Source organism: Dromaius novaehollandiae, chromosome 1 (genome assembly GCF_036370855.1).
Source record: "Dromaius novaehollandiae isolate bDroNov1 chromosome 1, bDroNov1.hap1, whole genome shotgun sequence".
NCBI lineage: Eukaryota > Metazoa > Chordata > Aves > Casuariiformes > Dromaiidae > Dromaius > Dromaius novaehollandiae.
This window is the reverse complement of record NC_088098.1, coordinates 89,971,361-90,042,570: the sequence shown is the minus strand read 5'-3', so window position 1 is coordinate 90,042,570 and position 71,210 is coordinate 89,971,361. Positions and strand designations below refer to the sequence as shown.

General features: G+C 47.7%; 2 protein-coding genes and 1 long non-coding RNA gene across 3 annotated transcripts in view; all 3 read right to left on the bottom strand.

Annotated features, from left to right (window-relative positions):
* LRRC58 (leucine rich repeat containing 58) overlaps window positions 1–9,446 on the bottom strand; it is a 17,664-nt gene extending 8,218 nt beyond the window's left edge. Inside the window, exon 1 of the mRNA XM_026103487.2 lies at window positions 8,869–9,446. Coding sequence (XP_025959272.2) covers window positions 8,869–9,368 — 500 coding nt within the window. The 5' untranslated portion in view covers window positions 9,369–9,446. The remainder of the gene's footprint in view (window positions 1–8,868) is intronic.
* On the bottom strand, window positions 5,104–8,858 carry LOC135329808 (uncharacterized). Its single transcript, XR_010391515.1, has 2 exons — window positions 6,461–8,858; window positions 5,104–5,912 (listed from the first exon to the last, which is right to left on the bottom strand). It is a non-coding gene; the product is annotated as an uncharacterized LOC135329808 (long non-coding RNA).
* Window positions 9,447–16,174: 6,728 nt separating the features above from the next.
* Window positions 16,175–70,802, bottom strand: FSTL1 (follistatin like 1). The gene is made up of 11 exons (XM_026103452.2): window positions 70,648–70,802; window positions 70,488–70,547; window positions 30,856–30,960; window positions 29,459–29,588; window positions 28,312–28,344; window positions 26,554–26,684; window positions 23,922–24,040; window positions 22,961–23,073; window positions 21,610–21,720; window positions 19,675–19,772; window positions 16,175–19,405 (listed from the first exon to the last, which is right to left on the bottom strand). The coding sequence occupies exons 1-11, from the start codon at window positions 70,648–70,650 to the stop codon at window positions 19,361–19,363; spliced, it is 948 nt and encodes a 315-aa protein (XP_025959237.1). The 5' UTR covers window positions 70,651–70,802; the 3' UTR covers window positions 16,175–19,360.
* Between the last annotated feature and the right edge of the window lie 408 nt (window positions 70,803–71,210).

Below are 71,210 nucleotides of genomic sequence, written 5' to 3'. Positions count from 1 at the left end.
TCTGATGAAGTCACCCAAGTACACACATGCGGTTTCTCAGGTAGACTGATTTCATTACACCCAAGTCACAGAGCCCAATGCTACCATAGACATTAGCTGGGATGGGCTTAACTGCGGTTGGGGGCAGGGGAACACCAGCTATCCTGCCAAAACTCAGTACTCTGGATAGGAGATAGGTGCTAATGTGTCTCCTCAGTCCTTTCTGCCAAGCAAAAGTATTTGCTGTACACCTCTGCCCTTCCTGAATAAAGAAACTGTCATGCACAACTTCAGTTTAGTTACTGAGAGTCCACCTCTCGATGTCCCTATCTAACAGTCAAGGAAGGACTTTTCCTCCCTTGTTCTCAGATGTCGCCTGGAATAGGGGCAAGGGAACATTTGGCTTTGGTACCTCTGGCTGTGATGAGACACAACAGCTAATCATGATTCAGACAACTCTTTTTCTGGTGCCTCAGTAAGGGGGATCCACAGTCCTATCTGCAGATGTCTGCAGTACTCTTGCTGGCTCAAGATGTCTGGTACGTACTCAGATGAGCTGCCTAAGTACAGTGTACATCCTCCCCTCCACCCGCCCCCAGCCCAAGGGGAGAGAGCAGGCCCAGCAAGTCAGGGAAGGAGAAACAGCTGAGCCTCTGTCAGCATCTCTTTAGGAACAGCTCGTGACTTCCTTGGAACAGGAGACACCTTCATCGCACCACAGCTCCTACAGAGGGGCTACAGACACAGCTGGCAAAGGAGCACAGGGCCAAACCACCCAAGGGACACCGTGCCTGACCCAGGGAAGGCTTGAACTCTGGACCTCAGCCAGGGCACGCATGGAGTGCCAGAGAAACTCCTGACTGAGACGTCCCCTGAGATGGAGCACAAGAATGGTAGAAAGACTGTTTTATTCTGTTCTTCCAAGAAACATGAACCCAAGGATTCAATGACAGCATCTGCTTGGGCTAGAGGGGCCATTAACACAGCACAGAGTCCATCTGCCCAAAGGGAAGAACAGGAGAACAACAGAGCACTGCAACGCGAGACAGAACGCTCACAGGGCTTGACTCGCCCCAGAATCACATACCCTTCTGAAGAATGCCAGAAGCACACTAAACACCAGAGATTTGGAAAAATGGCTACAAAATTAAGGCACTTTTGAGCCTTAGTTTTAACTGAATTTGGCCATGTGAAACAAAGTAATTAGACTTGCTTGAGCTGAGAGATAGAGGGGACAGGACATACGGAGGTTGTTTTAGACATGCAAAGAAGCACACAGAAACAAACAGAAAAACCCCACCCCACACCAAATACCAACCCACTGCTCAGAAGTGGCCCCTCTCCTAGGTAGGCAACCTTTAAGTGAGGAGTGGGGGGCAGGCAGAAGGCTGTTGTGCAGAGAACATGTCAAGGGGAGATTATTTTTAATTAAATTTAGATCCCCTGACAAAGCTCATAATTTTAACCAAAATTCCTCCTTCAACCCCCATTGTTTCCCAAGGTGGATTTAGGCTGCCTGGTTCTCATTAGGAATGTAACTGCTGACACTACAGTTCCTATGCAAATTTTAACTCTATGCCATTGCAGAAGCCCATGCTGAAAACTGTTGGGCAAGGGACTTTTAGCAATGTGGATTTCAATGTTTAAACAAGCTCTAGATGTGTACAGGCCTCTGTTTCCTAGGAAAAGTGAATAATTAACTCTGCATCCTCTCTGTTTGAAGACAATAATGCCAGTAAGGCCACCTTGCGTAAAAACACATAATGCCAGGGAAAGGGGATGGGGGGGGGGGGGGGAAGGGAGCAAAATATATAGTAAATAACGTTTTCCAAAACCATTTCAAGGCTTCAAATGTATAAATCTCAGGACCAGCATCCTGCACAAACTGAATGTGCAAAAACATGGCCAAGCTACTTAGAGCCTTAAAATACATTCTTTTTAAAGTTTGTGTAATGAGAACACTCAGTTATACTAGTTAAGATATATAAGCCCAAGATCAGACTACAAACTGTCACTAAATATAATTCCTTTACTGACAGAGGGCTTAAAAACAGTTTTCTTTTTATATATCTTCTGAATCAGCTTTCAGAGGTCAGTAGATTAATAACCCACAAGGCCCAGTCTGATACATCAAACCCAAGATTTCCAACATCAATTTAAGATATGAATTAGAGGGCAAGTTTATAAAACTTTACAGGTTTTGAGACTATAAAGAGACTTATTTTACATGCAGTGAAAATATTCTTATAGCTTCCATCGAAATACTGCTCAGTAGCAAAGGCAATCCATTAAAAACCTCAAGAAATACAGTTTGCTAGAAAGAAGGATCTAGTCTACCCTTGGCTGAGCAAGATGCATGAGCTAAAAACAGTCATTTCTGGATCAAATTAAAATGTCAAGAGTTGTTTGAGCAAAACTAATGACACAGGCAAGGATTTTAAAGAGACACCACCATTTTGTAATTAGCGCTGACCACACCATCAGGGTCACAGCTTTTAACTCATCTATTCCTGGTGTGATTTTCACGTCATCCTAACTTTGTACCTAGCATCCAAGGCAATGCTGGCTCTCAAGCATTCCTACTTAGAGGACCAGAAGGCACAAGAACTGAGCTTAGCAAGTGATATTTCTAATCAACCACTCACAAGAAGAGCCAGTTTTTCCGGCAATCATTAAAGCTGCATACTCCTGGGGACCAGCCACCTCAAGCCTCATGCAGGTACTCATCACTGCGTACACAGAGGGAGAGCTGGAATTTTTCTGTACTTTCAAAAGTCAGTCCAGGAACTTAGAAAAGCCAGTGAGCAACCACTCTTCTTGTTGGTTAAAGAGAACATAAGCTTAGCCCCTATTTCTGTACTTTTGTACTTATGTAATTTTGTAACTTTTGTAATTATGTACTTCTAACCTAAGGCAAATGATCTGGCTGTACAAGTTTCAAGCTGGGGACAGAAACGCACACAGCATCATTATATTCTGGCTGCAGCATAAGCTCATTCCCTATTAGACATTAGGGAACCATCATGGGACAGGTACAGGATGTCAGAGAACAGATCCCAGGTTTCTGCCATATCCATTCTCTTCTCCCTTACTATGAGGGTTTCTATAAGTCTCTTCTCTATACACTGGTAGCTTCTTTCAAATTTGAGGACATTTTCTAATCTTCATTCCTCCAGTATTTTTCGTTAAAGTTGGCCACTGAGCTCTAAAGTGATTTTAAGAACAGGAATATATGGAGTTAACTCTTCCATATGCAAGTGCACGCACACACACAGAGCTCATCTTAGGAAGAGAAACCATGCTAAGAAACAGCAGCCTCCTTTGGAGAGCAGCAGAGAATCTCTCATTTGATGAGTATGCAAGATCACTGCAAATGTCCACAAACATATCTGGTGCACAGCCATCTGCATGAAAGCTGAAGAAAACATTTGACAGAGTAACTAGTGGGGGCAGATGCTTCCTCTTGCCATTTAGCAGTGTTTACAAATGCACTACGAAAGGGCTACAATCCCTTTTAGCCTTACATCCAGCAGGCCCCGCACTCAATGTGGCCAGCACTAATGGCTCCTAAGCAGCAGTCGGCACTCCAAGCCCATCATCGGATGCTCCTCTCCAGCGAGGAATTTCACAACAGGAGACACTGTAAATTTCTTTGCTTATGGAAAGGTAGCAGGGAAATGCTCATACAATTACGAATTGATTCAGGTGGTGGAATCAAAATGTACTTTTAATATGCCAAGAGACTGTACACTTTTGCTTGAATACGACTTGGAGGTTTCCACGTCATCATGTACCACAAAACAATCTGAAAAGCTCCAAACCACTCAGAAAATAGGAAGTGCCCACTCTGAGCACTAGAAGTGTTTTTAACACTCTATCAATTACTGTAACACTTTCACAGTGCTGCTTCAAGGGCAGAGTGCCTTCCAGCACAGAAGAGACTCAAAATTTCAGTCCATCCGGTTTCCTCAAAGATACTTATTTGGATAAAACTTAACAGCTGACATCAAACAGATGCATCTAATAGCTAATCTGAAAACAAACAACAAGCCTGAAATAGCTCCAGGTCTTTTTAAGACAAACTTTTTAGCAAGAAATTTCCCCCAGCAGTTCTGAGGCTCAAACAAGGAAGGATTTTAAAAGCAGCCCACAGCACGCTCCTGTTCACCCTGTTCTACAATTTGTTAATTCCTGAGAAAACTACACAGCCTTTGCTGACACACAAACTTAAGATCAAACAGTTGTCTGAAAACTATTTGCAAAATGTTTGAAGAGGGGAAGAAAAAAGGGAGACAGCAAGCAGATTTCCTAACACTGTATCTTTATCGAAGCTTCATTTGCTGTTTTTCCCCACACCGTAACTAGCATTCTTAAGCATATGCTTGTCTAACATGCTTAATACTATCCATGAATAAAAGCAGATCCTCTGGCTTTCATTGCATCTAAGCCTTTACACAAAACTTACATGAATCCAGTTACAAGTTTGAGGCCTCTGATCCCAGCTCTCAAATAACTGGGCTTAACTAGAAATACCCAAGCAAGCAGGAAAGGAACCTGCATGACAGACACCTGGAAACAGCATGGTTTTTTCTATCTTCTTTCTGCTTGTTACCAGTGCTCTACTGAACCCAAAAGGTATTAACAAGAAGAGTAAGACTAAACTTAAAGTTCGTATCAGGAGATTCAAGGTACCAATTGCATTTCACCAGCCTCTTGGGAACACTTACAAGACCTCTCCCACAGCATGCATTGATGAGGGCAAGCTGTACACCAGTAAGCCAAAGGCTGTTGGACAGGTGAGGTCAAAACTGCCCTTTATCAGACTGCCTTGCCAAACCAATTTTGTCCAGAACAGGCACAAGCAGATGACTGCATTTCTAGCTCACTAACTAGAATACACAATGCTTCGTAGTGCATCCCCAACTAGATCAGCAGAGGAAGGAAACAGCACAATCAGTGTGCTGGAGGGATGTCTGTGCAGCAACATAGCTCACAGCTCAGGAGCTGCTAGGGGCTGTGAATCAAGTCTGAGAGAAAATGATTTACCATAGCCTCTCACACTGAAAACACACCATGATCAACACTGGAGGCAGAACTATGGAAGAGATGACACTTACAACCACCTATTCTAAGCTCATCTTTTATTTGGCAGCAGATACAGCAGAAATGCAAAGAGGGCTTCACCCATTTGGTGCTTTTTCTACTCTAAATTCACAGCAACACCCAATGCAGCAATTCAGTTCACGCACTATACTGACATTGCTCAGCTGACAGTGAATCACAAGGGGAGAGCAGTATTGTATTTTCCACAGTGACTCCCTGGGGGAAAACACGCAGCAAAGGCTATTCACCCTTGGTGCTGGCATGCTGTGACCAGCATCACTGTGCTATCATCACAGTGATCATGTCCATCCACTTACGGAGACATTTGAAGGAAACTTCAACCATTAGGACACTTTCAGGTGGTCATTCTAAAACTGCCCAAGAGGTAACTGATAATGTACAAGGACGGTGAAATGCCCCTTCTTTCAGCACAGAATCTCACACAGCGCACAATAAAAACACTTGTGTGGGCAAGGATGGGCAGATGGCTGAAGCTGGGAGAAATAAGACAAGACAGCAGGACTGGCTGCAGTTCTTATCACAGTTCATTAACTTGCCAAATCCCTAGGAACATGCTAGAGAAGTTTTGCACAAAATGTCTGACCCTGGCTTGCTGCAAAGTTTTGGATTTATTGCCTTCACATGAGTAAGTACTCATGACACACATCTCTCATTCCAGGGTCTTTGCTTTTGTAGTTGCCAGCACGTTCCTTCTCCTTTTGCAGAACAGATCCATCAGCTTTCTATTCTTGCAGCTTCACCACGTAAGCTCCTTACCGGCTGTATCCTCGGTCTTCATTAAAACAACTGATGCACTATCTCTTCAAAGACTACAATAGAAAGATATTTGGGGGACAGAGGAAAAATATGAAGCTTAGCTATTAAGAATTAAAAAGCTCAGTCATTCCCTGGAAACACATGAAGATCTCTGCAACTATGGCCAACTCTTTAATCAGGGACTGGAACAAACGGAAAGCTGCCAGGGTCACAGGAAGACGAGAACTGCTGGCCTCAGGAACCCTAGTACCAGCAGGAGGAATGCGTCTGGTCAAAGTGCTGCTTGCATTCCTCTGTGGTTTCAGAGACCATAAGACATGATGAAAATTTCTCTGATGGGAAGTGGCATATGGAAAAAGGCTCAAAGTCTTGACTTGCCAGCAACAATGAGACAGACAGTTTGCAGCTTGAGCTGTGAGGCTGAAGATAACAGAGAAGCCTCAACATCTACACCAGGTCCTACCTTCCCCTCCCTCCACCTGGGCGCTCTGGAATTAATAGATGCCTCCATGCTGCTTTGTCAGAAAACCTGGCTCTGCTCCGTCCTTGCTCAGGCTCATTTTGCCCACCTCGAAATTATCCATGTTCACTTTGAAGATACCTCTCTTGTTGGCAGATGGGAGGCGGGTCTGGCAGCGGTTTCTCTTCAGTACATATTCACTATCCTTTTGGTAAGGGTGCCAGGTCATTGGCTATCTGGCTCCAATCAGCAGACTCAACATTCCCTGTGTAGGAATATTAAGTTATGAAAGTATTGGTTTCTCCCAGCTCCAGCAAACAAGCATGCCTCTCCCCTTGGTTGCTTAAGTGGTCCCGCAAACAGAAGAGTCACTGATGGCAATATCCGTGAACAAGCTGACAATCTTGTCAGAAGGTGAATTTGCTATCTTGAGCTAAAGTTCAATTTTATTAAGGTGACGTATTAGCAGAGGTTCAACAAGTGAACAGTTATTACACAGGCAGCAGGCACGAACCGAGTCTAGTTTAGCTTTTCTACCTGACACATCATTTTGCAATAATAAAGAGCCAGTTCAATAGCTTTGTCCACGTTGCCCTCTCAGAGTTGTCATTCTGGGGTTCAAGCAAGACCAGCCCAAGAAAAGCTGCAAGACAGGACAAACAGGAGCCCTGCTTCAGGGCAAGCCAGAGGAATAAAACAGAGTAACCAGGCAGCAGTAGTTTGCCAGGGGTGCAGCGTGTTGGAGCACTGTACACAGCCCATTGGGGTACCATACGAAGCACTGTCCAGCCTAGTAGCTCAGGCTGAGAAATGGTAGCTTCCCAGGTCAGCAGCACAGCACAAAACAGGGCTGACAAAGCTAGGCTACTCTAACACCAGAGCAAAATACGTTGGTGGGGTTTGTTTTCAGGGAGGGGGAAGACAGAGAGAGACAACAACACATGAGGGCCAGTAAGCAGCAGCAAGGAGTCTCTGCCCCAGAGGTGGGGGCAAAAAACAGATCCAAGCTAGATGCTAGACAGCTACCAGGTGTGCTATGGAGGCTATGTGGATCCACTTCCCAGGAACAACTGCTCTCTCCCACTGACCTCCTCTCCTACGAAGTCAGTGCCACTCTCCTCATTCCCTTTGGTATCCCTGAAGTGACTGCTCCTGAACAGAGAGAAAGTTTAGATTCCTCTTCCACCTGATGGCCCCAGCCCAGGATGCAGCCCAGCTCCACTGAGAAGGGCAAGGGCATTCTCTAGCTCTCAGTATGCCAAGTAGCGTCTCTAGATCTTAGCTTAGCCCAACATTGCTCCAGATCCCCAGAAGATGCACGCTGCGTGCTATCTGGGCAAAAACTGCATACCGGGCTGCATTTTATCATCTGTGATGGACAAAACCATTTCCCTCCAGCATTCAAGCAGCTTTAATACCTTAACCTAGGACTTAAGGAGTCAGCACATCACATACAACATCTTTTGCTTCCACTGGATCTGGCTCTGCTGAGCCACTGGGGTGAATCCAAGTATTTAGGATCAAGGTTGCTGAAGCTTGCAAAAGAAAGGCTGCCTCCAGTGAGTCTCCCAGCAAAGGGCCTGAGGTGGGGAAAGTTCAGACCCAAGTCTTAGCAGAGAGGCACACAGAGACTAGTTGGAAGCTCGAGAAACCAGCTGAACACACAGACGTGTCCACAAGTGAGACACAACACAGCCCCCAGCCTGCCCAGGAATAAGGCAGGCTTCAGAAATATGAATCCTAGGTCAATGCAGGCAGCAAATAACCAAATCTATGTAAGATCTGTCCCCAACCCAGAAGTGTTCTTAACTACTAAGATTCAGTCATAGGGTTTTATGTCATTGGCCTGCAGAGGTTTGATCCAGCTCCAGAGCTGGGTATACCATGGCACCTGAGCACAGCCTAGGGCTCTATGCCCCAGGAGATCTGTCAGCTGACAGTGGCTACACGAGCCACAAGGGTGGAGGGAAATAAAACAAAAAGCCCAGCCATGCCAGCAAACACTCCGAGACTGGAGCTCTATCAACAAAAAAGTCCCCATTGTCCGCATATGCCACAACCGTCTCTTTATTCTCCTGCACAGTCCACCAAGCATGCGCTGCGTGAGACCCAAGCTTTTGTTCTGCTCTTAGAGATCTGTATTAAAGCAAAAACATGAAGCACCTTCCCAAGGCACTTTCTGCATGCCAACCGTGCTGTCACTAGAAGAGCTTCCCCTGCCCCACAGCAGCCCAAGGACCATGAAATCCTGAGAGACTTGGAGAGGAAAACCAACCTGATGCACACGTGAAGGGGAAGAAGTGCATCAAAAGCGGCGGTGCTTAAAGGCACCCGAGGCCGGGCAAAACTCAGCACCTGCACCGCCCCATGCCAGCGGGTGGGGGCAAGACACGCTCCCGGCTGCGCCCCGCTTGCGAGCAAGAAAACGAAGCCTGGGCTGTCGGGCAGCCGCGGCTTCCCCCACCACCAAAGGCCCAGCCCCGGAGGGGCCGCACCGGGGGCCGGCCCAGGGAGCACCCCGGGGCCGCCGCCCGGCGGCGGGCCCTCACCTGCGCAGCTCCTGGATGTCGGGCGGGATGCCGTGCAGGCGGTTGCCGCCGAGGCTGAGGCTCTGCAGCCCGCGGAGGCCGAGCAGGGCGGGCGGCACCTCGGCGAAGCGGTTGCCGCTGAGGTTGAGGACGCGCAGGGAGCGGCCGAGCGGGGCCTGCCCCAGCCCCTTGGGCAGCGAGCCGGGCCCGCCCAGCCGGTTGTTCTTGGCCAGCAGCGTGCGGAGGCGCGGCAGCGCCAGCAGCTCCGCGCCCAGCTCCGCCAGCCCCGTCCCGCTCACGTCCAGCTCCTCCAGCGCCGGGAACCACTGCGACAGCCCGGCCGGCAGCGGGCCCGACAGCCGCCGCGGCGACAGCACCAGTCGCCGCGCCTCCGCGCTGCGCCGCGACGCCAGCTCCGCCGCCAGCTCCGCCGCCGCCGCCTCCTCCTCGCCCGCCGCCGGGCCGCGCCGCGGCGGCTCCGGCTCCAGGGCCGCGGCGGGGCCGCCGGCCGCCGCCGCCATCCCGCTCGCACCGACCGAGCGAGCGACGTGCCCCCCCTCCGCCGCCTGCGTCACGCGGGGGCCCCGCCCGGCCCCGGAATCTGGATGGCCCCGCGCCGCCGCCAGCCTATGCTCGATCCCGGGCGCGCCGCTTTTATGCAGGTTGCGGGGCGCCCGCCGGCGGGCTGCGGCGAGAGAGCGCTCCCAGCCGCGGCCCCGGAACGAGCATGCGAGGGGAGGTGCGAAGGAAGCGGCGGGGGCGGGGCGGGGCGGCCAGTGTCTGTGGGAGGAAGCGCGGGGGCAGCGGGGCTTGTCTCCGGCGTCCGTCCGGCGTGGCGGGCTGCGCTCGTCCCGCGTTCTGGAGGCGTTTGCCCTGGCTCGGCTCGGAGCTGCCCTCTCCGGTCGGGACAGAGGAATTTGTACGGCCCGGCGCGCAGAGAGGCTTCTCCCTGTCGGCATGTCTCATCTGAGCCCGCCTGTCATAGCAGGGCGGCGTTCGGGTGACCGTTACACCCTCGCGTGACCGTAACAACCCCCTCGGTGTCACAGGCCTGAGGCGATAGGCCAGCAGGGCTGCCCAAAAACCATGGGCGTCCACAGAAGGCCTGGGAATGGCACCCGTTTACTTCAGCATCTTTTACACCGAACTAGAGTCAGATAGTGCTGAAATAATAAGTCCTTTTAACTGAAAAGGAAAAATGACTTTTCACTCAGACCTCAAAGAGAACATGCTCGCTGGGTCATGGGTTTTTCAAGTCACCTCTGTTTTCTAGCTGCTAATGGTAACGCCCGACCTGTTATGTCCCCATCCTATCAGTCAGCTAGTATTTTGGCTGTAAAATGGGGACTCTCATCCTGCACTCAAATCTAATGCTGGTCTCTGACAGAGTGAAATTCAGGGCAAGGGGAGTGCTGAGGAGGTGGAAGTCAGCCTTTCCCCTGCGTTGTCCAGCCTCCAGGTTACACAGGTCTAGACCTGGGCCCAGGAGCTGGCGTGCTCCAAGGCAAGCCATGAGGCTGGCCAGGCGGTCGCCAAGGGCTGAAGACCCAGAGCAGCCAAACTGCAACTTAGGAGGCCGGCAGCCACACCAACTCCAGTGTTTCCCAGCCCTGTATATCACCACATTTAATGCTCTGTGTTCCCACTTCCACTTGATACCAAAGACATCACCATCAACATCCTCAGAGAGCCCCTCAGATGCCCTGAGAGACTACCCTGTTCAGATGTTTGGAAGAAATGGCATTTCTCAGTGCCCCCATGGTTACGCACTGTAAAAGCTGCCCCCTAAATTATCCTGATTTCAGTCCTCTGTCGAGAGGGAACAGTCAGCCCCAGGGAAGTGTGTCTGTGTCAAGAAGAGGTGGGAGCTGGAAATGGGGCCTTGGAGACCTCCTGTTGGTGGTGCACTGAAATAAAGTCATCTGCTCAGAACTACCTTGAGGTGTGTCCTAGCCAGATGTCAAAAGACAGCTCTATTCCTGAGCAAGTACATCCACAGGAGTTAATCCAGAGCATTCAGTAAGTCTGTCAGGCTAAGATGTGTGATGCAGGCTGCATCTTGATACTGAACTGACCTGGGTCGTACCACATGTTACATGAGCAAGTAACTTTGAGGTTCTGGATTTCAATTCATTGACCTTTGGACACAGGCTAAAAGCTATGTAATCAGTAATCACATACTGAAGAAGCAGCAGCAATGTGCGACTACAGTGAGAGGATTCCCTGCCCAACAGAACTTTTGCCCTGGCAAAGTCCAGGCTTAAAGAACAGACTTCTTTTGCTTCTGTGTGATGCATAGGGGAACCAAAATGGAGGGAATGGTGGTCTCCTCCCCACTCAAAACACGTTATTTACACAAAAGTCTCTGTCATCGTAGAGCTGAAGAAATGCAAACAAAGCATAGCTGGCTTGTACCAGCCAAGGGTTTAAAAACAATACATGAAACAGCAAAAATGCTGCATTCAAAGGTGTCCAGAATACCATGGACAAAACGCATGGCCCACTAGTTTTTCTTTGGACACTGCAAGAACACCAGATTTCCAAAACAAATATTTGAAAGGACAGCTCCTTTTCCTGAGAGCAGGGAGTTGTCAGAGCTGTGGTCAGCCTTCAAGAAAGGGTGTGCTGTAGTGGGTAGGGCTGAACAAATCTCTTTCTGAACCAGTCTCTTTCTGTTGGACTTGTTTCATTTGTTTTTTAAGCCAATATGGTTACACAGATGCAACCCCTGCTGTGAAACCAGAGACAACCACATAAGAGCAGAAACTGTACCAGTATAGCTGTTCCTTTTCAATATAATGTCCACTTTATCCAGGTTGTGCTGTTTTAGCTAGACCAGGATAGCTAGTGGCAGGTTTGATGTAAACACAAGTGTAAGGTCATCTGGATTTTGTTCTTGCCTACTACAGTGCTTTAAGCATGAGTTCTGCCTAAGTTGTGTTCTGTGGACTGGTTCAGTTTTTTCAGGGATAAAGTCTTATGATAGATCAGTTCACTCCCATCTTCAGAATTAAAGATAATAAATACCTTACAAGTGCAGTTTGGAGTCTTGATCAGCCACTTAAATAGCATATATCTCAGTTTGAAGCTGAACAACACTAGAGAACTGTGGAGTAATTAAGTGCATATAGCAACGCAATGCAACAACTAATACTCAGATGTGCTTTACTCCCTAAAAACAGGTCAGTGTTTACGCTAGGCCTCTGTTAGATATGAGGAACAGACTTCCTCTCTCCCATCCCCTAAAGTCACTTAGCTTCGGTAAGTATGCACGAGACAAAGTATTTATAGTGCCATCTAGCCAAATTGACAGCTAACACTTTGCTTCATTCCTTCTTTAAATCCTGGGAAATTCCAGCAGTAGAAAATAAGTAAGGAAATAGACCTATTTTAAAGTTGAGCACTGAATGGTCAGGGAATGCCAGTGTTAAGACTTGCATATACAGCAGCTGGTATACAGTAGAGATGTTAATTGGGCATTATTTGTTATGATGCCAAAAGTAACATGAGAGGCAACATTAGTTTTTTTAAACAGCTTTGAAAGGAGCATATCAACTAAAACGAAGTAACCCAACCTTCTCTTCTGTTGGACTGTCTTCTGGCACAGAAGAGCTCACAGTAGCAAAGCTGCTAAGTCCATTACAGTTGTGTGAGAGAGGAATGTAAAGACATTATGCTCATGTAATACAACACCATTGAAAGCTATTTCATCCTTCAGTTGAGCAAAGGTGACATTAGCCATTCAGCCCTGTCTTCATAATGTCACAGCAAAGAGAAACAAGGGACCTCAGGAGGGTCACCAGTCTGTTCTCCCATCTTAGAATAGGATCAGCTACACATTGACTCTTCCTAATAGTTGCTTGTCTAGTCTGTTCTTAAAAGACCTCCAGGGAGGGAGACTGTGAAACCTCAAGCAAGTATCTTCTATTTCTTTGCTATCCTTTGGGTTCAAAAGCATTCCTTGAGTCTAATCTAGAGCTGTCTTGCTGCAATGCAAACTACAGTGTCCCATTCACTGCAGAGAGAGGCCAGACTGATACTTTCCTCTTGGTAGCACTCTCTGCCTGAAAACAAAGACATTTAGAGAAGCCCTCCTTCTTCTGTGTCCGAGGCTTCTGATCTATCCTTGTAAGTCACGTTTTAAAGACCATTCATTATTTTTGCTTGCCTCTGGGTTCTTTCCACCTGATCCACCTTCTTCCTGAAAGGCACTGCCCAAACCAGAAGGTACTTCAACAAAGGCCTCCCTGATGCCACATGGAACAGAGTGATTGCACCATGTTTTACAGGCTGTGCTCCTCTGTTTTCTTCCCAGTACAGTGGTTTGCCTTTTTTCACAGCAGTGTGACCCTAAGTCACATTCAGCTTGCGCTCTGCTGGTATACCAGTCTTTTTATTCAGAACTGCATCCTAGGTACCTGCTGCCCAGCCTGTATGAGGCAGGAAAAATCAAGTGTGCAGACTGTAAAACCCTAAACTGATCCTTATTAAATGGCTATTTCCCATTCCTCCAGTTTTTTGAGATACTTCCAATTTTTTTTCCTGTCCTCCAAATAACTTGCACCTTCCCCTAACCTGAAATTGCCTAGCTTTCTAGCAGCTGTCTTGCCACCTGATGTAACATAGGTTTCAAATGTTTAACCTGAGCTGGGGGCAGAAAAGGACCAGCTAGTGCAGTTATGGAAACATTTCAAGCAAGCTCCAGAGGGTTCCTTACTAACAAGCCTAACCTCAACCTTCCTGGTTGAGGCATGTATGTGCATATATGTGTGTTTGTGTATGTGTATGGGGCTAGTGGCCCCAGCAGACCGGTGGCAGAGACATTTATTCACTCAGGCAAGTGTAACACAATAGAAACAAGATAGCCTGTTGGGAAGGTAGAGAAAAGTGTGTGGGAAAACACCCATTAAAGTATTTGAGGGTCGAGGAGGGAAAAAAAGCAGAGGGGAATGAGTATAGATAAAAGTGAATCAAAGATAATTTTCCTGGTTTTAATAGGGCTTTATAAGATGCCTCAAAGTGGGTTATGTAGAATATCTAATTGCAGCAGAAAGAACAAGGGGTTATTATAAGTGAAAAACTGCTTAAGTGACAACAGACAGGTTTGCCTTGAGCTAACCACATAGTGAATGGGGATTGTGTTTCCATTAGGTAGAGGGGTTTATTTTGCTTGTTTTTTGCAAAAAAATGAGACATATGCTTCATTCTCTGTCCAAAAGGCTATTGGGTGGATGGAGAAAGAGAGGACAGACAACTCCTATCTAATCTGAGAGACTGGTAACAATCTCAGAAATACCATGCTCCTGCAAGATTCAGCCAGATAAGAGCCAAAGACAGAAGAGGACCCTAACTGGGCAACATCCTGTAGCACAAGCTCAACAATAGACACCACAGGATCCACACAGACTGTCCCAGTATCAGGAAAGCGTTGATCACACATAGATTTTCTTGTTCACTGGATGCCACAAGATGCAGAGCTCCAGACATCTGGGCTGCAGGAGTCCTGGTCATGGAGCTTCCGGGAGAAGGGAGACTGGGCAGGAGCTGGCAGTGTGTCCTAGGCACATGGTGTAGCTTTGACATGGAGAATCAACAAAACAATGGACGGACATGGAAGGGAAGTGGTGGACGAGTTGAAAAGGGGCACAAAATAAAGCACTGCAGCACTGTTAGACAGAGGTGAAACTGATCTCTTAGCAGAGAAGCCCCACTTGGGGAAACTTTCACAGAGAAACTTTGGCTTAAGTCTGGTGTAGCTGAGGCACTTAGGAGTGCACAGTCAGCATCAATTACTCTGTGCTGTCTGTTTGCAGTCAACACAAACTTGAACAGGTTTCTGGTACATTAGAAAGCAATTCAACCTAGCTGAATCTCTGTCACTTTTGAGCTGTGGCATCTCTGCTGCTGCTGAGGGGACAAAGTGTGCAGTGCATAGCCTCCAAACCTGCCCTCCCACACAGCAGACATCTACTGGCACTGTCACAAAAGCAGTCCTCACCACTTGCCTATATTGAACGGCCCAAACCTGCAGCAGACAAGAGCCAGGCTGGAGGGAGCTGACACCCTGAGTGCTGTAGGATGCAAAGGTGCAGGGCAGACACTTGCTCAGCAAGATCACAGAGCAACACCATGACAAACTGACAACCCTGCTCCATTGCAGAGACACCACAGGAGAGAGGGAGAAAAGAGAGAATTGTTTGCATTTAACAAATGCAAGGCAAGGGCCCATCCCAGGAGACAGAACGGTGCCTGTGGCAGGGCTGTGTCTCCTGCTTGCTCACCCTGTCTCATTTTCATCCAGGCCAGCAGGGAAAGTGCTAAGTCAGGGCTTAGCACTGCAGTCCCACAGCTCCTTCCTGCCAGCACACATCACTTAACACACACAGCATGACAAAGCCAAGAGGATGTCACAGCCCAGCTCACGGCTGGACGGACCCACAGCACGCTGTGCTTTGGTGGGCTCCATGCTCTAGGCATGGTGGTTCCTGATGGCTGGCAATCGCTAAGTCTCTCACAGTACAGCTGCAGGCCAGACACTGCACTTTAAACCTGAATAACAGTCCAGAAGTAGCCTTCCCTTAAGAAATACCGATCCAAGCCCCGGTCTGCAGACAGGATTTCTGCACCTCCAAAGTCCACTCCCTTGCACCATGCAAACCCATACTGAACTGAATTGAAAAAAAAAATGTATTGAATTTTAGCTCCACTCAGGACTCACAAACCCCACCTTTCCACTCCTCTTGGGGCCCTTCTCTCCGTCCATCAGGCACAGGAGAAAAGCAGTTTCAGCAGCTGGATTAAAAAAACATGATTTTTTTTTCAATGGGACAAACACCGCTCTCCCCTGCCCCTCCTCCATCAAAGGCAGGTTCCCTTACTACTGTCATTAAATACGGTCACTGTGACCATGCATGGTCTGGAGCCCCGTGGTGCTCTCTATGATACAAACACATCACAGGTAGAAAGCTGCTGTTTTCCTTTTCGACGGGCAGAGGTGGTGTGTGCTGGAGAGTGAAAGCGGAATTGAAAGGCCTGTGAAGCAATCTTTTTACTAAGAATGCATGGCTGGGAGGCAGAAGCCTTGGCGGCAGGTTATATTTCTGCCACTGGCTTACCGTGCGATTGAAACCTTCCACTTCTCCTTCCTCCACTTCAGTTTCCTGAGCTATAAAACAGAGACAGTCATGTTGATTCACATTTGTCAGGCGTGTTGAGATCTGTGCATGAAAGCCATCACAGGATATGCAGATAGAGTTGGTTTTTTTGGAAGAGAAAAAGGAAGAATGAGGGTTGTGGTGAGAACTCAGAAATAAAATAAAACAAGTGCTCTTTTTAAAATTTTGTTTCATTTATTTGGCAGTAATATCCAAACCCCCCTGCTTCAAAAAAATTACAAAATCAAGTAAAATAAGTGCACTAAGAAAACCTACAGAATACTGATAAATTTCACACATGTACAGGAGGGAATATAGAGGAAGGAGTGGGAGTTTTTTTGTTTCTTCCTTAAATTTGGCTTTTTGAAAAAAAAATGCTTTCCCTGCCCTTGCAGTCTCTACAGATGTTGTCTCAGAGGACATCTGGCATTCAGCACATCCTTCCTCATCAGCCAAATCACCCTGCAGAAGCAAAAGACCAACCTGTAGCGGGTTACAACTTGGGCATTGTTCACCAAAAGGCTGCCCTTCCTCTCTGGTTGGGGAGGTGAGATGTTCAGGTACCATTTGGTTACCATAGCCCTCAGAACCAACATCATTCTCCACAGTTACATTCTCCCTTTGAGGTCACAAGCAGGAAGAGGCCGCGCAAGTGGCAGCTCTTCCCGTGGAGGCATCTGTTCACTGCACTCCTACCACACTGCCCCAGACTATGCTAGAGTTATGTTATATGGCTTGTCAGAGAGCTTAGCTTGGCTTGCTCGAGAGAGAGCAGCCCATCCACGTGCCTTCAGTAAAAGTGCAGGCTCTGTAAACTACAACTGCCAGCACACAATGCTCCAGATGACCCCAGCAGCCACCCTCATGGACTGCACATCCACAGGAGACAGGCAGCAGACCAGAGAAGATATTGTGTAATCGCAGCCTACAGAAGCCCTTCAGCTATGGACTAGCCATCTCTACCTACACATGCCTTGCTTCTCCCAGTTGGAGATCTTTCTGACTGGACAATAAGACGTTGTTCCCATCCAAGGAAAGCCTTTAAGGCAAGTTGTTGTGTTTTCTCTAAGGCACTTTAATGATCCAAGCTGGGAAGAAATGAGCTGGGAGGTACGAACTAACTTTCAGAGTAGGACTGGAATAAAGCAAAACATTTATTAACAATGTTCCTGTGACTCCAGATCCAGCATATGAAGCTGCTTCGCTCATATCATTGGGGAGGAGTGCGGGCATGTCTAACGGATGTTCCTGTTCCACCAACCATTTCCTCCAGTGCCACCAGTGGAAATGGGCAAACACAAACAATTTGACTCCACTGTGTTCCCAGTGTAGTGCTGTCCTGCTCTTGAACTCAGTCTTCCCCTCATCTCCTATGGAATGACTCTGCTCACCTTCACAGGTGATAGCATTTCAAATCTGGACCACTGTGGGAGAAGAACCAGCCCCTTTCTGCATTTATTATGCTGAAATCTCCAAGCATGGTGGGGTAGATTACGATTCCCACTGCAAAAGCCAGACCATAGCAGGGAGCAAGCTTTCTTCTTTTCCTGTGCTTGCTAGGCACCAGCTCATTCTGCTTTTTCAAGCACTGTGCATAAAGGGAACGGTTGGGACACAAGCCCTGCTGATCTTCACTCAAGCGGAACATGCTTCTGCTGATGCAAGTGGGAGTTTCGCTTGAGTAAGCACTAAGGACTGCAAAACACCTAGCAACAACTGCTGAAATTGTTTGTGATCAGGAAGATCGAAGTCATAGGCAGTCATCTCAACTCAGGCTACATGCAACTGCTTGGGATGCACAGCAGGGGCACGAAGGGATTGTGGAAACAGGATGTTTGCTTGGGTAAGCATTATGAAGTGCATTCGACAACTTTAGGAGAAAATCAGCTGGGCTTGAGGCTAGAGAGGTGATTGTCAAAAAAGAGCATTACATTCATAACTAAGACCAATGCTCTGAGAAAAAAGCCAGAAGAAAATGACCCATGAAGGAATGCAGAAGTTGTCAAAGATGGTCTGATCAGAGACACTGTGAAATGCCTCAGGAGTGAGGATTCCAGCCTTGACTCCAAACCCAGCCCTGGAATCAAAGAATGCTGCTGCCTTACTCCAGCTGGAGATGGAGACCTCAAGACAATGGCTAACTTCACTTAGACTTCAGCTAAACAGTTTTCTATGTAGGTGGGTCTTTTAAAATACTCTACGAATGCAACTGCCCAGTCCATCTGTCTCTAGATTACCTGGCAGTTCCCTCTGGGCAATTTAGGGAGGACTGAGCATGGACTCTGAGCACAAAATCAGTGCTAGCTGAGGGAGCAAGAGCTAGAGAGAGCTGCAGTGTCGATCTGTGTCTACTGGAACTCATTACATCCAGCCCTGTTTCTTCTCCCCAAGAGGGACACTGCCATCCCCAACTGAGAAACACCCTGTAATGTAGGGCTCACAAGGCGCTTGTGTTGCTTCTAGTGGCTGAATGCAGTGTGATGCAAACTATGCATGGGCATTACAGCACTGTCAGTAACAAAAACCCACAAGCTGGGTTTTCTTGAAAGATCTAGAGCTACGAAACATACAAAAGTTGAATTACTACCATAGGCAATAAAGTAATAAAAAACAAAACTAAACAAAAGGGGTAGTCAGCATGTGAATGTGATAAGAAGAAATATGATAGCACCTTTAAAGAGGGAGCAGGGAGAGTGAGAGCAAGATGAGGTCAAAAGGAACCTTGTTGTGTTGGAGCCCACAATGTACTGGAGGAGCTGCTGGGGGCAGTCCATTGGAAAGCAAGGAGGAACATGCTGGACTCATGCCAGCACCATGTCACCAAAACTTCCAGGTGTCACATGAGGCTGACCAGCTTTGAGGTGCTCAAACGAAGGGGAGGATAAGCAGCGCAAGGTCCTTGGCTAATGATGCCCTGCTGCACACGCGCTCAGCCACAGAACCATCTGGCCTATATTTTTTCTGCAGCTATGGCTGGTGCCGATGACCATATTGGTTGAGGACCCCCTTTTCTATCCAGCACTGACCTCCATCCTTTCCCCAGACCCAGGGGCACAGAAACCCCTGTTAGCTCTTGCGAGGAGCAGCTGTTTACTCTGGGAAAGGGTCCCAGAGGCTGCTGTATTTCCCTCCCAGCCTTCCAACGCCCCAGCAATGAATCTCCCTGAACAGGTGGGCTGTGCTCCCCTTCCCTGGCCCCATTTCTCTGTGAATTACAAAACAAATAACCCATCGCTATACAATGTAAATATCTGTGACTGGGCGACTGTAGCAGACACTTGTGCATACTGAGATCAGCACTGGAGGACAGGGCGGCAGGTTGGGCCCATCCTCCTGGGCTCCTCCTGTGTGGAGGCCCCTCACATCTCCTTGGTGCTCATTCGCTTGGTCTTCTCAGCCGTCTCCTAGAGGAAGAGAGCACAAAAATGAAGCTCTGCACTGACAAAGGCACTTGCAGTGCCCTGAAGCCTTCGGTCCATCCACAAACAAGTGTCAATACTGGCTTCCTTGAAAGCCCCACACATGTATTTGTCTCCATGGGCGATAGGGAAGATCGCCCTTTGCAGAATACGGTGCTCCCCTTTCTACCAGGAAGTCTCCAAGCGACAGAGGCAGAAGGAACTCCAGCGAGGAGGGACTTCACATAAGCAGATCTTCCCAGCTTCATGCTTACCTGATGCTTCTGCAGTTCCTGAACATATCTAGCCAGCTCCTCCTCAGTCAAGTCTTGTTCAGGTTGCCTTCTCTGACCAGGCACCTTCTCATTCTTCCCTGCAAACAGAAATGGAGTTCAGCGCTGTCACAAATGAGGGACGCAGATTTCAGAGTGTGAGCGAAGGAGAACAAAAAAAAGCAGGTAAGCCTGAGCCTGCCTCAGACCACAGCATATCTCAAGGTTAAGGAGATTTTGTGAGAGCTGGCCATGTCATCTTTGAAAGGGAATGGGCCTTGTGGCTGCCTGGGACTTCAGGAGCTGGGTATCCAGTCTGTCCACATCTCTTCCTCCACTATGCTAACAAATAAAACCATAAGGAAGAGGCTGCATTCTGCTGTCCTCCACCGTTACTTAACAGAAGCACCTATAGCTCAGTTACGTTGGCTGGCTAAAATAAACTTCTTAGCAGATAAGAATATAAATAGAGCACTCCATTTAACTGGGAAAGCTGCTTATCCAGGTCTGTTGTAGGGAATAAATGGCAGCTCGGTGAAATTTACATACAGTAACTGATTCTTAATGAAGAAGTAATTTTGCTTAGTGGAGACGCATCTTGCTGATCTGTCTGATTCTTTGGTTTTATCCCCCTAACAATAGTCTCTAACCTCTCTGCTGCTCTGACATGGCAGAAAGTGAAAGAGCTCCTGTCTAACTGCATGCTTCTGGCAGGGATGCAAGGAGCAAAGCAGACAGCAATACCAGGTTTCGCACAGCAACTTTGAAGGTTGTTTCCGAGTAGGCAGCAAAAAGAGTCTCTCATTCAGTTACCTAATCCCTGAGACCTGCCCACACCTCATAGGCAGCTCTTCGTATTGTATTACAATTATCTTCTCTCAGGTGAGTTCCTGCTACTGCAGCCAAAAGGTCTCTGCAATCTGGGGTGAGGTGATCGTGAAACCTCTACTGCAGACTGTCAGATGGATGTGAAAGGAAGTCTGTACAAACCTGTCGCTTTCCTTGCTCCTCTTCTGTCCAAGCTACTGGACATTGCCTGGCTACAGATTTGAACCCACACACTGCTGCCAGCTCCCACAAAGCACTGCAAACAAAGCTCATGCAAAGGCCCTGTTTCTAGGGAGGAAGGTCAGAAGAATGCTGCCCAGTGCTGGGAGGAGGGTGCACCTGGCTCTTTGAAAAGGACCAGTACATTTCCTAAAGCAGGGGAGATGGTGACTTTCTACGGACACTGGACCATTTGTTAGAAGGCAGAAGGGAGAGCCTTAGTTCAGAACCCCACCAGGGCTTCCCACAATTGCAACGCAGCTGTGAAAGCTTAAAAAGGGCCTTCCAGAGGAAGAACAGATAGATCAACAACCCTGCCTTACTGTAAACACTACCTCCCTTCAGCTCCATCACCATTATTTTCTTCTACTTCTAGGGTTCTTACTGCAAGATTCTCAAGTGCTTTCCTGACATTACTGGATGAAGTCTTGTAATTCCTCTCTGGGGCAAGAAAGGACCTGTTTTACAGATATTGTAAATACAGATATAGTGAGTATACTGACACACATATAGGAAAGGTGACTTGCTCACACCTACACAGATGGTTGCAGACAGTCACGTTTGATCTGCATATGCCCCAAGCCAGCTGGATGCAAGTAGCTCTGGTCTGGAAAAGTTGGTGCTGAATTTTCATGACTCCAAATCCAACCTACGACACCCAGCAGCATTGCCCCCAACTCAGTAACACACTTTCTGATCTCTAGAACAGAACTAGCTTGGGTCTGACCAACCTGGAACACAGGAGGGGTGATGCAGAAGCCACCCACAGACAATCTGAGGAAGAATGGGAGAGAGAAGGAATCTGGACAGCTGCTACCCTGCAAAACCTAGAAAGTAAAAATCCCTTTTGTACAGAACCAAATAAAACAATCTTCTGGAGAGCATACAAACCCTCGCATGTCATTGCGGTGCACACCCAGTTCCCACAGGCACAGACACAGCGGTTGCATTCCACCTGGGTCTCTGCTCCGTCTTCATAGGTTTCATCTTCCAGAGCACACTCTAGAGAGGTACAAAACAAGAGCAGTGGTTATGAGATACAGAACTGGCAGAGGAGAACAGATCCTAGAGATGCTTTGAGAGGAAGGAGGTAAAACTTTCTGAAGGAAGCCTTCTTCCCCCATCCACAGATTACAGTTTCTGGTGGAACATAATGGCTAAAATATTCATGTTGAATTTGTTCTGTATAATCAGCCAAAAAAAAATTATTGGGGAAAGTCAAACATTTCATTTTGACTTCCTCAAAATAACACATTGCAATTTCTCAATTCCAAATGAAATCTCAATAATAGATTTGCATGAATTTCCTGATTTGTTATACATAAAAGAGAACTTCCAAAGTGAAATGTTTTGGCTACTCTGAAACAATTTCATTTTTAAGGAGGGGAGAAGTTAGGGGAATGGTGTCTGTATTTCTCATTGCTGTGAAGGAAAGAAAAAAAAAAGCTTTCTCATTTCATCTCACAGGTCTTCTCACAGCACTGTTCTGTGGTTAACTCAAGGCCCTCAAAGCACTTAAGGTCCCATCTCCTGTTAGGTGAAAATCAGCTGATTGTGTTTTCAGGGAAAGCTGCAGCATCCCTAGCTTCCCACTGAAATAGGCAGCAGATAGTTCAACTTAATATTCCCTAAGAAGCATCGCCTCTGTCAACAGCGTGGTGCCATCGCAGAGGGATGTAAATCCAGCACCTTCTGAGCGGTAGGTGAAAGCACTCCCTGAGGAGACAATTAGATCAATGGCAAGGAATGCTTAGTCAGCACAACACTGAGCTGTTTCCAAGTAAACTGTAGCACTAAGCAGGGTTTGGAAGGATAGCGAACTTTGAGACATTCATCAGGGAGGGTATCTGTGTGAAAGGCAGAGCACAGTAGGACTTTGTTCTGGTCTGACTTTCCTAAGTTATCCAGACACGAACTCCTCACATGACTTATCTCCACACTGTTAAATATGTGCCTTGACCTTCCAAGCATACCTTATCCATCTGACCTACGTCCTTGCTTCTAAAATCCATACCTTTTTCATCACAAGAGTTGTGGGTACTCTGGGATAGAGAAAGCAGGATTTTTGACAGCCCCAGGCTGGGAGAACAAGGGGAGCTGTAGGGCAGGAGGTAGGGGTATATCAACATAACACTGAGAATGGAACTGATAGCATCCAAAGTTGGGCTTAAAGCTGGTGTCTTTCCTTTCCTCCCTTCTTGGAGTCCCCACTCATTCCCCAGTACAAGGGAGGAGTTCCTACTTTTCTCTGGTGGGTTAAAGGATGGGCTGAGGCACTTGAGGAATTCATTGAAGCTGAGTTTCCAGTCAGCATTTTCATCAGACAGCTCGATGAGGGCATCTACGCAGAGTCCCCTGAAAGGAAACAGATGCATGTTCTGCACAGGGCTGTACCAGGCTGGTCCCTGCTCTACCAGCTTCAGAGTACAGATAAGGAAAAACAGTAATAACCAGGAAGGCTCCAAGATGCCTGGCAGATACAGCTGTTGTAAAAAAATCCTCACTGGATATAGACAGAAGAGAAACATACAAAATGCTTCCTGGCTGGGGAAGGGCTGAGAAGTGGGGGGATATTCAGAAAGAATTAGACAGCAGAAATAGCACCCTGCTGACATCTACACACTCTCATACAAATAAGGACACAAGCACAGCCTACCCACAAGCAGCCTGTTCTCCTCAGTGTTTCATACACAGTGATACACACAGAAGAAGGGAAACCTCTCAAACTACGTTATTCATGTGATGCTTACACCAGCTCTTACTGCAGGCTGTCACAGCCACAGCTGTGTTCTCCCACTTTCTTCCTCCTAATCCCTGGCTACGCATTCCCACCATCTTTCTTGCGTTGGATCTAGCAATCAGGCACCTATGACGTAAATAAGAACTGGAAAACTGAATCACTAGGAAATAAAAAAGCAGGCAAGTTTTCCATCACGCAACTCACTTTCTGGCTGCACACCCACTAGATTCAGTGCAAGAGGGTGGGAATGCATAGTCTAAGGCGAAGGATAAGGGTGGGCCTGCCCCTTCAGTGGCATACACATCTAATTAAGTGAGAAACCACTTTGTACACAGGCATCTTGGCTGATGCCAGTCCAGACTGGTATTATGCACAGGTGTCTTTATGCCACAGGTGGGCAGCTGCCACTTCCCACAACATCTGCCCCCCTGGCCCTCCCTCTGGCCTCCTTCCCACTGCCCACCTCAGCAGCTTGTTGGTCTCCTGGTCCATGTAGGTGGTGATGTTGACGGCAGTCTCATTCTGCTCCACAAACTTCAGGAATTCGGTGGAGTCCAGGCGAGAATCACCATTGTCAAAGCTCTGTAGGGGAAGATGGAAAGATGTGAGAGGGTCTGATTTATCAATTCCAGGTATCATTTTCTTTTCTCTTTTCTATATGTACTTCACATTTTTGAAGCTTTAATGAAACGTGTTGAATCATCCCTCTTTTGCAGAGGCTCAGAGAAAAGCAGCAAGGTATCCATGCCAGCATCAGAACGGGGAGACATGATCATAGCCTTGAGCTCACTGATAAGCTACACTGCCTCTCATTTACCTCTTGCTGCTTGATTTATGGCTCTAACCCCATTTCTTCTCTTTGTTCCATCCAGCCCTCAGCCTCCTCATACCTCCTGCCATAAAGCAAACCAGTTGCGTCCAAGAAGACGCCAACTTTCCAACATGTGTAAATCCAAAGGTATATCTGGACTGTGGCAGTGATAAAACAAAAAATCAGAGGTAGTTACTTTCTGCTGATCCCAAAGAAGGGACAATTTAATGCAACAGCACAATGCCTTGCCACCAACTTTGGGAGGTCCTGACAGGACTCCTGGCACTGAAGAGCAGGATTTTTAGCCCCCAAGTCCTGGCTGCACTCCCAACACAGTAATTGCATTCTGCCTTTCTGTCTGGAGTTGTCATATCACAGTGCTGGGCACTCAGCATGAGCTGCTGGGCCCCCTCAGAGACAGCTGCATTGCAGTGAGGGAAAAAATGAATTCTGTATACACACTGCTGCAAGAGATGCTGGATAATTTTTGCTGTGTAACTTGTGGCAGGTTACTGTGTCTCCTTGTGCAGTGTTTCGAGGGGTGCACAGAGACACTCTGTTGTTATCTATGTGGTTCAGCGAGAAGCCAGTAAGGCGAGGAAAACAGCTCTGTGCACCCTCGCCAGTGTATAACTACCTCACTATCATGTTTCAACTTCCACGAGACTTTGAAGCCTTTCTCCCCACTACTTCTTTTGAGAGAGGCCACAGTTCCCTTAATGACCCAGATTCAGTTAGGCTAGTTATTGTGCCTTTCAAGGCTATGGTCTGCATTTACATTCCCCCAGAGGCCCTCCAAAACAGAGCATTCTCCTGCTACTGGCCTAACTCCTCTTGGCATGATGTCCTTCAAGGTCTAGGTCTGAAGGTCCCAGAGGTATGACCCACATCTGAGTGATCCACACAAGTCAGGATCTTATGCAGGAGATGGCTTAATACCACATCTGTTAACCCCCAGTCAAGGAGAAAAAGGAAAAAGCTTCACCACATCCTTGGCCCACTTGTGCTGGGGATGAGTAGTCCCAAAAAAGGGGGGCAGCTACAGGATTTCATCAGGACCTTGTGAGCCTGGGGCTGGCGGGGGGTGACCTGGGCTATACTGTGGCAGTGGAACAAGCCCATGGCTGCCTCACACGTTCCTGCAAAGCTGGCGGCCCCGGGAGGCCCCCTGCAAAGGCAGCTGGGGACAGCGTGTTTGCAGGGAAGGGATCGTACAGCCCCGCTCTGGGTGCTGGCAGGTGCCTGCAGGGGTGCCTGAGGCAGCGGGTCCCGAGGGGTTTCCAAAGAAGGCGCCAGCATTAATGACTACAAAGGCTGAGATGCTTTGTGGAGCGCGGGGGGCCAGCTTCTCTGTCTCACCAGGGGGTGCCATTGCCATGGCAAATTTGCTTGCAGCGCTAACTCCTGTCAGGCACCATTAATCTCTCGCTGTCAACAGCTTCTGATTTAAACGCTCTCCCCATTTTCCCCACCTGCTCCTCCAGCTTCGTCCTGAGCGCTGTGAAGTCTTTATCAAGAGGCGGGCATGAGGGGGAGGGACGGGGCAGCGCATGTGGCAGGAGCATGGCAGGCGCGTGTGATCCACCAGTTACATGAGGGGGTGGGGATGAGAGGAGGAGGGATGGACTGACCGCCAGGAGGGAAGAAGAACAGGCTTATTGCAAGGCGTGAGACTCGCACATGGTTATTCTCTCTCGGCAGAGGGCTAGGGGACTGCCAGCTATGTCACAACTGGGGCATATTCCTTCTAAGCAGAGACCCCCCTCAAAACCCCAAGTATTCTCTATCTGCAGCCTTGGGACTGCCTGGAACAAAGGATCAGCAACACCCCCCACTCCAACACACCCTCTGTACCAAGCTGGGCTTTTTCTCTCCTTAGCCTGCCTCTTATTCTTCCTCCCACTGCTCCTTGTACCTGCATTTCCAAGACTTACATCCACCTTTTCTTTTCTGGTTCTCTCCCACCCCTTGAGACTGATCCTTCCCTCCGCTGCCTCAGGCATGTTTGCCCTTCCCTCCTCCTTTTCCCCAGGGCAGGCCAGATACCAGGAGTGAGAGATGCTCCAGTTTCATGCTGCCTGTTGGCTATGCGAGTGGCTCTGGCAGCAGCTGCTGCAGGCAGCTCAGAGCACATGATGCTATAGGATATATCAGACTTCTCTGGCCCCCATCACTAGTGGCACGTCACACACTGGAGCTTCTTGGAGTACAACACGGCAGCTGTTTAGCAGTGACAGGGCAAGAAATGCTCCCTGGCCTCTGAAGCAGGTGTTGTGCTCCTTGCCTTGAAATACTTGTCCAGGACTTCACTGTAGTTGCTGCCCTTGGAAAACCAGCCATCTGGGATAATCTCAGCTTCCAGCCACTGGATGACACGGCGACGAAGCTCATCCCTGTCCGACTGGTAGCAGACAACTGTCATGGAAGAAGGGGTAGTGGGAGAGAAAGCCAGGAAGAGAGAAACAAAGTTGGCAGAGAGACCACAGAGAGATGACTGGAAATAAAAACCAAACAAGCAGTCCTGATGGCAGTTTGCAGGCCCCTTGGTCCTTGGAACTGAGCCATGGCCAGATCAAAGCAGAGGTGCCATATGCTGAACAGCGGATGGGCTGTGGGTGACACCATGTGGCAACGATGGCAAATGACACTCCCACCATCCCCCTTCTGTCTTCCTGTCCCTGAAGCTTGTGGAATAGCAACACAGAGCTGACTCATCCTGGCTTGAAGAGCTCCAAGAGAAAAGGACGAAGGCGGCCAACTGGCCTTGCACAGTGTCTCCAGGCCTTCTGATAGGATGCAAAAGGGAGCCCTGGAGTACCAAAACTTCCATCCATTGCAAGGGGACAGACTGGACTGAGCAGGCCTTTCCACCAAGCTCTCCCCAAGCCTTGAATTTTAGGGCCCAGTATCTCAGGAGATTTCATTCTTCAAAGCCCTGGCTTGTCCACTTAGATTGAAAATTAGATGGGGTAAAATTGTGCTTGTTTGCTATGCTCTGCAGTCCCAGGTTTCTCTAGGTGTATATCGCTGTGTGTGATATCACCCAAATTTGTATTTAGAAGCAAAACTGAAAGCCTAGATCTTCTGGTTTCTGTGAGCTGTCACATCTGCCTTCAGGTCAATGGAGCTGGAAGGGGAAGCAGTATGCATTTTGTCCTGTACACACACTAAGGATCTCCTTCCAAATCCAATAGCTGCAATTACAATCAGATAGACAGATTAAAAAAAATCTAGGGATTCTGCATGTTTAATTTTGAACTTCCTTTCAACCATTTTGAGGTGGTGGCCATGCCCTGACATGGTCCTTTGCCTTAGGCTTCCATGAGGGATTGCTCTCATCTGTCCTAGGACACTGAAGTCAATGATTATACAGCTCCAGCACTTAGAGACCTTGGATAGAAAAAGTGTCCCCTTATGTAGTACAGGCCATGCCCCCCAAATCCATAGCCTAAATACACATGGCAAAGGATAAGGGAGGAAACCAAGCACAGGGAATCAGAGACTTGCTGGCTGATGGGAGAGATGGTTCAGCTAACCTCCTGACCCCCCAGCCAATGCCTTGCTCATTACACAGTGCTGCCTCTCTGCCCCTGGGCCTATCCATTAACCACTCCTGAAGCATAAGTCTCCTTTTAAAAGAGTGCTCATGGAGTTGGCGGCAGCAGCTCCACAATTACTATGTCTCTGATCCCCAATGAACTGTGTAAAAGAGTGTCCCTTCTCTCAGCCTGGGCAATAAACACAGCTTGTGTCCTCAGGGGCAAACCAGGTTTCTTTTCACCTTGTGCCTGCCTAGCGTCCCTGAGACATCCCAGCACAGCGAAGAGCCCAGGAGAGGTGTGTATGAGCACTGAAAGGTTACCCAGGAGCAAAGAGCTGGACAGTCATGCTCAGTTGATTCATCAACTCAAACCTTGCCACAGCCAGTACAGATGTACCACCTTTCCACAGAGCTGTGCAACTGCCCCAGCAGACCTTCTTCCCCACCTCTCTTCCCAAATACATACAAAGGCCCCAGCAAGGAAAGGAGATGGCTTCTCACCTGGACTTGCAGCTGGATTCTCAGACTTCTTCTCTGTTATTGGAAAGACAGAAGAGGACATTTCTGGTGCCACATGAAGCAATATGAACCTCTTCCCACCCTGAGAGAAACGTGGGCAAGAGCAGAGGAGCCTGGGAACCTCTGGAAAAACTAGGCTGCCTTGGTTTTAGCAGAGGTTTTACTCAAGCAGAGAAGAAGGTCAGGCAGTCCTGGCCTGTGTTGCTTCTCTCTTCTCACCTGCTCACTTTTGGAGCTGCTCCTTTAGCAGAGCATCCTTCCATTCAGGACAGACAGGCATGTGCAAGGCTGGGACCCAGGATGCTGGGGTGAGTTAAAAGGCCTCACCCTCGAGGCAAAACCCTTTCTGCTAGAGTCCCTTGAAGTCCCTCATGAACATGGATGGTAGTACCCAGAGGAACAGATCTTTTCTCAGCAGCTAGACAGAGGGCGCCACCCGGCTGAAGCCATGAGCTCAGGGAGAGGCAATCAGGAGCGCCAGGACTGGAGAGGTTGCCCTGCTCTCCAGAGGGCCCCCCTTCCAGCAAACCAGGCAGACAATAGCTGCAAGAGCCCAGCACAGCCAGGGTGTCAGGGCCCTAATGGACCATAATGGCCCTGACCAGCCTCACCAAGGGTCTCCATCCACATACTCTGCCCATCGGCCCAAGGGCTCCATTTAAACCCAGGCCTGGGCCCCTAGGTCTTGTCTGAGATATGTTGTAGGTTTGCCCATCTCTAGCTCCGTTGCAGGCTGCACCTGACCACAGATCCTGTTGATCCAGGCCCTGACCTGTGGGCTATCTTCCCACCTTGATATCAGTCCTGCTTCATCACTATGGACTTGCCTGGCAACCACTGGGCTGTTCTGGTTCTGACCCTGGTTACCATCACCAGACCTGATCCTGGCCTGACTTCATGACTTGACCTCGGACCTACTTCATCATCACAAACTTGCCTGATGATCTGGACTCTTGGTTGAACCTGGCTACTACTCCCAGGCTTACCTTGCTCACCTTGCTCGGGTACTGTGGGAGGGACCCCTGGCTGGCAAGGCGCCTGTCCTATTGGCTATGTTATCATGCTTTGCTCTCAGCTCCCCTTCCCTTCGGGAGTAGCCAGCCCTAGTTGTTTTCTGATACAGGGTTACCTTTACAGTGGCCATCGTAGTCCACCTGGATCTTGGAGCCAGTGAGGCAAGCATCACGGTGCAGCTCACAGTGGTTCAGGTACGTCTTGCCATTGCTACCGCACACAGGCCTCTTGTGAGGTTTGCATTGCTGTGAGAGAATCAGACAAGAGAGCTTTGTACCTGCCTTTTCCAGACAGCTAGAGGGAGGCAGGTGAGTCCCAGCATCAACTCAGCTCAAGAGAAGCCCTTTGCACTGCTCTCTTGTTCTCAAAGGTGTCTGGAACAGGCTGAGCACTCCCATTGCCACCCCAGAAAAACCCTCGCAGGGCCAAAGAAGCCCATGAGTGCAGATTCAGAGGCTTCCCTTTATCCCAGGACCAGCCACTGTCATTGTACAGGAGCCTTCCTGAAATCAGAACACAGCAGAGAAATCAGTGCCCAGCATAAACACTGAGTGTAAACCTGCATCTGCAGCTCTGTGTGTCATGGACATGCCTTTCTGGAAGTGTTTTTGCGAATGTGTTCTGAGCACCTATGTCTGCACCTGCAGGTCAACTCTGTTGCATCTCTTTGAAGAATCTGCTCCACTTTTCTGCCACTGAAATTAGAATAAGCCAGCAGCCAAGAGCAAGTGCCTGCAGCACAGTGAGAGTTCACCAGTGCCACTGTTCATTCTGTGGACTTACTTCCTGTGTCTCTGTCAGTCTGGGCAAAGCAATCCAGAGTGTTAGACTTTCTTCCTGTTAATGGAGCATTTCACTTTCCAGTGTTCAGGCTGGCAGTGTCTGAGCTACAGACCCTGAGGTAAGTGGGAACAAAGAGCCACACACCCGTACCCAGAAGCCTGGCAGGAATGGTTTTGAAAGCACAGAGCAGAGTGGAGCAGAGGGAGACTACTACTTTACAGCTGGGAAAGGCTCTTCTAATCATCCCAGGCTCACTGCTGGATGAAGTTATTCATCCTCACAGCACCCTACCACAATTATTTCCATTTTACAAAAGCAGATTTTTAGTGGGGTGCTTGCGACCTCCTCAAACAAGACTCCAGCGAGAGCAGGCTGTCTTGAAGCTCGCAGACCACTCCTTATAGCGTCCCTCCAAAGCCCAGTACATATCAATACCCTACCAGGTATCCTCCCAACGAGAGGCCTCCAGCCAAGTCGTCCCTGCATGTAAAGACTCCAGGCAGTTATGTAAATAGCACAGCTACAGGCCCCAGACAGGATACACACTTCAGGGCTCTTCCCTCATGGTGGGAAAGACCCCACCGCTTGAAAAGCCACTGTGAATTTGCAGCTGCCCCTGACCATCCCTAGCCCCCTCCTGTCATGGGACCCTTCCAGATTCAGTGAATCCAGCCTTAGGGGGGGTTTGTGACACCTGTCCCAGATGCAAAAGCTGTTCTGCCTCCCTACCTCAATGCAGAGACAGGTTGGCTCTCCCTTTTCTGTCACAGCACATTCCCGCCCAGCTCCACAGAAAACATTGGCACAGATTTTGGATTTGCTCCTTGGCTCTTCCTGCAAGACACAAAGCAAGAGACACAAAATACATCAAGTCAGCCTTCAATATATAGCTTTAAAAAAAATAATATATTTAACCTTTAGCTTGGACCAAAGGGCATTGCACTAGTAACACATAGATGACAGAACAAGAAGGACATGACTACAAGAGATGTAGAGCTCAGACAATAACCAAGAACAGACACAAAAACTTGGGTTCACAGCCCCAGCAATGGAGAGTGTCCTTGTGGTCATTCCAGGAAATTCACCCAAGAGAACTGCAGCAAACATGAGCAGAAGAAAATCTAGCATGAATGGCAAGAATAATTCCCTGGTGTCAAGGATTACTGACTTCCAAATTTTTCATAGAGGGTAGAGAACAGAAATTTCCTTGGTTGAGCCATTTAGGAAGCAGATGAATGTAACCCTGGGGAAAACACTTTCCAAGGTATGATACCAAATAGGAGAAAGAAATCACCACGAGGCATCAGACAATGCCCCAGTCACAAAATATTTCACAAAACTACATGACCTACTATCTTGCCTCCACTGGTCAAGATTACATGCTTCAAAGGAAGAAACATTGCCATGGATAATTATACAGTAACCTTCTCATAGAGAAAACTTCTTCCTGGCCCCTGACAGTTAGTGGTTGACTTATGCCCCGAGGTACAATTTGTATGCTTTACAGTTTTCTCCTAGCCAAAGTCATCACAAGTACTCTTATTGTTCATGTAACTGTTGAATCCTTTCTTGAGTCCTATTGCATTCCCAAATTGGTGGCAGATAACAGCGAAGATTTCCACAGGTTAATCACGCTTTTGATAAAACCACCATTTGCTTTTATCAGTTTAATGTTTCTTTTTACTTATACTCTTAAAAGAGAACACAGTTTCAGAGTTTAGTACTTTGGAGACCTAGGTTTAATTCCTTGCTTTGTCACTAATTTCCTCTGCGACCCTCATTACATATAACATTTGTCACCTAAAAGTTAAGTATCTTGTTCAGGCTAGTCATTCGGCTTCCTCAACAGTTTTGTATTGGAAGTGGAAGACTAAAGAATGTAGGATACGTCCATCACTTCTGCTGTGATTCTTCTGCCTAATATACAAAGACTTTTTACCTTCTCATCTAAGTAACATTCCACACCTCTGCTGACTGCTGGTATCTTTGTTCTCTGCCTTCATCATATACTCTTGAAGGTAGGTGACCAAAACAGAGCAGAGTTTACCTGAGGAGCAAGCATTACTGATGCATATCATGACAAATGTTGAGTATGCTTTTTTCTCCTGTTGTTTCTTTATCCTTTTTTCTTTTTTTTTTTTTGCTTTTAAACCACAATTGCACAGTGAATTGCTTCTTCATTGACTGCCCACAGTGACAACCAGATCATTTTCTGAACAAACTTGCCCTAATCTTCAGAATATTTTTTCTGCTAGCCTGTTGCACAATCATCCAGCCTGAGGAGGTATTTTCAAAGCACTGCATAATTCCCTCCAGGCTTACCTAGCCATGAACACATTTCCTACCTTCTGCAAATGTTACTATCTCACAGCTTATCCTGTTTTCCACGTTTTAAGTAAACAATATTCAAAAATGACAGTCTCAGCTCAGAAATGTACAACACTTTCCAGGCTTGCTCACCCCACAAAGACAGTTTGTTATCCCCACTCTGTCCCCTCCTTTTCCTTCCCAGCTGATCAATCACATATCATTTCTGAGCTATAAAAGATATTCTGCCTCTTTTGCAACATCTATATCTCTTTAGCTGCCTCCTGCAGAGAGATGGGATAAATGATCTAAGCACTTCTGGGGAAAGGCTGTTCATCTGAGGGTGGGATGGAGCAACATAAGCACTTCCCTGCACAGACCTTTGGACGGGAAAGGAAGAATAACTTGTTCTGGAAAAAGCACAAAGAAAAACAAAATAAATTCTCCCAGGCTGGAATATGGCTTGGGCACTTGTGCATCTAAATTGCACTGTAGACCCCTAAATGCTGATCTATTGTAAAGGGCTTCTAACCAAACCTCCATCCCTGCACGGAGCCAAAGACCAGAACAAAAAGAGTTAAATACCACTTGAAACGACACCGGCCAAGGTTTGCAATCCAGGTAGCTGGCAATAGGTGGCAGTGCTCTGCCTCTCCTTGCTCATGGCCAGGCAGCAACTGCGGCTGCAAGCTCCCTGGCTGCGTCCCCCCAAAGCCAAACGTGGCTCCTGTTTCAGGGGTTGAGATTTAAAGCAGTGACAGAAGCGGAGCTGGCCTCAGCAGGCATCCGCTGGGTGACTTAGCCGAGGTAGCAACACTCGCTACTGGAGATCAGCCCTGTGACATGCCCGTCCTGGCCACCACTACTTTCCCTGCAATGCCAGAGCCCAGGAGCTGGCCCACAGCTCTCCAAGCTGGGACTGGTGACACCACCAGTGGCCTTTAAGGACAATCTATCTGCCCCCACCAGACTAGAAAGCCATGCTCCTCCAATTTTTCTTATTAATCAAAGCAAGGTGGTTTGCTGGTTGGTTGCCTTTGTTATTTTAAACTGTCCTAGGTTTGCGACAGTTCAGAGTTGGTTAGCACATCTCTCCTGATCTCATGGGTTTGCCACAGAAAGAAAAAAAATCAAACTTCTTTGCCTGCCTGGCCTCCTCCTCTGGCACAGGGTTTCTCGGATGTGGCCTGCCGGTCCCCTCTCGCTGCAGCAGCAACAGGAGCTACCAGGCGGGTGCTGCTCCAGACCGTGGCGAAGGCAGATCTCAGCCTCCGTCCGACCTCCCCGGGCAGGAGCGCAGCCCCTGACCCTGTGCATCGCTCACCCATAAACTGAACTTCTTCCTGCCGCAACCCACAAACCATAGTTCCTTCTACCCCATCCACCCCCAAATCTCCCAAAGCCTCACCCCTTACCCACCTACTACATATCATGTCTCCTACATGGTGCTTGCAACCTGCCTCAGTGCGGTCTGCGCCTCTGCCCAGGGTCAGCAGCCGCTGCTGCGGATCCTGACTCTGCCTCTTTCAAGAGCCAAAACCCATTTTCCTCCATGAACCTGCACACAAATGGAGTTAGCAGTTGCCACCACTGCTGCTTGGTAGGGCCGCATGGCTCTGAAGTGGTTCGTGGCCTACCACAGGCTGGGAGCTCTTACTCCAGCAGCTGCCATCCTTCTTCCCACAGCTGCCTGCCAGGCTAAGCTGTGGGCTAATGCTTGAGTCTCCTCTCTGCAACTGAGAGTGTAAGTGAGAAGGTGGTGATGATTCTGTGACAATCTACAAATCCATTTCTTGTGACAGATATTCTGAGCTTGCCTTGAACCTTGTGGTGTTTGGCGTTTTTAAAGCTTTACCTCTTGGAGTCATGTGAGTAGGTGAGGATGCCAGCTATCACTTCAGTATTAAACAGCCTATCCTCATAGCTGCTGCGTAAAAGCTTGAAAATGTGAACAGCAAAGGCTGAAATAGCAGGTGACAAATAGAAAGATGCCACAGTGTGTTATGTATTTAAATGCCATCATCCTTAAACGAACTTCAGGGTTTGGGGGCTGGAAGCATGTTTTTATACTGCTTTCTCCTGGTGAGCCGCCATTTCCTTTTCTGTCACTCCCAACTGTGCAGATGGGCTCAGGCAGGCGGAAGGGAAAGGGCACAGAGTTATTAATTGCTGCACAGTGCCATCTACACAGAAAGCCATGACAAAACAGTTCCTCTTTTCAGTCTCAGGTGGGACGATTGCTTCATTTGGTTTGGGCAATGCCCTGAATCACTGCTTTGCAGTCTGGAGAGCAAGCAGGCAGGTGTAACAGCAGAAGGCCGAAAGGAGCATCCAGGCTCTGAACACCCACCACGGCACGGGGGCACTCCTGATTCTTCACCCTTGGCCTCCACAGGCCACAACCTCATCAGCTACCTCTTTGGCCAAAGACCATGGAGAAAGCTGTTCATCGCCATCATGGCTTACGGAGCAGAAACCCAGAGCAGTGGGGCAGCAGCAGCTTCACACACGCACAGCCCGGACTGTCCGTCAGACAGAGATGGGAACACACGCCGTTCACACAGCATTACAGAGCCTAATACCATGGGCGAAGGCTTCTTGCCTGCAAACCTATAGGCAGTTCAGTCTGGAGGGAAGTGCTGAGCAGAAGACCTGAACTGAGAGTGCAGTGAGCCACATAAGATATCTTCTTCCTTGGCTGCTGCTTCCCGGGGTGCGGAGAGCAGGGAGGAAAAGAGACCTTTCCAAGGCACCTGTAAGCAAGAAAGGCGGTGCTGATGCTGGCAGCGAGGAATCGCCATGGCAACTGGCAAAGCAAGCCCTCAAGGTGGAGATCTAAAATTAGGCAGCGGGAAGGGCTGTTTCTCATCTTCGGCAGAAATGGCACTGAGGAGAGAATCAGACCCTCCATGCAGTGTAAGCGCAGATGTCGGGAACATCTCCGAGCTCATTCAAGCCTGGACATTTGGGCTGCAGCATGGCTCAGTGTGCTGCCACATGCTGCTACGTGCTGCAGAGCACAGGTCTGCATGGGGGGCCCAAGATGCCCCTAAGCAGTAAGTGGTGCTGCCTGCTTGCACTGGTGAGACTACTTCACAAAAGCATATTGCTGTGTGCTGTCACAAGCATGTGAGCACACTACATGCCAACTGGTGACTGTCCCTGCACCTGAATGTGCCTGGCAGAGACTGACCGCATGCTCTTTTGCCCCAGCGTTTGCAGAAACACATACCTGCATATGCTTGCAGGTTGGGCAAGGACTGCATTAGGGAGGGCCTTTGTGTGACTCTAGTATATATGAGTATATATATGGGCATTTGAGTGACTGCATACTGCAGGTCAGAAAAGAGGCATTGTACCTCCTACATTTTCCAACAAAGCCTCTCCCTTGGCTGTTTGCTGCCCTGGCGGATGCTGGGCCACGCTGCCTAGTGTCACTTAGTAGAAATGGAGATTTTCTCCATCACTATGTGAAAGCTGAAAAGGTTCATAGTTTACTAACAACTCTGTAAGGAAGAACAAGTTTCCACCCGCAAAGAGCTGTGCAGGCAGCTGCATGTCCATCATGCCCCACTGCACGGAGGGAATGGCAGGGATTCCTGCTATTACACACACTTATGCATGCTCCGAAACCACAAGGGAGACCACCTTGCTACGAGGTGGATGAGGTAAGGAATGAACATGCTTAGGAAACAACCCCCCAGATCGCTTTCTGCGTGTCCTTTCATACGAAATCTCTTCTTGGAGATCTCAGAAGTGTTTTTCTCAGCAGCGCAAGCTGCACTGGACAAGTACTACATGCTGTCCTGCTCCTACTGACATCAGCAAATAGCTTTTCCACTATCAACAGTGACTGTGGGTTCAGGTTCTTTCTCCTCTTCTGGTATCGGTTTGTGGAAATCCATAAAATGACTCAGCCCCTCATATACTGCTCTGTGCTGTTCGCTGTAAAATCAAGGATTTGCATTTTTGCCCTGCTTGATGTGCAAAGAAATCAAAATGCTCTAAAGTGGTGATAATGAAAGCTCTTGTGGGAGGCAATCTGATCTATTATACAAAATTGAGTACTATGTAGATAAGGCAAAAGTAAAGGGCAAGAAAATGATGGCTGGGGTTGCAAAACTTGCACAGATTGTTACACTTCAAGGAAGAGAGCAGCTAAAGCTGGGAGGAAGCCTTCAATTCAGATATAACCAGTATAATTCACAGCAGATTCTCTCCAGACAGACATGGAGAAATAAGCATTGCTGCTATGTATTTTCAGCCAGTCCTCTTTTTGTCTTCCCATTCAATCCCATTTTTTCTGTTCACAGTGACATTGACTTCCATAGGACCATGAATATTGGAGGTCTCAGAATTTACCAAGGGGCGATCTGCAAACAGCACTCTGAGTAATTTCTAAACCAACTCAATGTCCAGCCATGATACCTAGTATTTTATTCAGCTGCTGTCTTGGCAATGTTTTCTCCTTAACACAGAAAGCTTTGGAGACATTGGGTCAAAGATGTGGAAAGCTAAGGCAAGAACCCATGTCTCTTGACTCCTGAACCTCTCTCCTGCCTGCTGCAGGGCTGGGAGGGAGAAACGCTACACTGTACTGCAATACCCAAAAGGAGGGCTGGGCAGCTCTGGGGACCAGTAACGCTTAGCAGCTCCTGTACAGAGATGGCACCGGGAAAGCATTTGGCTCATGCGCTTCATCCCATTACCGAGCTGTGCCTCCAGGCAAAATAGCTGTTTCCGCAGCATGCTCTCTTGCAGGAGTGGGAAGAGCAGACCCCATGCCCACTGGAGGGAACATGCAGGCAGTCTGTCACCTCTAGTCATCTGTGCCGCAGGGTCTGGCAGCCTGTTTCTCCCATTGTTCTGGTTTGTGACTAACGAGCAACGCGCCTGTCCCTCCCCAGCAAACCTGACCTAATTCCTATGGCAATTCCCTAGATTCTCTAACACTCTAATGTGACAGGGCAGAAATCTGGCAGTTGCATAAACTGAACAGATTAGCAGCAAAACAAGCAAGCCACCCTGACTTTGGGATTGTCATAAATGAATAGATGAACACTGACATTTCTCTTTCCTAGGGCTATTGCCCCAGGATGTCTGCAGACTCTGGAAGAAACACTGCACAAGCTACCTTTAAGTCCCATTTGGAAGATTTATTTACAACTGTTAGAGGGTAGATAAATGTCTGGCTTGTGGAGTCTGAGCCATGTGGGATTTCAAGACTAGCTCTCCGGTCAAAGCAACCTCCCTGGACAGCATCAATACTAGGCTGACACAGGGATCATGCAGTCATCCACATCCTCTCTTTTAGAAGAAAAGATCACCAGAAGCTGCTGAAGTCACTATTGTAGTACCTCAGGACCCAGCTGCGCCCTTCCTCAGGTCTAGTCCTGTCCAGTCCCACAGTGAAACCTTTCCAGAGCCACCACCACCACCTCCCTCCTGCTACCACCTCCAGGAGCTCCCCTTCCCTTTGGCTCTGGGAGCTACACGATACGTGTCCTGCAGCTCAGTCCAGTAAAGATGTCAGCAGGCAGCTCTGAAGGCTGGACAACAGGCCTCTCTCACACTAGTTAAAAAGGAGAAGAAACAATGCTGACTTTGTGTGGCAAAGCCTGGACTAGTGCTGGATTCCTCAGGGAACAGCGAACCGGCACATTGGACATCATCATCAACGATAACAAAGTCCTATCTGAAAGGTTTCAGCATGAAGTCTGTGTTGGATGGAAAGGGGTCCAGAGCCATTCAAACTTTAGGAGTCCTTCTCCTCCTCCTCCTGCCCAAAATCCCAAAGCTGTTTTGTGAGGAGCAGAACTAATGAAGCCCAGCTTCCAGCCACCCTCTCTGCACACACCGTCTGTCAGCTAGTAAGAGAGCAGCTTATGAACTCTTTCCTCCCGGCAGGGGGGTTATTCATAGGCCCCTCTCATTAAGCCAGTCACCTAGAGTCACAGAACCAGCTGGATCCCATTATCTGGGAGGCCTCTACTGCTTTATCAGCTGTGGCGGAAACAGGCTGATAGATTCAAGAGTCACTGGAGGTGAGAGACAGGCAGGCAGGCACAGACAGCATACTGACACAGCCGTGTTTCCTTAGGGAATCAGTCTAAAAACAATTCTTTTGCACAGCTCCACAAAACAACCTTGCAGTTCATTCCCTCGTTTTGGGCAGAATGAACAATGTTGTTTGCAGCCCTAGAGCCAGCTCCTCATACCAGCTTGCTCTGTACAGGAGTCCTTGAGTCCAAACCCCTTTCAGCCTCACCTCCCCAGCATCTTCCTTGCATTTGAGGACAGCCCTCATCTCTCTTCTGCTTTAATCTACCCCTCAAAGCTTCCATCCCTAAGATATTTCAGCCCGCTGCAATTCGAGGCTGCTAACAGCCATCCGGACATAGTGTTGGGAACTGCTGTACTGCCTGCAGGACACCTGCCTCAGAGAAGCACATGTCCCCATCCATCAATCCACATACCCAGTCACCAGCCATATGTACCCCCCTCCTTCCCAAATCCTTCCCTGTATCTCCTCCTAGTCTCAGCTGACATCCAGGACTGGCTTGCTATAACTACATCACACAACAAAATGCAACCCTTTAAAGGCTTTCTAATGCTTAATAGATGAATATTTAATGGCAGCAGACTTTTGCTAATGGAAAACAACCAAGAGCATACATTTCTGCCCATACTGGGAATTACAGCATGTTCCTAGAAAACTCAGATGCACAGACAAGCAGACGAGAGAAAGTGACCTGCAACTCTTAAGAGTCCAGAAGAGGGTCTCTCTTGGGCTGCATACCCCATACCTCACCCACTTGCATGTGACCCTTCTTGCTTTACTGTCTGCTCAACCATGGATTGTGATTCATGAACCAGCTGTGTCCATCACATCAGGTCACAGAGCAGGAGAGTGGCTGTGGCTCTAACAGAGCTCTGTGATAAGAGAGGCCCAGCAGGTAGGTGACCTCAGCATGAGACTGAAGGAAAACAACACCGGGAGGCCTGCATGCGGATATTCATCCTTGTTTCTGTCAGAGAGGTGGAGAGGGATGATCCCCCTGCTACAAAGAAGATTGCCCTGGCAGTATTGCCTGCAAAGATTGCTCTGCCCTCTTTGGGAAGGGACCAGATAGAGGCTGCATCTATACAGGGAGAGAAAGGGCACTGTGTTAGAAAAAATACCAGCAATATACAGCTGTCACAGTTCCCAGAAAACCTGCCCCAAGGCAGGAGTTGGTGAGGAGGATAGAGAGCTCTACATCCCCACTGACCCCAAGTGCAGTGTAGGCTGTATGACAGGGACCATAATACACGAGACTTGGCTTTCCTGTGCCCCAATACAAGTGGGTAGAGGTGGTGTAAGCAACGAAAGGGATGCAGGAATTGGAGGAAAGAGGCTCTCTTCTCCATACTCTGGTAAAGAGGAGAAAGTCATTTCCCAAATAGAGCTAATTTGTCTTACAGTGAGATGCTGCTAACAGTTACAGAGCCAAGCACATCTCTCTCAGGGACTCCACTGTGCAAGGACTCTGTTTTTCCTTTCAAACTAGAAGGAACGGCTGTTCTCTGGCCCTCAAAACCTCAGATTTTCCATTAGAAGGCAATGACCTGCGAGGCCCCATAAAGGGAACAATGACACGAGAGAGTCTGAGGAAGAGGAAACCTCTATCACAGCAAGTCTGAAAAATGGCTGCTAGAAGGAAGCGAGTTTGTGTTTGGCAATGCTCTTACTGCTGCAGCCCAGCTCTGCTGCTCACCCTAAAAAACACTCTCAGAATCTCAGTCTCAAAAATATAATGACCAAAATTGCACCATCTCTTAGCATTCTTCCTTCTACCCAGCCCTGCAGCATTTCTGGAACAAGAGGCTGGATTCCCTTCTGCCGCATCATGCAATAAAATTGCCAGCTCCTTCTCAGCTCTCAGGAACTTTCTTACTAGTGCTGGCTCCTGACAAGACATGGAGGCAGGAGATCAGAGACTGATTTGCACATGCCAAGCCAGCTGGAGGGATTTCAGCTGCAAGCACAGCAGATTCAATCCTATGGGAGGAGAAGAGATGCTGCTGCTGCTGCACCATAGTTCTCAGGGGGAGGAATTATATTAATTACTTTGTATTTTGGTATGAAAATAACACTTGCCCCTTGGGAAGGATCCCAGTGCACTTTGAAGGCCCTAAATGAAGTCAGCCTCAGAGGCCCTGCAGAATGAGATTGGTATCATCATCCTTGTGTGACAAGTTGGAAAAAAAAGACTCAAGGGAGGGGATTTGCTCAAGGATTACCAAAAGGCAGTGGCTCAACCCCTTCTCTGCCCAGTCCAAGGCCAGGACCACTCTGTAATCTGATATACAAGCTCTACTCCTTGTTGGGGCATGGCTCTCCTTCCCAGACCCAGAGCGCTCTGGGCCAGGATCCATTTTGTTATGGATTTCTGGGAGCTGCAATTCTCCATCCTGGTTTAACACATAAAAACACGACCAACATAACTCCAATTGTCCTGAATTTTAACAGGAGGGTACCATTGCATATGCGGGTAGCACATGAGATAACTTACAACATCTTAGAGGTGGTCAGATGAAGCCCTTGACGATGGGAGGGTGAGAATGAGGAAGAAGAGCTTCCCCTCGGAGCAGGCAGTGAGGGACAGATCGCCTAAAATTTTACTGGTCCTGCCAAGAAGTTGTGTTGCCTATTTCTCTGGCCAGCTGATTGATGTATGCCCAGTGATTTATTTCTGAACAGGATACAAATCTGGCACATTTCTCAGCCATCACCTGGCTCCAATGGAGGGAATGGAAGAGTCAGCTGAGCAGCTGGAGGCAAATTAGGATTTACGACTCTAGGGCATCTCCTCACCTCCTCCAATAACTGGAAACACAAGAGGAACCTCGAGTGCAGGAAAAGCCAAGGTTTACTAGCAGCCTCTGGCTGTTTGCGCAAGAGTCCTCACCAGTTTTGTTCCCGGTACTAATTTAATGGATATGATGATCTCTCTTCCCAGCTCTGTGCCTTCATCCTTCTTTCTCCACCTTCTACCACAACATGTTGCAAAAAAGCAATGAAAATCCTGCTGTGCAATTGCAGGGAAGCACTGAATCAGAGTCGCAGTGTGGGAAAGAGAATGAGAACAGAAAAGGACATTTGCCAGCTTCACACTTCCCATTTCTAGCCGTAGTCAGGGACGTGCTCAGTTCCTTGGTAATACAGAGCAGCTTCAGGGCTGCTCCACCCACTCTGCTCTGCCGGAGCTCCCAGGCCACAGCCCTTCCTCTCCTTCACAGCTTCCTTACTACAGTAAAAGCCATGTAAGCCCCTTTATGCAGTGGGATCACTGAGGAAGAGTCAGAACAAACCCCAAGATTTAGCATTATTTGGTCTAAACAACTTCTCTTGCCCTGTGGTCTCTCCAGAGTTTCCCCTTTCTGAAAGAACATCAAAATCTGAAAACAGAAGGAGGGTAAAACAAACCTGCAAGAGTGGAGAAATTTGGGAAGGCTGGGGAACTAACCTGGAGTTAGCTTATCAGTGATACATTTGCCAAAAAGGCATGGCTCCATCAAAGTGTGACCCTGTAGCCAGAGGTAGCTGCAAATAAATCTGCCAAAGCATTGTCATATTACAACCTTCAAAATGTGAACTAGGGTTTCAGGGGGTGGGCAGATGCAAAGAAATCTCTCCAGGTTCTTATAACCTCAGTTTTTACTACTGAAGACCTGACAACTGGCAGAAGAGTGTGTGACTATTCATTTGTATTGAAAGAGGAAAGGAAAAACACTGCTGTAAAACTAAATGAAAATCTTTGCTACAAAAGGAGCATGGGAAGGGCTACAGAAGCATAGGAGCTACAAGGAGAGATATGCATGTGCTTTTTCCTGCTCTCAGAAACATCATATCAGTAACAAGCAAATCCTATTAACTTGCAAGGGCAGTCACCTTGCAGCCCTGCACCACAACCACTGACGAGCAGTGTTAGGCCATCCAGGAACCAGCACAAGGAGAACTGTGAACCTTGAGTCACTACTAGCTACTTCTTTTCAACTCCTGCTGCCCTTGCTGTCCCCTAGGACGTGCACAGCCCAGGCACTAGCACTGAAACCTTCCCTGTGCAGAAGTAACACTGTTTCACACTTCTGAAGAGGGTCCCTTCCTGTAATGGGCAAAGTGCTGGAAGTCTTTGTGATTCATTTAATGGCTGATTTCTTCCCCAAGATAGCCCAAAAGAAGCTCTGACAAGGTGAGAAGGCCAAATAAAGAATATGGCAGAAAGGAGGATAGGAAAATTGGTAGTTTCACTATGAAGTCAGATATAAAATCCAGAGCCCCTTGCAGCCTGAGCTTGGGGGGGATGCTACACTGGCAATGCTGGTGCGGGGAGCCCTGGGCTGGGAGAGCAGCAGGGGCTGCACGCGCCCCTAGCAGTGCTGGGCCAACGAATACCCCATGGTGCGTACCTTCACAGCTTGTGCATACATGCCGTTGCAGAGTGCTCCAGCAGAAGCAAGCACGAGGAATTAAACATCTTTTCTGTAGCCTAAGGTAACTGCCCTAGCTGAAAGGAAAGAACATTTCCAAAGGCTGAAGGCTTCCAGCCTTCCCATGACCACTTGAAGGATGGGTGAGCTATAGCATGGCATGGCCCACCCAGGGTTATCAGAGCCACAGCCACAGCCACCCACAGCCCCTTCCACCCTCTGCACTGCTCTCTGCAGCTGCAGCTCCCACCAAACTGACTCTTGCTTAAGGTGCTTGGCCAAATGCTGAGGCTCTTTCTCAAGCAGATTGCTCTTGCTTCTACTGGTGTGTCCTCATGGGTCCACATGTCTCATTCCTGATTTAATCCGACATAAGCAGAGGGGAAACAGGGTAAAAGGAAACAAATTATGTTGTGTGGGCTATCAGTTGGTAAGCAAGATGGCTGGCAGTCTTCACCACACCACCCTGACCTGTTAGCTCCTAAGCTGTTGCTCTTGTAATAAGCTCATTAAGACTATGCTCCCTCTCACAACAGTGCAGCAGTATATAAAACAAGGGATACACCTAATTCAGGACTGAGCAACTTCTTGCACATATTAGAAGCGGCGCACTCTGTATTCCCGAGTTTAGTCTCAAGCACACAGACTTAGTCACCCCCCTCTTCTCAGTACTTGGGGACAGTTCCTCCCAAAGCAGGGAAGGGCAAACATCGCCCCTTATGATTCCTGGGGCCTCAGTGCCAGGCTGAGAGGAAAGACTCTGCAGCTTTTAAGGCCCAAGGGCAAGTCTGTGATTAAGAAACAAGAGAAGTGTTTATTGATTTCCTATAATTCCTAAATAAGGCTGGGAAACATTTTTCAGACAGATGGATTATTCACTGGAAAATTAATTTGGGATTGATCAAAACTATTTGCAAATTCATGCCTCGTCTGGGAGCAGTTTTGATCCCCAAATTATTTCTAAAATGAAATAAACTATTTTCCTCCTATTTTGAAATATGTTTCAGGATGTGTTGTACATAAATTGAAAGATTTAAAACCACAAAATAAAAAAAGTGTTTTGATAAGCTTAACCATCTTTTGTTTGGTCAGTTCTGTTTTTTGTTGGGGATAAAAAAAATTTCGGTTGATCTGAAATAAATTTATTTTGATTCTTTGATTCAGCTAGGGAGTTGAAAAAATAATCATCCCCATGATTCTATTCCTAAAACAGCATTATTTGGGGTCTAAAGTGATCTAGTCATCTCATTCTTTCTTCTCCTTCCATCTGGCTCTTCGTGACAGTGTCTGGAAATAATGAAGTTTTGCATATCTCTCTCTCGCCTTCTCTCTGCAGTCACAGGGGCTGGATTTTTTTCCTGTCTAGCTAGGAAAATTGTTGATGCTGACTCCCATGACTTGACTTGAAAAAAAACAAACAGAAAAATAAAGCCACAGTTCCATTTTGTGGTTATGATAACCCAAATAGATGTTGCTTCAGGGAACGCATCCGCTCTTCTGAGTCACTCCAGCCAAGTGCAGAGCACAGATTTAATGAGGCAGCTCTCAGTCAGAATTTTACAGGGCTACAAAAAACCTTCTTCATCCCCACTGTGCTCCAGCCTCCTCCCTGATGCCCAGTGCCTTCCCATCGCTTCCCCTCCCTCCACTCCCAGAGACATCTGTGCCAGTGGCTCTGAGAGCCAGAGGAAGCACTACAGTTCTCAGCGCCTGCAAACCACAATCCCCACTTAGCCCTGGCCAAATTCAGCTTGCACAGGCGTCAGGAGATCTGCACGAAGATGCTTACATGGGAGGCTCATATCGGCACTGTCCTGAACAATGCTAACAAGGCGGGGGAGCGAGGACATCTGGTCCTCTTCCTAGCTCCCTCGTTCCCTGATGTGGGATTTCAAGAGACTCCCCGCCCACGTTGTTACCTGCACCGGCACCCACAGAGGTGACCTGAATTGCAGAGATGTGCAGGACCCAAGCACACCACTGCAGCCAGTTAGAAACGGGGTTCCTGAACCTCGGTAGCCCATCTGGGCCCAGACCAGTATGGGCAGGCTGCCAGCGCCAGCCCAATGCGCTGCTAACTACCCAAGAGCCTGCCTGTCTCTCTTTCCCCCTGCTCTGAAACAGCTACGGGGCATTAAGGGCTTGCTGTGAACCGCGGCATTGCCCTGGGCGGGAGGGTGGAGGCTCCGCGGGGGTTAGCAACCCGAGGCTCCCACCGCCTCCCGGAGCTCATGTTCCTAGAGCAGAGATGGCGGGTGGAGTCAGCTCCAAAGGCACGAACCATCCTCTAATACTTCTTAAACTTTTCCCAGAATGTTTTGCTTTCTGTCCTGCGGCCTGGCGGGGCTCTGTTGCGGAGATGAAAGGCTGTGGCAACACACGGCTTCCAGAGCCCCTATGCATTCCTCGCGCGCATACTTTCCTCCAAACAGCTGCAAAGGCACAGCTGGGGGAGGAAAGGCAGTCGCTCAGGCCAATGGGAGGGCCGCGGCCCCAGCGGCCGGCAAATCGGCGCCTGCCAGGTATGCCACGAGACCCGCGCGGAAACCCCTCCGCTTTCGGGCCAGCAGTGACCCCAGGGGGCCACTGCCCCAACCAGCCAAGCAGAAACAGCAGACTTGGAAAAGCGCAGCCCTGCTTCCCCCAAGGGCTCGGATGGCCTTAAAGAGACACGGCGCAAAACGCGCTGGGTGTAATGCTAACGGCACGCCAACTTACTTCAGAACAACATACGTTTCTGATCCTGATTGTCCCTACAAGGGACAATCCCTCCCCAAGCGCGTCACAAAACAAGCATGTTAAGCACCACTGCCCGCTGCTGGACTGTGGCTTCTGGGTGATGTGTGCTGGAGAGGAAACCCAAACAGCGCTCGAGGTCTTGGGTCTTCACCATCTGCACAATGCCAAAGCGGTTAGCATGAGCTTGGGGGGAGGCTGCAATACAGTCAGTCCTCTGTACTTCATCTCCCCAGCCCGGCTCCTGTGCAAGCCAAGCCACAGTCCCAATCCAGACGCTCAAGAGACGCTCGCTCGCTATCTGAGCTTGCAGCTCAGCCCCATCAGGGTGTTAAAGGGAGAGGCAGAGAGTGCTCTGGCAGGACTTCAACCCAATATACTGTCCCCACCACTTAACTTCTGGCACCTGAAGAGGACCTCAGCCTTAATCCTCAGAACCAGCAACATAATGCAGCGATGGCCGCCTCTGTGCCCCTGCAAAGCCGCGGCGTTCCTCTGGTGTGGCAGAGCTCGCCTGGCTCAGGAGGGCCAAGGCCGCTCTCTGGGATCACACCTGCCTGCGGCACAGGCTGCTGGCGGAGATAAGCTCAGAGCCCAGCCAACTGCAGGACCTGCCTGCTGCAGTCCTCACCCCTTCACACATGAAGGCAAGGAACTATTAATGCTACCACATTAAAAAAAAAAGAAAGTGTTCTCTTACTTCCCTTCACTGGTATTCCCCAGGGCCAGCTGGATTCACTGTGTGCACTTTCTCCGCAAACATATAAAATATACCACTCCTGTATGCACATGGGAGAGAGTAGAGCCAGTAAAGGAAGAGGGGGTAAAGAAGTACCTCTTTTTGGATGTCCTCTTAAGACCAGACTTTCCCCATGTTTCTCTCAGACAATTACCATTCTTGTCCCTCTGCTGCATGACCTTTCCTACTGTTTTAATTTCTCAAGTGTGAGACTTTCTTTCTATTAGTGCTGAACTTCCTCCTGCTGCCTGCAGCTCTTACTGCTCTATGTTGTCAGACTGAAGACTATTCTTTCCCCTTGACTGGTTTTTATTCTCTAATTTTGTCCTGATGAAGTTTTCAGTTTTCTCACGGGTGCTTGGGCAATCTTGGCCTTTGAATCCCTTTTAATGTTATGAGTGTTATGAGGTAAGAAGTAGGGTTTGGGCTCTTTTGGTCAAAAGGAAACTTAAATTTAAACTTCCACAACTTGCCTGTGTTCTCTCAAAGGGTCCGGGAATGAAAGTTTCTTTAACTTGAACTCTGCTTTAATCTTTTTTTTTTTTTTTTTGGTTCAGGAGTCTCCTTGGAATTTGAAAAAAGAACTTCAAAAGACCCCAGCGAGGGGACACAGTGGTGAAATGCAAGCCACAGAGCCAGGTCTCATTCTTTCCTGCTCCCGTTCCCCATACCTTGTCTGTCCAGCTGACTTTCCTTGCCCACTCTTTTAAGCAACCGGTCTTATTTCCCTCCAGCAACTCTCTCCACAAATATCTGCCTTTCAGTTAAAGCTCCAAGGAGATCAAGCCCATGTAGGAACCACAGGACACAGAGGGGCCTCTCAGGTCAAGCCCAACTCCACGCTATCACTGCACCCTCTTCGTGCAACACCATTTACATAGTTCCACCTAATTTCAAAGCTACTTTTTGCCTTTCTCTCTCCCATTGAAAGCCTGTTCTCAAAACCCTTTGCTTTTACTGTTATGAGCCTTCTTCTAATGCCAAGACTGATTTCATTCATAGCCAATTTATACATATTTATTCATATGCCTGTTCTACCCTTTAACTTAAATAGTGCTTTTCCTTCCCCGGCATTCCATTTCCCCCATCCCCCCAGCATACGGGAGGAAACTAGATAGCAATAACACGTTTGTCTTAATACGATACTCTTTTATAAAAGTCATCTGTGTTTTGATTCATATTGACAACACTTAAAGAAGTATGGAGTCGAAATATCTTCCGTTGCAGTGGAAATCTGGGGCGACAGGCCAAATAGGGCTGAAAATATGCAGGTTAACACCATTTTACAGCAAGAAGAGGGCGAAGAAAGGTTTCAAAACTGAATTTAGTATTTTTGTTACAGTGCAGGCTTAGCCAAGATTATAATCAGGACAAGTCACCTCTGCCAAATTCCTGTTTCTTCCAGGGAAAAGGAATCCTTCACACAACAAGATGTGACATGTAAGATTAGTAATGGAAAAAGGAAGAAGAGTGGATTTGCCTTTGATTACATTAGTCTAGGAACGAACAGAATGACAGCTCAAAATGTGAAGCTAGCGTGAGTTGGATTTTACACAAGAAGTAGCCCCCCTCCAGAACCAAGTCCCCTACTGTTTTGAAGTTGATACCAATTATTAGCCATGTTGTTATCTCAATGGGCAGCTGCAAGAAAAATAGGCAGCATTTACCAACACTGTGAACCCTCTCTAATAAACCAGGACTACAGATCCGGCAATCCCACACTACATGCAATAACTTCTGTGGAGCCCCATGATCTCCTCCGATATCTAAACTCCTTTGCCCCCAGAGATGGAGTGTGTTAAGGGCTCCAGGATAATTCTTTGGAGAGAGGGAGGAGGAGGAAGAGGAGGGGAGAGAAGGAGGGTTCACATGCTGCCACAGACCAGCTCACATCTGGGTCTCTCACTTTGTTCCCCTAGCTTTAACTCCCATGTAAAGAAACAATTCTTTCTGTGCAGGCTTTTGCAAAATCTCTTCAATGGGATCACACATTCATCCTCATCATCCCTCGAATAGCCCTTATGACCCCGCTTCCAAGCAAGTTGGTTAAGTGCAAATGGATTCAAACACCCACACCAGTCCTCCACCTCCCACAGCCCAGGAAGGTGTTACCCACTCCTGCAGAGCATGGGGACCTGACCATGAGGAGCCGGGGGCTCTCTCCCCAGCCTGCCCCTATTTGTGGACTGACCTTCAGCAAATTCCTTGCCTTTGTTAACATCCTCCACAGAAGCGAGCAGACCACACAGCCTTGTCCCCCTCTCCCTGCTGAAGATGACCCCTCCAGGCATCCCAGACTTGAGACATACTTTGGCACTGCCGGAGGGATGCAGAGGATGGACTAGGGAGAAAGGCAGGGAAGGAGGGAGGGAGATAGTCTGCATTATTGTCATCTCCACCGTTATCTGCTCTTCAGGTAAATAATGGACTTCTGTCTCCAGGTCTGCTAATCAGCTCAATTCCCTCCAAGAAAGCAAACGACAGCACAATAAGAAAGCTCAGAAAAAAATCTGTTTCATTATAAATTCATTTTCTTTTCATTCCATTTTTCTTGCTAGTAAAAAATTTAGGTTAAGCTAAGCACTTTCTTTTCCCAGCTATCTCTGCTGACTGTTGGCTAACACAACAGAACCTTAAGCTTTTGACAGTATAATGGCTTTGTTATGAAAAAATTACAACTATATTATTTCCCAAGACAAATTCTACAGTATTAAATGTCTGAACAATGCAGCACTGCCCTTGAAGCTGTTGGCATAAGAATTTTACATGGAGAGACAAAAGGATATGTGCTTCCAGGAGATGTATTTTACTGCGTAGATCTCCACTGCCCAGAAATACAGAAAAGATTCTGTACCAGGGACCAGCTCATACACTGGATAACTGAGTGACGCATCCTTTTGCCTCTACACTATTTGCAATTGTGGCCCAATGTCACTGATAACTAGAAATCATAACCATCAGAAGACTCATCAATGGCACGCATGAAACTACCTCAGTCGCAGTTCAACTCCTATTACACTAAAGTTCATAACAAACTCATTAGCAATAACTAAGACTACTTCACGAAGGACTCAGGAGGAAGAGCTGAAGAGGCTATGGAACAGAAGCTTTCCTTCTCCAGGGCCAACAACATAAGAAAAGGCTCTTACAGTGAAAAGTGTTAGGAAAGATAATTTTAGAGTCCCATATTGTCAAACTGGCCATACTTTCACCACAAAAAATATGTAAGACGAGCATGACTGGACAGTAAGGCAACAAGCAGAGAGCATGGCCAGGGACTTGCTCTCTCTTCATAGAATCATGGTATGGAGATCAGATTAGATTTCTGTATCTCATTAAAACCAAAATATTTTACAGTAATTATATATTATCATGTTTGTCAAATCATTCTAAACATTTTATGTCTTTAGCAACTAATGCCTAAAAACTATGGTAGGGTATTGAATTGAGTGAATTTGTAACACATACCAAGATTCACCAGGTATTTCAATAATCCTCCAACTCGAGGGTAATCCCAGCTAAGTTGTCTGAGGGTAAGTCAATGACAGGAGTACCCCCTGGCAGTCGAGGCTTTGGATGAGACTGAGGCTAGAGAGGACAGAAAAGGTAAGACGACCATCTTCCGGGACTACAGCCTGACGTGAAACCTGGGTGCGTTTTAGTATGTGCATGTGTGTTAAGCTCCTTTGCCAAGAGAGCCACATGATGGGATCTAGTTCAGTGTATGAGTGTGCAGGAACTACAGATCCTTTGCCTGGGAAGTTGACTAAGGCTGTACCTTCCCCCAGTTACCACTGCTGCCCTGATAAACCTGCTGTCCCTCTCAGTAAGGACATGCTGTGGATCTAAGAGCCAAACATGCTGACCACTCGCACCTCCCTCTGACCTCCCACCGCTTTTCCTTTACTTTGCTTTGAAAGAGAAGGGTAGTTAAGTATTGTGCTCCTGTCAGGGGTATGGACTCAATGATGGCAGCCACATCTCTAGAAAGAGTGGGAAGATCATTTGAGGTGGTAGCTTCATTTGCTTGTTTTCCTCCATGGTAATGGAGGTGTAATAACAGCCTGCCTTACAGAAGTTTGATGGCAGCTTAAATGATTAACATGCAAATGCTCTAATGGGCTGAGACAGATGGTGCAGCAGAGGGCAAAATATAATTACAAATGCTCTGCACCACAACGGCAAATAGCATTGAGAAATGCAGAACCAATTACAGTCAGAGTTCAGCGCTGCTGGTCCCAGATCCCTTCTCTCCCTCAACATCAGCCCTAGTAGGGCAGCATCCCCCTACAGCCCTCAGTCCTAGAGGGGGTCGGGGTCTTTCTGGGCAGCCACGTCTTGTCAGTGCAAGGCAGTGCACCCAAGTGCCATTTGCCCTGATCACACAAGCGACAGCCACCAAAGCACTACACATTGCACAACGGAAATGAATTTTTCATGGCAGCGGGAGCTGCAGCTTCACAGATTTAGGCCCTGAAGCTCTGGAGCATGGGATGGGGCAGGGGCATCCTCAGCAAAACAAGGACGATGGAGCAAGACAGATGAAAAGCTAGTGGCTCACACCGAATTAAATGGTACCTGCACAGCATGCTCTTTCCTGAGCAGTGAAGAGGTAATTCTGCCAGACCTTGGGAAATCCCTCACACACCTGAAAATTTATAGTGGCAGCAGAAGGCAGGATGTCTGCATAGACAGCAGCTTTTCAAATACCAAAGTCGATTCAGTTGGCTTGGGGACAGGGTATTTACATGGGGCTTTACTTGTTTATTTAATCATTGATATTATTTTTAATCTGTTTTCCCAAATAACAGTAAGAAGCCAGATGTCAGGATGTACAGAAGTTTTGTTAGGCCCCTCTAATCATGGGGCGTGTCTGTGACCTGGCTTGCAACCACTCCCACTGCTTTCAGCCCTTGTGGCTCTTATGTACCACCACTCTTTCTTGAATCTGAGGTGACCTTGCTTATCATCTGAGGTTGCCTCCCTGGCCTCTCCAGGAACCATGTTACAGAAGACCAGCATGCTTTACCTACGTCTCCTATTCACCTTTTGTTTCCACCCCTGCACGCCCCTCCCTTGAAGAGGAAATAACAGGAAGGCTTTGGTTCTTCCTCCAGCGCAGAATGTTCCCCAATTCATCTGATATTCACAGATGATGAAAATGTTTAATAATATGGAAGGGAAAAGGTGGTCTTCGGCCTCTGAAAACCCAGCCTACAGCATCAGTCTAACACCGGATAATATCCTCTCCGTTCTAGGGCACACAGTTCCACAAAAGCAGTGAAGGGGCTGTGTTTTCTTTTTGCTAGCAATGTTGTAGAAATGGCTGAGTTAATATTTCTCTACAAATCCTCTTGTTTGTGGAACCGCACAGATGCCACAGAGACATTCGCTGCAGGCTGAAACTTGGTGTTTTGCACGCTGTCAAAATCAAATCAAAGATAGGGGGAACACACTCAGTTTGGACATATTTTAAGTTAAACGAGCATAAAACAGTTGGCACTTTTCCCTTTCTTAATGCAGTATAAACAATTTTGGTATTTGAGAGAGAAAATTTCCCATTTAATGAACATGACAAAGAGCTGAAGAAAGGCCACACTATTTCTGCAGTTTGAATTGAGCACAGGACAGCCCCAGCTTCTGTGGCACTGCTACATAAAGCTCTTGTCTGAAATTAAGGAGCCGCTGTGCTCCTTCACAGGAAGGGCTGCACTGCAGAGGTAAGCGAGAGAGATTCCTGCGAGATGGTAAGTTCCCCTGTAGCATCCAGCGAAGACAAGTGGACTTTTGCAGTTACTTTCAGAAGGGAAAAAATGAGCCCTGACAGACATAAAACTGAAGCAGACTAAGGGTTTCGGAAGGCAGCCTCTGGCAAACCCGACGGCAGCAGTTTAAGACGTTAGCTTTCCCAGCTGTCTGCCAGCCTCGGCTCTCCACCCCGTCGGCCAGCCAGAATTTATTGCTCCTCTAATAAAGTCAGCAGAAAGAAATACATGCTTGTGTCTCGGCCACTCCAGTTCACAGCCCAGTGTATCAGACCAAACTGCTGCCAATCGTGGCTTTGCAGTAAGATCTCAGATTTGTGGCTGTATATTCATGGAGGGGAAGAGCAGACAGGAGCAGAACAAAATGTGTCCCTAGCGATGAACAGCATAGAAGTGGCTTGAAAGAAAATGGGCTAAAGAACTTCTAAAAGACATTTATTCTACTGAGATCTCTGCAGCGCCTCTATTCCGAATCCTTTGCCGTTAGAAAGCCTGTTTGGTTATTTACTGCTCGCTCCATAGGGAAGGGAGCCATAGGTATTGAGGATAAAGCCAGGTCTGCAGGAGTTATCTTGACTGATCACGTCTCTGCTAGCCCAGAGCACACTGTAAGAGTAGGAGCATCTTCCATAGCCTCCAGTTAGGACCACGTATAACAAAGCCAAGAGCTTACTCGACCCTAATGCCTGCGCTTTTGACAGCGCCCTCCAATTTTAAGGGCTCTGTTCTAGAAATAGTATCATCTGAATGCATAAACAGTCTGCTTTTTTAATCCTGAAAAGGATTAAATAAGACCCTCTTCTCCTAGTAGAGGAGACATTTGAGTGTAAAATTGGTGCATGCTGAAAGAGATTGAGACAGGAAACTGAGAAGAGACAATAGGTTTTCTTTTTCAACAAAGATTTAAGAAAACCAAGGAAATTCACACACCCAAAGCGTTTATAAAAATGTGTTGCTAGAGCTGGCTTTGACTCAAGCCCACCAGGAAATCAATGGTAGCCTTTTGAATACTGAGAACAAATTGCTTACTACATACTGCTGTGTACGTATAGAAGTGATTTTCATGTACTTCATGTTACACTTGTCACACTCAACAAAGTTATACTAGATGCTACCTGTACAGATGTACAGGCTGTAGGAAATAAAGAAAATACGATCTGTTACACTTAACATGATCTGAGAAATAACACGTGATATTATAATGACGTATTAAGTCACAATATATTCTGCAAGAAAATAGACTTAGGGTTCTGCAGCCCACCTTGAGGCTTTGCAGTTATTGAAAGACTAGTACTGTGCAATGAAAGGATGAGTAACACAACACTGCATTTCTGCTTTTGAGTAAAATTTCTCATTTTTTCAAAGAAAACAAACCTTACCTTTTGGATCTCCAGTAATTTGTGTTAGCTCAGTTTGAAATAAAAATAGGGAAGGGGGAGCCTCAAAAACTCCTTGTTGTAAATCTTACAGCCTTCCTAGCATAAAACCTGCAAAGCTTGCCACAATCTTTTCCTGCCAAATGCCCAAACTCTGTGAGGGTGCAGAGATTTCAAAGTGTATCTAGCATGCTAACTAATGTGGCTCAGACACACAAGCAAGATACCAGGCCTGGAAAGTTATCCCACAGAGCAGAAGTAACTGTATGCGTGCTCCTTTAGTCTATGGTAAAAGCAAGATAATGGAAATAATCTTAGCCTGCAAGGAAAAAGATTTATTAGAATTCACAATATCTCACATCTATCACATGCTATGTCTGCAGGTTTATGACAGCCTACACCAGTCTAGCTGCTGGCTGCACATACCTCTTTTTGGGCCCCCCACCCTCATGCCAGCTCTTGCACTGACCAGACCTGAGTCATTTCAGTTGGCTAAGCCTGAAGAAAACTACGCTTTCTAAAGACAGACTAAATATCTTGCAGTGAACACACTGCAAGAGTGGCTACCACAGCTGTATGGACACATAAAAGCCTTTTGCTCGTGGCTGCCTTGATCGTATTCTCACTTACCATATGAACCATCAAATCCTTACCCAGGCAGGTATTACTTGCTCCTGTACTTGGTACCCTTGGCTCTGTGATGCATACACATAAACATAGATTAGTCCGAGCAGCAATCATTTATAAGAGAAGCCTTTAACACTGCAGTCAGCAGTGTCACGTTCAGGCTTTGGACTGATGAATGCAGAGACAGATTAAAATCAGGTATATCTAAAAGGAATACTGCTTAAGGCTGTTTGCTCCTCCTCTCAAAGAAAGGATGCTCTCTCTATGCCAAGGATAGTCAAAACAGGTTGGGGAGCCGTTCCTGATGTGTTGCAGCTTCATCCATCACAGGAACCTAACCCAAATTCAGTTTGTCGATGCATGCTGTGCTGTAAGCCAGAATGACTGATGACACACCTGGTGACCTGTCCAGTCACCCCTGCTGCATGATGGCAATTCCTACCAAAGGGCTGGGCAGATGGCCATGGTCAGCAGCTGCTTTGGCTGCCTGATTTTAATCCTTCACTCTAAGCAAATTCAAATCCTTTGTTACAACAGAACACAACTGACTGAGCCTCACATCCTCTAAAATACCAGGATATTGGCACAGCTCTGCCAGAGGGAACCTGTTCCTTCAGTCTCATCCATGTCCCATTAAGCCTTGTCATTTCTTCCCCTTCTCTTGCCATCAAACACACTAAGCAACACCCCAGGAGATACATGCTTTATTTCTACATGTTCCATGGGTAGAATTTACTATATTTCTTCATCTTATCTGAGTTTCATATCTGCACTTGAGATGATTTTTCCCCTTCCCTCTTGGAAACTATCAGACTACACTGACACTGGGACATCAGCCAGCAGTACTTGGTGTGCCTGACTTTTAGAAGTTGAATCCCATGAAAAATAATGATGCAAATAGAGGCACTTCTCCCCTAGACAACCTAAAGCTTTCAACAAGCTCTTAGGAACACATAATGATGCTGGGTGGGACAGTGACAGAAGGGATCCAACTTGGGACTCCTGGTACTTTGTGTGGGGGGGACACATGCTCTCTAAACTAAAAATCCCTGATCTTAAAGCCAAGATAGCCATAGGTATGTTCTTCAACCACTATACGAGATAACCACTTCCTGAGGATAGGCATGAATTGCACAGAATCATCAACTAAAACACTAATGTGGTGGAAAGTTATCCTTTAGGCATGATCTAGGACCAAGGGAACCCCTGTATCCCACCACAGCATCCCCCTTGAAGTACTTAGGCAGTGATCCACACTACCATCTAAGAGACTATCTAAGAATGATTGAAAGCAAGGGAGTTACTTCTCTGTCTTTATGGCCCAGGGATTCAGTGGCTTATCTAGTACCACGGAGGAGGTCTGCAGGAAGCAAAATAGGGCCTTGCAAGTCCTGTCAAGCAACACCCTTCTCCGTGCCCCCAACAACTGCAGTCTGTCAATAACACGACCCTGTCCACATTTTGCATGAGCATAAGCAAGAACACAAAATGCTGCGGAATTAACCTTTCTGCATCTACTCTTTAATCATGGTATTCTTCAGCCTTGAGTACATGCCTGAGAGGGAGAAATACTTTTTGGCCTCTGTCGCAGCAATAAATGAGTGCTTGACAACTCCCACTCCCACAGGCAGAGCCAAGAGCTCTCCCAGGGTCTCACTCTGCCAGCCACAAGGAAGTGCATTATGAATGGGTGAACGGTCTTTGGGCCTTACCCAGGACAGGCTGCAGGAGAGCTCCAGACCATTCTGGTTGCACTTCTCATCTCCTCTACCAGACCCCACCATTTGCTTGCCAGGCCCAGCCCTCTGCCAAAGCTGATGAAACCCTTACAAGCCATTCCCTTGAGCCCACTGTGCTCTTCCAGGCAGGATGAGAGTTAGAGCAAAAGGCTTCTGAAAAGCACACCTGGCCAAGCTTTTGCTATTGTAGTGACTCGCAGTGATTCCCAGGACACCAGATGACTGGTTTTCACAGTCAGAAGCACCACAGCCAGCTAGAGGAAAGAGCAAAGAGGCAGCCCAAAAGTCTGAAGTGAGACCCACCACTGCAGAGCTCTGAACTTAGCAGAGACTACAAAGAACGGGATAGGGTAGAGGTGGGCACAGATGCCCCGAGTCACACGGGCTCAGCCTCACAGCCTTGCGCAACGCTTCAGACGAGTCCATGTGCATCCCCTCCCAGAGCCACCGCTTCAGCACATCCCCTTTTGCATCGGTCCAAAACGAAAAAGCAAGCACACTCCTGCCCTTCCTGGGCAATATAAGTTATTGCCTCAGTGTTCCCCTGCAGAGGCAGCATAACCTCCCAAGCCTATCTCTGAAGCCGTGACAAGCCTCACAAAGGCCAAACCTGACTGGAGCAAAGGACTGTTCTCTCCCTTCTGCTAGTTAGCAGAGCTAACAGCAATCCCCCCCATCCATCCCCGGCGCCTCTGGAGAACATCAGCAGCGTTTCCGTTTCACCCGTCCAGCGGGGGGGAGAGAAAGGGAAGGGCATTCGGAGGGCTGAGCAGCGCACTGTGCTCTGAAGGAATGCAGGGCTCGGCAGAGACTGTCTAGACTCCAGCTCTCCCCAAGGAGCCGGGACCACAGTGGGAAGCAGAGACAGACCGAGGGCAGGGAGGAGGTGTGGAGCCAAAGCATTCACACTCCATGTTGTGCTCGCACAAGGTCACAGGGGAAAGGGACGCTCTTCTAAAGTTTTCCCCGTTTGCTGGAATTGAGCCTGCTAAGTCACTTTCCTCACATCAGGCTATTCACTGCCTGTATTCTTGCACAAGTTTTGTATGAGGAGAATAATCAAGACAGAAAACAGCTTCACTGAGAAAGAGTTAATGCTCTTGTATTTCAAAGAAAAACAGCAGTCAGCAAAGGGGCCTCTTTCACGGAGGCTGTGGTCAGCAGCAGGGTATGGGCTAGGGGTAGAGCAGGAGGCACCTCTTTTTCTAGCTCAGCTGCAGCACATTTGACCACAGCCAGATCCCAGAGAAGACATTCCTTCCAGCAGGCTCCAAGCCCTTGGTAGCCTTGGCAAGTTTAGCTTCTCAGCCTCACTGAGGGGAAGGGATGGGGTAAGGTGAACTGCCCAGGTCCATGCAGGCAGCCAAGCAGCAGAGCTTGAAACTGTGCTACAAGCCTTCAGGCTTCCAGATCACTGCCTTATGGTTCAGCTTCACAGCCTGACATGATCTTCAGTCACCACTGCAGAAGTGGTCCTGCCCTTCCTCCTCCCCATGCTGTTTTCCCACACCAGCTCTCTTATGGCTGTGCAAGGATAAAAGAAAAACTTGGAATTTTTTTTTCCTTCTTTTCCTTTTTCTTGGTCTTTTTTTTTTCAGATAGAGTTAATTTTCAGCTGCGTAGCAGCACAAGAACCAGAGCCAACACAGAGGAGAAGGAGGAGGGAGCATTCAGCCTCAAGTGAGAGAGGAGCATGGAAGGCGTTCACCATTTTCTGTAGCAGTTCACAGCTAGATTGGCTTACACTCACTGAGAAAGTGCTCCTTTAGAAGCATGTTGTAAGAATATTTGGATGCAATTTTAAAAATCACAGCCCTGACAAACACAGGCCTCTGTTGCTTTTTGATACACTTTTATTAAAAAAATGGGTTTTGAGCTCAAGGTAGAACATACAATGAAAATATTGTCTCAGAGAAGGGAATCATCTCCTCTCACCTCTGATCAATGACCAAAACCAAAAAGACTTCTAAAAAGCTTGTGTCAAAAAAATGTTCATGAGCCTTCTTTACGTGACTGCTTCTACTGCCCACTTAACGCTGCCTTGCAGAAAGATGCCCAGAAGCTATGAAAGGAGGAACCTTCATCCTAGCCCACCTGGTTCTCCCAAGATGTGAAATGGATCAGAGAACAAGAAATGCACAGACCTTTCTACTTGCTTTGAAAGGAGGAACCGCCTGCCAAGCACCCATATTTAGAGACAAAGTTGGAAATGAAAAGAAAAACAAAAAAGGGGTATTCTAATAACCTCTGAGCCTTTATTATGCATATTCAATATAGAAGTTTCCCAAGGTCCAAGTCAAGATCCAGCGCAGTTTGTGCCAAGCCCTGTACAAACACATCTCAAAACAGTCTATGCCCTTGAGAAAACATGTAAGCAAGATTTCATCTTGGAAGAGATTCTTGTATTGTTACTTGGTCAGCAATGGATCTTTTGAGAGAAGGGTGGAGTGAACTGCAAGAAAGCTGTCTCTGCCTTCATCACTAACTATACCCAGTTTGGGTCAGATTTATTGGTAATAGCTTGAGTTTTCTAGACGGGAAGCAGCCTGCCTGCCCCTTATGCCACCTCTGTCCCAGAAGTGATGCCTGCATGCAAAACAACCAAGTTACGCCTAAATATATCCAGCCTCTACCTCAGTGAGAATTCCTCCCAGCAAAGTCTAAATCATCCAGTAATCTCTGCTGTGAGAAATGGAATACTAATTCAAGGAACAACAGCATGTGCTGGTATTCAGATGGGACTTTAGAGTGTACTGTTTGCTTGCATGAAGACATGCTCATTAACGTCAATAATGCAGCTTTTAACAGCTCTCAGGCCCCAGCTTTACAAACTGCTCTGTTTGGGTATGTGAGTACAGGCATACGAGAGACGCTTCCTTGCTACTGCGCCCATGCCTGCAAGCCAACTCGGTCTGGTGCAAAGGGTCCTGCAACTGCACAGCCCATGCTCAGGGCACTGGCCATGAGTGTATGACTTCTCACAGGGCTCAACTCATAAAACAGCTCCTAGATGACATGCTCTACCTGACTGCAAAGTTGTGATATGGCCCTTTATCTATCACCTGAGTTGAGATGAGCATGCACACCCCCTACCCCTACTCCAGTCAAATCTCATATACAGGATCTAAGAAGAGTTGAGAAGCTTCTAGATATTCCAACAGTCTTTAATAACAAGCTTTAACTTACGCATGTATCATAGGATATTCCAAATCAAGGCTGTAATTGGTAACCATAACAGTATATCTGTGTACTGCAGGCAAGATTGTCATTTTGAAAACAGCACCACTTCCAATTCCTGATTTTGTATGGGTTCATGTATGTGATCTCCCCAATATTTTAAATTAGGGTTCATGCTGCTTTTCCTCTTATTTTTATTTTCCAATTTATATTGCCTAAGGCTGGATGGAGCCCCAATAACAGTGCATGGAGCTGCCCTTTTATCACATGGCACAGAGCAAGCACCTCACAGGGAAAGCTAACAGAATAGGAAAGGGAATTGCAGCTCCTTAGTCCAGACCATGGCAAATTCAGCCTTTTTTTCCTCTTTGCATCTCAGACAGAATCAACACAGGAAGTGTATAAAACCCTGTAATGCACTAAAGGGGTTTCAAAGAAGAACCCCCTATAATGAGCAAGTGATTAGGAAACATGCCTTACAAGGAGATGACTTGAGGTGCTCAGACCATTTAGCTCGCCAAACACAAGGCTCAGGGGCTGGCGTGGTCACATACCACAGCTACAAGGGTAGGGGATAGATCTGTGGTACTGAAGACCTCTTCTGCCTAGCAGATTAAACACAAGATTCAACATCTGTAGATAAAGACTAGACAAATGCAAGCTAGAAATCAGGTGTAACAGCATGAGGGTAATTAACCACTGCAACAACATACCAAGCACAGTGGTATTTTCCATTTGTGGTAATTACTTAATCAAGACTAGATGTTTTTTAGGACATGCTTTAGAGTCCAGAGCAAATGGAATTAATCAAAAAGCTGGATATATGGGCTGTATTATGCAAGAGGGCAGAAAAGTAAAGCACAACAGCTCTTTCTGGCCTCACTATTCACTAGTCAACTGGGAAAATTGCTTCCTTTATTGTCAGTAGCATTGGTAGACAGCCATATTTCTAGTGACAAGACACGCAAATGTTTACATGAAATGATAATAATAATAATACCTTGTGTTTCACCCACATCTCTAATCTGAAGTGTTCAGAGCTCTTTACCATCACTGTGTCAGCAAGCCTGACAATTCACTGGACGATACGTTGACATTATTTCCCTTTCATCCAGCTTGGACTTTTTCAGAGCAGCTAATCATCTGCTTACAGTTTACACAGGAGATGGTACTCAGATCACCTGTGATTTTGGGCACCTACTTTTTGGCCTGCTGGTGAGAAAATGTTCACACTAGTGCCTTGCCGAAGGTCTCAGTGTGAGACATGGCCTGACACAAACAACTGCCCAGCAGCTGCCTACTCTGAATGCTGATCTCCAGTACGTAATTTGCAGCACTCAAACACTCTGTATAACCTCCCTAGAAAAATACTGATAACAATGTATTTTTAAGACCAGAAGTCAGCAGTTAAAATGCTGGGGGAAAAAAGGAGAGAAATGTTTCCTAGTTGTTTTAACAAACATCTTCATATGACAGAGGAGGGAAAAAAAAAGTAATTTCCATTAGTTACCATGGCAACCCATGGAAATAGCTAACCCATCTTCTCCTCCTTGTCAACCTTTGATAGACCTGTCAGGGGACACAAGCAACCATGCCCTGTGTAAGATGCTTTGCTTAACAACAACATGCAACTAATAGGAGAATTTGCATTACCATAACATCAAGTGCTTCCCCTTATAGCACATCTCCCATTTGTTTTCTCTGAGCTACCAACCGCAGGAGAGATGCTTGCTACTCCCCTTAAGCAGCAAACATTCTAGCAACACAATCCCCACTGTGTGGGGCACCAACTCTCCCACCTCATGGTCCTTCCTCCATCTCTGGCTCCATTAAAAACATTCAAACATCCCCTCCTTCCCATCTGAGGACAACTGGCTCCCACCTTAGATGTAGGTTATACCAGCACTTCCCTTTCTGTACACCTTTATTACCTGTCAATGATTTATTCAATCACATAGCAATTCTGGTTCAAATGTTATCTCAGTCTTCTTCACTATTATTTTCATTGCTATTGATAAGGATAACAACGCTCTGCAGTGTCTGCTGCATCTTCTGCACAAGAGCTTTTTAAACTTTTCCTAGCAGGGATGCATTCAGCCTCATAAAGCCCTCGGTGAGGCACAGCACACTTGTTATCGCTATTTTGCAGATGTGAATGCTGCAGCTGAGAGGAATGAAGAGCCTTGCCCAAAGCCAGGGCACAATGATGACTAAGAGCTAGAACAAACAGATCTGGAGAGAGGACTCTGTTTGCATTTTCTTGGTGCCTGTGGGCTTTGAAGCTGCTTGAACCAGACATCCTCAGAGAGACCTCTTTCCTGCTTTTCCTCCCCAGAAAACAAACAAACAAAAACCAGCAAATAAACAAACCTGAAAAGAAAGTTGTCTCTGCTTAATATCGCTTTATTGTTGACCTTGCGTCTGTTGCCAGGACAGCCTAACTCACTCGGGTGCTCAGATGCATGCTGCTGCACTGCAACAGCTTGGCAGTGATTTGTGAGGACACATTAACACTCAGCTGCTCTCCCATCTCTTTAGGTTTTCATAGGCACAAAGTTAGGAGTGGCCTAGGCATTGCACTGACACCATCCGGTTAGGGCTGTTCACAGAGCACAGTGAGATCCAATGCTGATGCAGTAGGATCAGAAATAACCTGCACAGACTGCAAATTCTGCTGCTCTCTCCTCCCCAGCCCCAGATCAGGCTTGCTGGTACTTTCTGTCATTTTGAGTTACGGGGAAGCTGTTCCATAAAAGGGCTGAATAAGGTGGCTACCCTCAACAGGTAGGTGTACATGTGTTAGTGTGCATCTGTGTGCAAGAGGTAACCAGCCACGCCTTGTGCCCCACGATTAACCACACTATTGCTCAGTTTCCCCTACACCACACTCCTGGGGGTGTATCTGGCTCCAAGCACCAAGGTACCAAAGAGAGAAGGATAAACCGTGAAGTGTGAAGAAGAGCAACAACGAGCTGTTCTGCAAGCTGTTGCCTCCCAATTCCTGACTGCCTTTGTGGACTAAGAAGGTGAAAAGCACAACCAATAGGGAATACTTATGAAACACTTCCCCGGTCTGTAGTGAAAGCTGATCTCACACTGGAGCTATGAGGAGATTAAAAGAGCTGGACTAAGCAAGGAGCTGAGGGGCGACATAAACCTGCTATGCGTACAAGGTGAAGATAACTACACAGGGAGGGATGCACTATAGATGAACACGGGGCATAACTAGATCTGCTAGGGCAGAATAAAAAGAGAATAATGGTCTACTTGTTCGTTTATGAGGTCCATCAAGATAAACTTACTGACTTTGAGATACAACAGACTGTGGTATCCTCTTTCTGCAGGACAGGAAGAGAACATCATTTAGCAGGGATGCGTAAAACAGGATTTGACAAGGCACTAATGGCTCCTGTTTGTACAAGCAGCTACTAATCTCAGGGCCCACTGCAATGCTTTGTAAAGGAAACAGTGTGTTTTTCTAAAGGCGGATGCTTCGCTACCTGCCATGCTGCCGCCCTGACCCTGCAGCAGGGCAAACGCAGGAATGCTCCTTGCAGAAGACAACACACTGCCTCCGCAACCCTGCTCACTGGAAGGGTGATGCCAGACAGCCAAGTTACTGGCCAAACAAAGGTTGTTTTTGGACTGCATGTAATAGCACACTAGCAAGCTCAGACACCAAGGCTTGCCCTTCATCTGCAGGCCAAGTACAACTCAGGCAGCTAAAAAAAAAAAGTACTCCCTTCGCCGATCACTACATCCTCTATCATGGGATCTGAGTCCCAAGCCTGGGGAAAATGCACTGGAGCTACATGAGAAAATGAGTCTCTGTTGCAATTTGACTTCTCTGCTGTCCCCAGGGGAAATGAAGAAGGAGGGGCACCGACTGAAGGAGATTAGACTGTTATTACTCATCCTGCATTCTTTGCCTCGGGGCTGGAATACCCCACCGCTCACATCCCACTGACCAAACATGCTGTCCTCCCAAGGGAATGCCTCGACTTTTCCACCAAGTTCAAACCAATGCCTTCGAGGTGAATGTTTGATATCTGGTCACCTTAATCCTCCAGAGGCTCAGGTCTGCATGAGTGTGCTCCAGTCTAGAGCTGGGTCACGACCTTTCCAGCTCTCCATGAGGAATTTTACTCACTCAGACAACTATCTGATCCAGACATAGCATGAATTCCCCAAGAAATGTCTTCCGCCTACATATAGGAAAAAGACAGTAATTCCAACCCCTCATACTTCAGTTTCCTCAAACGTAAACATGAAAAAGTGGCCAAAACACAGCAGGAGAAGAAAGTCCCAGAGCAGCAAAAAGTACATATGCAAAGAGTTACGTCATGCAGAAGGAAAGCTCTTGGCTTCAGGCTACAATTACCAGCGCTTTAATGTCAGGGGCTGCTACAAGGCAGAGAGGCCTCACAGGCACTCTGCTCCAGATCGATTCATCATCTAGCAAACAGCAACAGACTTCATGATCAAAACGATCCCTGGACAACGTGCAACTGAAGGCTAACCTGGTAACTTGCCAGCTCCTGCCAAATTCCCCCTCTTCTGTATCTGTCCTGGCAGATGGACAGAAACTCCTCGTGCTGCCCTGAGCACTCAGCCCCACAATGCCATACCCTAGCCATAAGGTGACGAGGCAGCAGTGGCCATGGGCAGCGTTTCAGAAGGCCAAGAGGCATCACCTGCTTCCGAGGCTATGGGATTGCAGGCGCCTGCTCTGGCCAAGATGCCCCAGTGCATCCCACCATTGAAGGCGGACACCTTTGCCAGCACATTCTAGCTCATCCCTGTCACCCTCCTCATGCTTTCCTCTCATTCAAGATTTTAACTCCCTCTTCTTTCCCCTCCAACCCCAACCTGACAGACTTGAGTAGGCACTGCTAGGCTTGAGCCTTAGCCCTGTCACAGGCCCTTCCACAGCAAGTCCTTCTACTACCACCCTAGGTCTTCTCACAGGTAAAGAAACAAAGAAGTGGTCTGTGGCTAGAGATAATCTTTGAAACTACCATTATGTTTTGAAAACTTTAATTGAAGGGAAAAGTTAATTAAGAAATAATCCTAGATAGCTCCTCCAACTTCCGTATTCCCCAGGACTCTTCCTCCTGTCTCAGGATGCTGAACCAGAAGCAGGGATCAGGAGGAACTTATACTAACTGCTGCTGAATACGGACAACCAGCAGTGGGTGACCAACAGCTGTCCAGCTCAATCCAGCTCTTCCAAGCCTAGTGCTGTCCTAGCTTGGAGCATAAGATGCGCAAAACCTCTCTTCTCACTACTGATATTCAGCTGCTCTTCCTCAGTATTTTCATCTGTTCTCTCAATTTGGTATTTTTCTCTTCACAAACCCAATTTCATATGCTTACAGCTTTACTGTTGTGTTACAAACAGTGTTGCAAAATGACATCAGGAAAGGACAAAGAAGAAGGAACAAGAAAAGCTGGCTATTACAGGGACCATTACATAGTACAACTGTGTTTAGATAAAGTGGTTAGAGCTCCATTTTTGGGACAGCCAAGGGAAACTCAACTGTTGACCAGTTACAGACAAGGGAAACTCGACACAGGGAACCAACCTGCAACATCCATATGAATGAGATGGGTTCTAACAAGTCCTTTGTCTCTATCTCCTAGTTTTTCTAGTGTTTTCTCAGAAGCACTGGAAAACTAGTTCCCTTCCCACAGCGAGACAAAAAACTGATTTTGGTCTTCAAGCAATGTTTAGTTTCTTCTGCCAAAATATTTGTTTTAGCTGTCAACCAGTGGGAAAGTGGGATCCACCTATAGCCGAGCTAATAAGATACCAAATCCTCCCCTGATCATCCAACCCAAACTCCTTGTTCTTTCCAAATAGGTTCACCCAAGGGGAGCCTCCAAATTGTTTCCAACTTGTGGACCCCTTGACATTTTCCAAAGAAGGTGCAGATGTCTCAAGAAAATCCACATATGTAGACTGATGCATGAGCTTGCTTTTCTTCATCATCTCTCATAGGCAACATGGATCTAATCCACTGTCCCAAGCAAGTACAGGCCCAATGTTTATTACATTGTATTACAGGGTTTTAATGAGAGCGCTCAGGCATAGAGTGGGAAATAAGATTTCACAGAAACTTCATTTCTGCATAGCTGGTTTGTATGACAGAGAAAGTACGTACTCACTGGCTACTGGTAGCTGGTGTCTTCAACCCAGTGTGCAGTTGTGAAGAGTGCATTTTGATCAGAACTGGAGCACATTTGAGAGCAAGTAGTAAGAAAACGCTGTGCAGTCCCTGCTCATGCTGCATTTTTTTTCTGTGCTTTAAAACAGCACTGAAGCCTCCAGGCCTGTTTATCTGGCATGTGCTTATTTATTTCAACGGTGCCTAAGAATTGCAATCAGAGTCCCATGGTATAAGCACAAATAAGCTCCTGCTCCAACCAGTTCACATCTGACACTAATACACTAGTTGTGGCAAAATTTACAATCTCTGGCAAAGTAGAGATACAGATCCCAACATTTGCCACCCCGACCCAGCTCTCTCTGGAAGGAACTACGCTTCACAGCATAACAGTGCTCTAATCTCTTCTTCCGCTAAACTCAGACACTGCTCTGAGGGTTAGATCTCTGCAAAGAAATGCTGGTCATTCACAGGTCAGCTCAGACACCACAGTACAGCAGAAGCCTTTTTAGCCAACACCTCCGCGAAGGTAGTGCCAACCCAGCTAAATACGGCATTTCTAGGAACCAATGTGGTAAAAACAGAGCCTGGTTAATAGGAGTCTCAGGAGCCTAGAAAGACGCAGCTGGCTGAGTTTTGTGACAAACTCTCTTCAGTACAAAGAGAAACATTCCCCAGCTCATGTAACACCACACAAGACAGATCAAAGGTACCCCAGTGCCTCCTGATGGGTAAGCAGCTGTACCAATAACAGCAGCTAGAAAATGCAACAGGCAACATGAGCCTTTCAGACAGTCCTCTGCTCTTAGCTGGGAGGCAGAGGCAGCCCCCCTGTTAATTACCCACAAAAAAATGTGCACTCTGGCAGCTAAAGGCATTCATTCAGCTACGGTGAATTTGCACAAAGTGGCTCAGACCCGACAGTAAACAGCAGCTCCATCTGAGAAGCAGCATTAGGGTGTCACACACACCTATACTTTACACCACACCGCTTCTGTTCCAGAGCTTGCGCCACACACCTCTGCAGCCAAACCACTGCTCAAAGGTTACGGTCCCTTCAACACAGTCAGGGGAGCGGTTTAAACGCTCATGCATGGGGAGTTTGGCCCGTGATTTCAGCACGGCACAAAGCGCCTCAGGCAGAGCTCCCTGTTTTGTCCCTCGGCGTTTGGACTGCCCACAGTGCAGTGCAGCACAGCACAGGGGGCAGAATCGCTTTTCCCTGCCTCCTTCACTTACAATGCGCTTATCGCCTTGATACGTGATTCCTGCAATGCCTGGTCTGACACCCAAGGGCAGGATTCCAGGAAGATGTGCATCAGTCCAAAATCAGCTCCCAGGGAACAATGACAGTGATTTTTCCTTTCACCGAAGACTGAGGCTTTGCCAGCAAGCCTAGACATAGGAAGGTGTCATTTTATTACATTAAACGACTGGGTTTTACGTTAATGCACAAAGCTAGTGCACGTTAAAAGAAGCCCAAGATACCCACGTGATAGGCACCACGGTGTCCTGTTTTCCCCACTACCATGGGCAAAATATCAATGGGAGGATGACTGATCTATCCCACAAAGTCTCTACCATTAAGTTTCAAAGCAAATAGATCCTTCTTAAAACGACAACTGCAAAGCCAAATTCCAGCCTCGTCCTAGAGCTATGCAATCACATCAGGATGTCAACTTTCACTTAGTAAAGGAGCAGTTTTTAATCTTCACGGTGGCAAAAAGGAGGGAAAAGTTTAACTAAACCAAGCTAAGGATGCTGGCCAGAATCTGTTAACAGCCCGAAACTAAAGCCTGGAAGGAGGGAGAAGTACACCAGCCTTTACAGAGACCAGTTGAATTCTCAGCTTCATCTCTCCTCGGTCCCAAGAGCACTCTGCTGGAAAATGGGTGTGCTGGCAGGGGAAGCACATGACCTTGAAGGCATCAGGTCTTGTCATCTTTCTGTGCAAAAATAGCCAAGTTGGATTGAGAGAAAGCACTCACATGAGTTAAGCAAACAGAACTTAGCCTAAAGCTTTTTCATCTTCTCTTTTTCCCTCTCTTCTGGCCTTTCACACACAGAAGTTATACCAATGGAAAAGGAGGGGGGAATGGAGAGATGAATGCCAAGCTTTCAACAGATGTGCACACTGCAAACACTGTACCATGAGAAAAGGTTGTCTCCAGATGCTTGTCACCGCCTTGTTGCTTGGGGGTTATAGCCCCCTCAGATCTGTCAGTAAATCTCCTTGCAAGAGCAATCCTCTAGCCCTTTTTATTGAAAATGAGACAAATCAGCTTAAACCGTTTACGCAACTCTTCCCAAAGGCAGCCTCATTTAGCCCGAAATGAGTTAAAGATAGTTTAAGAGAACAGCTACAGGGCTCAGGGATTAAGCTGAATGGATGGCGAGGAGTTGAGGGCAGGCTGGGGACAGTGACCTCTCCTCTCAGCAAAGCTGGATTCAGGAAAAGGACATCTGCCCACAGCCTACACCAACATAGTCATGCTGGCATCAACCTTTTTGTTAACATCTGATATTCCCTTTTAAAATAAGTTTCTTGTTGATTCTGAAGCAGGTTTAAGCCAAAATGAAAAAAAAACCCCAAACCTCACTCTTGTTCTGAAATAAGTATCCTGATGATGATATGATATGAATATGATGATACTGGTCTCATTATAGCAGTACAACTGGTAAGACTTTTCCATGCAAACTACCCTTCAGACCTCATCGACACAGTCAGAGGGACTGGATTCCTTTCCCATGTTAAGCAGCTATCTGCTCCACCAGGATATGTGCAACTGATCAAGTTACAGGCCTACGGATTAACTTTTAACACGTTCATCAGACATTTTGTGCCTCTCCCTTTTCCTGAACAGTGATGGATGCTTCCCAAAATCTTTCCCTCTGCCTAGGAAAGCACCAGCTGGGAACACAAGCAACGTCACCTCTGCAGCATCCCTGTTAAACCTCGCAAACAGCCTCCTCATTGAGAGACTGATCCAGGAAGGGAGAGATAAAAAGCACTGTCTGAAGCTGGGGGCTGGCTTCCATCCGAGGAGGAGAGTTCACCGTCTATTGCTCTTGTGACTACTACTGAACTGGGCCAAGAAAAGCTCCCAAGCTTTGGCACGTCTCAGATTTTCCAGTCTGCATAAAATCATGCCAGGAACATTTACTGAAGCAATTTCTTTCTTACTGTAAAGCCTCTAATTACGCACCTAACAATATTACAGAAACGAGAGTGGTACAAAAACCCAACCCAGTTCAGATATAGTTTTGCTTACAAATGGATTAGCAGCTTACGGCTCAGCATTAATATTCTGAACGCCTTGAAAGGTACTAAGCACCAGCTGCAGCAGAAACAGAAGAAATAGAGAGGTCATAACTCCCAAAATCTAGAAGAGGGAAACCCATTCTATACTAGTCTTACTGAGTGTCTAAGATACAGCACAGCGGTAATAAAAGGGGGCATTTGGAAGGGGACGACCTTCAAAGCCATCTCTGAATTCTACGCAGCTCACCCCCTAGAAAATAAAAAGGCCCAGATATCCCAGAAGGTAGGACCTAGAAGCAGACTGATACTCAGTACCAAGCAGTCACCAGCAACAAGAAATCAAACCGAACCCCAAGAGAAAATTCGCCTGAGGCATCAATCTTCCCTCAAACCAGAACCAAACCTCAGTCGTTACTCTCAAGTTTTGCTGAACTGAGACAGGAATCAAACCAAAACATTCACTCGTTTGACACTTGGACTATTACCTGAGAAAACCATCGAATCATTCATTTATCCACTCAAGCAGGAACTGGCGTTTAAAAGCAAGTTTTGAACATAATGGCTGTACATTTTTCTTACTTTCACTTCATAGATGGGGACACCAGGCATAGAAACATTACAGTACTAATATTTGGGCAGCCAACCAAGGTACACCAAATTGGAGTTAGTCAAAAAGCAGGATTTAACAATTTGTCCGAGTCAATGTAATGTGAGTGATGCTGAATCAGAAATCAATGGCCAAACACATTTTCATTATATTACTGCTGGCTACTGACTCCAAGACATTTTACTCAGACCACTGCCATTATTATTTAGCTGTTATTATTAATCTCATGAATGCATTACTGTGCACTTCCTTTTTACAGAGGTTTCTCTGTGCATTGACTGGAATTCATTAAGGGTTTTTTTTATGGTTCCTAAGAAAATGGATAAAACCATTCTCGATTTCTTAGGACAGCATTGGAGGGAACATGTGGAAATGCTGACTGCGCAAGTATGTCATGCCTTAAGAAGAAAGTGTATTACAGTATTAACGTGCATATGCAGATGCAAAATGCTAGCCCATACTACAGCTCAGTTTTCCTGCTTGCTGCAAGTAGAGCTACTTTGCCAGCATCAGCTCACAACCATTGTGTCTCACCTCCGTTTCTCCTGCACTATGTTATTTGCATTGTTCCTCTCTCCAGAGAGGCTGGCATTCGTGGGGAGTTCACCAAAAAGCTTTACTTATGGAGACAAATAAGCAATAATTGGTTTCCTTCCAAACCCCATCTCTGTCATAACCCTGGCAGCATGGTAGACGGGTGGGAGGCAGAAAAAGGGGATTGTTTGCAGGAAATCAAAAGTGTTTATACATTTTTGTGCAGAGCCAAGTTGTGATGCTCTAGGGTGGGGCCAGCCATCTGGGAGAAATATGTCGGGAGAAAAAATGCAAGTGGGCAGACAAACCACCCCCCCAGGCCCCCAGCGGGGATTGTTTCCCTCCAGAAAGCACGCTCAGCCGCCCCCCCCAGCGCAGCTTGAGTTCATTTGCTTTAAATCACTTCCACATTTCCCTGCCGTAATTATCAAATATTTTGTTTCTGACCTCACTTTTATGGCGGCTGCAGCCCTGGGAATTCAGACCCCGTTTATTTTCTGTCAACAGACCTTTGGGTTTACGAGCTTGCAGCTAATGGTTTTTAATGCTCGGAGAAGGTCACTGCAGCAAAAGAAAAGAGGGGAGAGGGAGGCAGAGGCAGAGGGGGCTGCTCGGAGAAGTCCCGCCGGCGGCAAACTCGGCGCGGCCCCGCGGCTCCCGGCCGAGGCGCCGCGCACGTGGGCGCGCCCGGCCCCGCGCAGTGTTCTCCCGCGACCCGGCGCCTCAGTACCTGCGTTGTCCCGCTCCGCGGAGCGGGACTTTTTTTTTTTTGGGGGGGGGGGGGGACGGGAAACGCCAGAAGCACCCCCCCCCCTCGCCCCCCTCCGCGTCCCGGGCGCCCCCGCCGCCTACCTCCGCTCGCAGCCGGGCGACGGCCACCAGGGCGCAAAACAGCGAGAGAGTTTTCCAGACCTGCAAAAGAGGGAGCGGGCGGGGAGAGAGGAGAGGTGAGCGCGGAGCGGGACGAGGCGAGGCGAGGGGGGCGCCGCCAAACTTCCCGCCGGCCCCTCACCATGCTGCCGGCGGCGGGGCCCGGCCAGACGAGAACAGCGCGGCGGCGGCGGCAGCTTCCCAACTCCGGCTCCGACGGCGAGGGGAGGCGAGGGCCCCCCTCACCCGGACCCCGCCAGCACGCGGCTCCGCCCCCCGCCGCCCGGCCCCGCCCCTCCTGCCGCCCGGCCCCGCCCCGGCGCCGCGGCCCCTCCGCGGGCCCGGCCGGGTCGGCGCCGTCGGTGCCGGCCCGAAGCGCCGTGGGTGCCCGGCGCGGCCCGGGTGCTGTGTTATTTGCTGCCGCCCGTGCGGCTATCCCGCGAGGGGCGCAAGTCCTAATAAGTAATAAATCGATGATGAATCATGATAAATAATGGCATAATAAATAATCAGAATAAATAACGAAACAGCGGTATTTCAAAGCTTCTGAAGCCTGAGTTGCGTCTCCCTCAGCCTTTCATTGCGCAACGGGGGCTTCGTGGCCCAGCTGTGGCCAAAGGCAGGTGTCGGCACTGGAAAAGGAGCGTGATGATGGGGAATGGGTTTAAAAGCATTCCCGAGAGGGAAGGGTTGAATGAGGGATGG

Bases quoted from the DNA above. Each gene is read 5' to 3' on its own strand.
- FSTL1 (XM_026103452.2), bottom strand. The intron at 30,961-70,487 runs GTAGGCGGCGGG...TGTGTCTTGCAG, and splicing joins TCGCCCGGCTGCGAGCGGAG to GAAGAGCCAAGGAGCAAATC. The intron at 28,345-29,458 runs GTAACCCTGTAT...TTCCAATAACAG, and splicing joins CTACGATGGCCACTGTAAAG to AGAAGAAGTCTGAGAATCCA.